Source organism: Lissotriton helveticus, chromosome 5_1 (genome assembly GCF_964261635.1).
Source record: "Lissotriton helveticus chromosome 5_1, aLisHel1.1, whole genome shotgun sequence".
Classification (NCBI taxonomy): Eukaryota; Metazoa; Chordata; class Amphibia; order Caudata; family Salamandridae; genus Lissotriton; species Lissotriton helveticus.
The window spans coordinates 1,191,923,053-1,191,995,141 of NC_136065.1; positions in this window are offsets into that span (position 1 = coordinate 1,191,923,053).

Sequence of the window (72,089 nt, forward strand, 5' to 3'; positions counted from 1 at the left end):
AGAATTTTTTTAATGAAATAGAAGAGGATTTGAGAAGTCACTCAAAATGTGCTCTAATTTTTCTTTCTGAAGCACTAATCATCCTTTCTATGGCAAAATGAACCCCCTCATTTTGTTCCTTTTTAAATTAAATGTTTTCTGACTTACCACTTCATTCCAATCAAGATGGCTTCTGGTGTGCCATACTTTTGTCATGAGTAAGACTGTTAGAGGGGGCGTGGCTTGAGAGCCGATGGCGGAGGTCGCCTAGCAGCTCGGCTCCGAGACCGAGCCACCATTAATCCTGCTTCTGGGGGGCTCCCTGGGAATCCCGACCCCACAAAGAAACCCTCCTGCGACCCGGACACCTTGTACCGCACTTGTGAGCCCGCGGCGGTCTCTGGGACTGGGTCCAGACGGAGAGAGGGGATTGCACGGCGGAGACCAAGATGGCGCCCGCGTCACTGTAGCGGCCTCGAAGACGGCCGGGAGACCTGGAGGCGGCGGACGTTCCGGCACCCCCAGCGGGGCGGGCGATCCTTCCCCACTGAGGGAATACCTAGCGGCTTGCCCCCTGACGATCCGGCGGCCAGACGGAGTTGCCCCCGGCCCTCTGCCGAGAGACGCTGCTGAAGGGCTGCGTGGGGGAGGGGCGGATCCTCGCTGCCGTACGGGGCTGTCGGGGCGGCTCGAGGCACTGAACCCGGCCCCCGGCTTGAAATAGAGCGGACCGCTCTAGAGACGCTGAGGGGAAGACTGTGGAGTGCCCTCACCGTCCCCCTGAAGCGTGGACGCAAAGCATGGCGCCAAGGCGCTCCACTGAGATGCGGCCCCTGGGGGGCCTGGAGGTGCCCGGCGATCGGCAGTGGAAAACCCCGACCTGCTGCCTCGAGACGGCGCTGGGGTGCTAAGCAGAGAGGAGGTGAGGCGGCTCTTTCTTTGCCGTGAGTGGGTTGCCGGGGCGACTCGCAGCCCTTGCTCTGACACCCTAGTTTGGGAGAAGACAGACTGCTTGTGGGTCGCTGCTGGGATCTGCGGAGTGCCCCATCGCCCGAGCTATAAGGACACACTGCATGGCGCAGGGTTACACGACTGCGGGGCTGAATAACGAGTAGAGGACTGGGGGCACCCTGAGGACTCGCTGCTCCCCGGGCTTTCTCCGCACTTACCCAAGACCTCTCCAGCCCCTGACACTGAGGCTAGGGGCATACATCTGCCCAGCACGTTGCGGCGGAGGAGAACATTAGGACCGCCGCTGTTGCGCTCTACCCTTGAACCTGGACGGACCTACCGGCGGATACTCAGCTTGACCGCCATCTAGGAACCTGCCCTCCTAGGGGTCCTGCTAGTAGCCGGGGGGAACGGACTGCGGAGTGACGCCGCTTCGAGCGGCCGCATTAGCGACGACCCCCAGCTAGATCATCCCCTGTTGCTGCTGCGACCCTCCCGCGGACCCTAAACATCATGGGTAAACCGAGGGGACCTAAGGGGGGCGCCCAGACCGTCTCTGACGTGGAGCCGCCTGACAACGAGGAGCACCAACCCCTGGAAGGACCTGGGAACCCGCATATTCAGGAGCAACTCGACAAAATCCTGCTGGCGATCACTGAGACAAGATCGGCCCTCCGAGAAGACATTGCTCAAGTTGCGACGGGCTTGGGTCTGCTTAGAGCGGACCACGGTAAGCTCTCGGACAGGGTGAAGGAGGTAGAAGGTTCGGTGAGTCACCTAGTACCGGCGCAGAAAACTTTGGACGCCACGGTGAAGGACGCTCTTTCCCGAATAGAAGCCCTGGAGAAACGTGCGGAGGATGCGGAAGGGCGCAACAGGAGAAATAACATTCGGATATTGGGCCTTCTGGAAAAAATTGAAGGAGAATACATGGTGTCGTTTCCGGAGGAGTGGCTACGGACGGCGGTGGCGCCGGAGGGGCTGTCCCCCTTTTATACCTTGGAACGAGCACACAGAGTGCCGGCCAAATCGCCGCTGCAAGGCCGACCCCCCCGTCCGGTGGTGGCGCGGCTGCTCCATTTTCGCAACAGAGACTTCCTGCTGCAGGCCGCCAGGCAGAGGGGACCATATCAGGTGGATAACAGTCGTGTGAACATTTTCCCGGACTATACTTACGAGACGCAGAGACGTCGGTCCTCCTTCCTGGCCGTCAAACGAGAATTACGTGCTGAGGGCATCCAGTACTCCCTACTCTTTCCGGCACGACTCCGCATCATCATAGACGACTCCACCAAGTTCTTTGACACCCCAGATGATGCGTGTAGTTGGCTTGAATTATACAGGGCTGGCAAGGATGGCTTTGGAACCTCTTCCCAATCCATGATGGAAGGCATTCTACAGCGGAAACCTAAGAGATTCAGACATCGCAGAGGTAGGACTACTCGTCCCTCTACGATAGAGACTGCGGCGGAGCGGCGTGGTGCGCTGGAAATGGTCTCCTCCATATCTGGCCCTCAAGGAGAACATGGGACTGCTCAATCGGAACCTGGAGAGAGCGGGGGCAAATCGGACACGGAGGGATCTGAAACGGATAGCGTGAAGCTCCCGGTGGTCAGCCCGGAGACAGCAGAAGACCTACTAGATGAACAATGAAACTTTCGGGTGAGCCTGTTCTGGTTGGGGGGTTAGGAGTGAGTAAATGCATGCATGGGGTTGAAGGGTCTCGTCAGGGGAACTGTTCGTTTACGGATTGGGTGGAGGGTTGCGGGAATTCCCTACATAGGCCCTGAAGGTATAGGGCTCGGTCGTACTGCAGTTTTCAGCGGGGAGACCTCGCATCGGCACTCGGCCCCCGTATCGCCCTTAAGGCACACCTGCGGTGGCTACCATCAGGTTAGTAGGGAGGGGATTGTTTGAGGACACAGTTTGGATGGGGACTAGATGGTACTATTTAGAACCTGTTCTGGGGGGGTGGTGGAGGGATTCGTGTTTGACTGTTGATTTACTGTTGTTGGGGGGGCTACTCGTCATCGGTACAGATATCATTAGATGCTTGCACATGTCTGTAGTATGTTTAGTGAGACAGGAAGACAGGACATGGGACAATGGCTGATCTCTCCACTCTGAAATGCATCACCTGGAATGTGCGGGGTCTGCACACCATGTCCAGGCGACATAAGGTCCATGCCTATCTAGTGCGGAGAGGTATACAGATTGCACTACTGCAGGAGACACACCTCACCAAGTCTGAGGGACTAGCGCTACAGCGTAGATGGTGAGGGCAAGTATACAACACCACGTACTCGGCTTATGCAAGAGGCGCGCTGATATGGATAAAAGCGGGGGTACCCTTCCAGGTAGATAGTCACACTGTGGACCCAGAGGGGAGATACGTTGCAATAGCAGGGAGACTAGGGGGAAGAGATGTGAACATTTGCTGCATTTACGCGCCTAATACGGACCAGCTCGCCTTTCTGACTGCGTTATCGGGCTCCTTGGCCCGCTACCTCTCGGGACCCATCCTCTTGGGAGGCGACTTTAATTCGGTGCTCGATGTTAATCTAGACAGATCTCATCCTCCTCTTCCGGACTCCCCGACACATCGAGTGGCCAGGTGCAGGTTAGACTGGCAGACCAAGTGGGGATTGACGGATATTTGGCGGACCCAACACCCACAAGCCCGGGACTACTCCCATTTTTCTGGCATGCACGAGTTGCATGTGCGACTAGATAGCCTGCTGGGGTCGGGAGAAGTAGCTTCCTCGGCTGTGCGATCGGAATACCTGACGAGGACTATCTCTGACCACAATCCGTTATTGATAGATTTCCGGTGGCTCCAGTGCACCCCCTGTGTGCCAACCTGGAAATTGCGACCCGAACTGCTGGAGGACCAGGTGTTCCGCAGTGACTTGGAAGACAAGATCGCGGGATACTTTGAGATGAATGAGGGCACGACTGATGAGAGAGCCACAGAATGGGACGCCTTTAAGGTTGTGATTAGTGGCTATTGCATAACGCAGAGAGTTGGAGTGCGCCGAGTACTCCTGGAGGATCTGGCTAGAGCTGATCAGGTCCTCCGCGAACTGGAGGTTACCCGCCCTGGCCGCCCGGAGCTCCAACAACAGACCCTGGCGGCGAAAGAGGCGGTGGCTGTAGAGGTTGAGCGGCTACGAAGCAATGACCACAAAGCTTACCTGACTAGGTCATTGGCTGAGGGCGACAAATCGGGTACGTTACTGGCTTGGCTCGCCAACCCAACGAGACGTACGTCGCCCATTGTGGCCATGCGGACTGCGGAGAACGGGGAGGTCTATACTCAGCCCGAGATCCTTAACTGCTTCTGGAGCTACTATGAGAGGCTGTATCGCAGCCGCTTACTGCCGGATACTACTCCGATGGACACCTTCCTGCGTGATCTGCCGATCCCCATTCTGGAACCGGAACAGGCAAAGGCCCTGGGGCGAGATGTGGAGCTGGGAGAAATCAGAAGCGCCGTGTCTGGATGGACTCCCAGTGGAGTTTTATTCTACATACGTAGAACTCCTGGCCCCCAAACTCCTGCAGGTTTACAAAGAAGCGAGGACTTTGGGACGCCTACCGAGCTCGATGCGAGAAGCCCTGGTGATACCTCTACTCAAACCCGATCGCGAGGGCGTGGAGCCAGCGTCTTATAGACCACTCTCGATGCTTTCGGTTGACTATAAGATCTTGAGCAGCATATTAGCTACACGACTGCTGGAGCACATGAGCTCCCTAGTACATACAGACCAGGCGGGCTTCATCCCCAGGCGTAACACCACGATGAACATCCGACGCTTGTTCCGATTATTAGAGGGTGATCACACAAATGCTCCCGATCCTATGGTCCTATCGATAGACCTGGAGAAGGCCTTCGACAGCCTGGAGTGGATTTATCTCCACAGGGTCCTGGAGCGGTTTGGCCTGGGTGAGGGATTTCTGAGATGGACCACGGTATTGTATGCCTCGGCGGTGGCAAGAGTGAAATCGGGCCAGCTGATTTCACAACGATATCCCGTAGAAAGGGGCACGAGACAAGGCTGTTCGCTATCCCCATTGTTGTTCGCCCTGGCAGTGGAGCCGTTGGCTATATCGATCCGCACGGGAGCCCATTACAGGGGGTTGAACTCTCCGTCGGGTCACCAATACATTTCCCTATATGCTGACGACCTACTGCTTTTTCTTGAGGACGCTAAGACGGCCCTGGCCGGAGCTGATTCAGTGCTCACGGCTTTTGGTGAGATCTCGGGACTCCGGGTAAACTGGGCTAAGACCTGCCTGTTTCCGGTTCACAGTGAAAGTCCCCAGCCGAATACTCACAGAGAGATCCGATGGGAGCCTGTCTGTTTTAAATACCTGGGGGTACATGTATATCATCGCCCTGCTGACACACTGGAGGGCAATATTTCTAGAGGCATCAGGGCACTTAAGGGTAGCATGGCCTTTTGGTCCACCCTGCCCCTCTCAGTGGCAGGACGAATAGCACTACTGAAGATGGTGGCACTACCCCGCCTGCTATACTACTTCAGGACACTTCCGATCTGGATCCCTAGATCTAACTTTCAGGGCCTAGACTCTCTGATAGTGGCGTTCCTGTGGGGTTCGGGCCGCCGTAGAGTAGCACTCAGGACTCTATTGAGACCTAAGGCAGAGGGGGGGCTGGCGGCGCCCGACTTTGAAATGTATTATTTGGCTGCCCAACTACAGACCTATACCCAGGAGGTGGCGCGGGAGTTTCGTGGCCCGGAAGAGACACGGGGCAGTGGCATACCCAGGCATGTCTTATCATATATTTCACTACAACAGAGGCTTGATTTGAGAGACCTCACCCAGGAGGAACGCACCATACGCTTGTGCTGGAATCGAGTGCATCGCAAACTGGGAAGGCCGCGGCCTTATGCCCCGGAGATCCCGTTGGGAATGCTCACTGCATTGCCCCATGGCGGTGACTGGTCTCGCATGGGAGTCTGGGAGGAGATGGGTATACAGACCCTGGGAGACCTCTATGAGGACGGGGCGCTGCTGCCCTTTCAGGCGCTTCTGGACCGCTACAACGTCCCCCGAGGCGATTTTTTGCTCCACGCGGCGATCACAAGGGCACTCCAAGCACACTGGAACACGGGTCATGAGGAACCACAGCTGTCGGAGGCATGTCAGTACGTCATGATGGCTGCGGGAACGATTAAAGCAGTGACATGCTTATATTCCAGGATGATTACTGGGAGACTGACCCCCCTAACGGCTCTTAAGACCCGATGGGAAATTGATATAGGGAAGGAAATCCCGGAGACCACATGGGCCCAGTTGTTGCGACGGGCCTGGAAGGGCACGCGCAGTGCCCGATTCCAACTGGTCCACTTCTATATATTACACCGGGCCTATTTGACCCCGGAGAAACTACAGTCCAACAGGCACTAAGTGGCGCAATGAACTTCTTAAGTGGGCAGGGAGCGAGAGCACGTTGAGATACCAGCAGGCGAGGCGGCGATGAGATGAGCGAGCTCTGGAGACGGCGCAAGCATGGGAGACGTTGGTGCAGGCCCTGCGCGACCATAACACACATACTGATTCAGATAGTGCCGATGAGGAACAGCCTAGATCCCAATAACATACTATTGGTGAGATGTACCCAATACGGAGAACTAAGTCTCTTATCACATACTATTAGACCACACGCTGTACTGCCGATGACGAGAGGGGTGGAGGGAGGGGGATAGAGGAAGGGAGCGCCATTCGTCTCCACCATGTACTAGACTGCTATACCATCGAGACTGACAATTCACTCCTCTGGGGGGATAGAACTGGTTCAAGGGGGGGTGGATGTTTCTTTTTGGGTTGTTTAGAAAAGCAGAAGAACCATATTTTTCACCTGTTGCACCCTGCCAGGACGGGGGGATATTCATTGTAAATTAAAGGCACACGCCGCCCGACCCCCGGGTTGTGGGCTGAATGGCCGTGTATAGAGATTATACCACTACCGTCGACGTTACTTTGGATCAGATAATAGGTGCCAATAATGTGATTATATCTGTTTCCTGCAATAAAAACATATTTACAAAAAAAAAATGAGTAAGACTGTTAGCGCTCTAGTTGTTCTTTAGAACACTCTGGGACATTCTGTCATTGGGCTATACTTGGGCTACATCTGGGTGATATTTGGGCTACATTTGGGCTCTTTTGTCTCTGGTGGCCATCTTGGGAGACTGCATGTCAGATTTTTTTAATGAAATAGAACTGGGTTTGAGAAGCCACTCAAAATGTGCCCTAATTTTTCTTTCTGCAGCACTAATCATACTTTATATGGCAAAATATACCCCCTCATTTTGTTCCTTTTTAAATTAAATGTTTTAAGATTTACCACTTTATTCCAATCAAGATGGCTTCAGGTGTGCCATACCTTTGTAATAAGTAGGACTGTTAGCGCTCTAGTTGTTCTTTAGAACACTCTGGGAAGCTGGGAAGCTGCAGTAGAACACAAAGGAATCAACTGACAGTCTCTGTCCTTGTTGGATGTACATGCTTTACTGAGAATGTCAGACTTCATTCTCACATGACTGAGAAAGATAATGTGAATTTACAGAAAATATGCTTTCAGTTTAGCTTATAGATCCCCTTCCAAACCACTGTGGGAAAAGCATGAGATAATAGTTTTCTTTCAAACATGATTCATGATATCCCAGCAGAAGGCTTTTTCACATGGTAAAATCACCTTAGAACACACCACAATTCCTAAAATGAGTATGGTACCATCAACAAATGATTTATAATGTAACTAAAGTCCTAAAACCTTCTATAAACTGCAATGCTTTTTAATGAGGTGCTATCATGTATATTGGTCCCAAGATGGCTGCCAACACTTCTTGGATGAAGAATTTGAATTTTGAAAATAATTTCTTTTTTTTTTGCCTTGGGGTTCCTTGTGGGACCCCCTGAGCAGGCCTAAGGGGTCAGGGTGCTTCTACCCTGCCCCCTTTTTGAGTTCTACACGTTTGTTTGTCTGCTTTCCTGTGCCTCAGTCTACCGAGGCACAAGATGGCTGCGAACACTTTCTGGTTTGGAGTGTTGACAGACAGTTGACAGCCAATTAGCATTCAGCTCGTGCTCGGAAAGGTAAGCTTACAGTAAGCTTACAGGTAAGCTGCTATAGATATATATATTTTTTCTCTTTTGATTTTCTCAGGAACTACTGGAGGCTTTTTCACCAAATATAGAAAAGGCACTTCTGCATACCAGTCCCTACCATTTTGCCAAGTTTGGTGTAATTCCGTTCAGCCGTTCGGGCTGTAGCCGTGTCTAATCGTCCTATGGAAATTAACCTGGGGAAAACACGTTTTGGGACCCCCTTTTTTCTCGGCCCCAGCTTGACAAATCCCCCAAAACTTTCAGGGAAGGAGCAGAACTGAGCTGGCCAAAATTTTGGAAAATTGCACGCAATTTCCTCAATCGACGCCAAAGTTATTCCCAATAGAATGTTGTGGATTTCCTATGGTAACTAAGTCCTAACTATATATACCTACTGGCGACTGTAGAAAAGTTGCTCCTTTTGGAGATCACTGACCCGTGGGGGGTGGCGCGCACGCCGGCGGAACACACTGGCTGTCTTCAATCAATCACACAAACCCTTCAAAGAAGCATGCTCTCAGCCAACTACTCCCTAACCAAGCTAGCTGGTGGAAACACAGCACACAGCCCTGAAGTTTACAGTGGCTATATATGCAATACCTGGCACCATCCTGCAGCAGCCTTGATCATTCAGCATTTAGCATTTAAATAATTCCCATTTGAGAGTAACTCGAAAACTCGATGAATCACTGCAGCTGGGGAGCCTTTCAAATAGCAAGATAAGTTCGCTGTTGACGCATTACATGCTCCATGAAGCGAGACCTTTCCACACACTAAAGACCCACTTAAAGCCTTCTCATAGTCTGTACCACTTAAGAAAACTTCAGTGTCCTTATTTCTACACCTATATCTGTTCAGTAACTCCCAGGTTTCCAGTATGTACCCTACACCCAACGCTTAATACCTGCCTTCTTGGATGTATCTAAAGCAATGTAGGAACTGGAATGCCATGATTGGCAGCGTGATATAGCCATGAATTACCCTTTCCGTAGATGGTGACTCCACTACTGTAAAAGGTAACATACCTAATTTTTCGATGAGCAGCATGGTATACATCTCTGCGTGCCATGGTTAATTGTCTGTTGGTCAGATTATACGCTGAAAACACATAGCCATAACGCAGTGATGGTAGACTCCAGCTCAAAAGCAAAATGGAGCACAATTGCGATTGCCCATGTTGTAGAATAGACAAATCTTGTCCCATTATGTCAATTGCTGAGGAAGCAATGTTTCCCAGTGAATAAATACTTAAAGAAAGTGTGGTCATACGATTGTCTACCACAGCCAAGGCCTTTTTTAGGTTAATTCTATCAATCTCATGTAATCTCGCAGCAGCATCCTATTGGGAGACTTTTCACAATTCATTGTAGATGGCATATAAGAAGCGTTTTTTACACGGTTTCTTGGGACCTAGCAAGAAATCCCTACGATACACGTTATCTGACAGAAGGGCCAAGTGTTGTTTCACCTGTAAAAGTGTTGAGGTTTTTAGCCATTCTAGGCATAGCTTCCCAACATTATAAGAAGTCACTACCCCTGGGTCGCCTGTGTGTACAAAGCGTGGGTCAGGCCTATGGATACAAAACCCTCCGGGGGTACCCTTGAATTATTGACTGACACCTATTCGTGTCGATAGGCCAAACCAACCATCCCTTCCAATTGGGAGCTGACTAATTGTATGCACCATTCTGTATCATTGTATCCAGTACCTCCTCACTTATTAGAGTATCATTTGAAATACCATCAATAGGTATGGGCGAGGGTATATGTGGTGTCTTCAGGTCTGTTGCATTCTTCTGTTTAGGAATATTATCTTAGATGGCATGAGGTAAGCTCTAAATAAAGCCTCTATTCCCTGAACCTGACATAATTTCGTCCCCAGATGGATTTTGTGTCTATATTGTCCCTCCAATAGTTAAACCTTGTATAGACAGTTGGGAGATGAAAGGTGCTGAATATATAGGCTTGGTGTTTGTCAGGATCATTTTCTTTTCAGTTGCATTCATTTGTACAAGCTTATAGTAGTATGACATTGGGTCTGATGTATTGAACCATTAAAATTATGCAAATGTCTGTCTGATTGTGGCAGAACTACCTTTCGGTGATGTCGGGCAATGTTCCCATTAATGGTAAGTGTTAACAGTGTGTAAACGCCATGGCTCACTCACTCTGCACGTCTTTTTCTCTAAATTTAAGGATACCGGGGGCTGATTACAAAGGAATACACAATTGGAAATTCGTCATTCACGTTGAATCAGGAGCCTCAGAAAAGCTAATTATCTTTTAAGTGCTCTTACGAATTATGGAGAGTTCTATTTGATCCTAGCTATAGCCCTGAAGAAGTCTATGGTTAACTTCACCAAGACGAAACACGTGTTGGCGGCTAGTGTGTTTTATGAAGAAAACCAGCATTAATAAAGGAAGATATGAAGATCACTCATCTTTTGGAATTTGTTTACTTGTATTGATGTACTTTTGTCTAGCTCAGGATATATTTTGTTTATCTTCTATATGTGGTTTTGTGTGAACATTACCCATTTGGGTTGATGGTGGGTGACCGCAACCTTATCCTTTGAGCTCCTGATAGACTGAGTATTCTAACTATTGTCATACCCCAGCGCAATTAACACTCATTCACCTGGTCTATTGTATTGTTAACAGTGAGTGGGACACCTGCTTTATGCAAAATGTATTGACCATAACGTTGGTAACAATACATAAGCCCCCATTAGGATGGCGGGCTTTGCCCGCCCACCACCCTCGTGGAAAATGGGACCGCCCGCCTTAAGGGCGAGGGTCCCGACGTTAGCATTTCTAACATTGTGGTGGGCGGTGCTTACTGCACCGCCCGCCACAATGTCAGAAATGCCTGTATGCATTTGCATACACGAAGTGGCAGGCACCGCCCGGTGCCTGCTGTTTCGTGTATGCAATTGTTGGGGGGTACCACAGGTACCCCCGTGTGCATCCTCCACCCCTCCTTCACTCTGGGGGCCCGCAGGGGGACCCCAGAGTGAAGACCGCATGCCTTTCCGTGGCGGCATCGCCGCCACGGAAATGCATCTGAATTGGCCCATCGTAATATGGCTGGCAGTGTCTATTAGACACCGCCACCATATTAATCCTTTTCCGCCCTGGCTGCAAGGTGACCGGGGCGGAAATGCGGCGGATGGTCTTTCCGTCCGCTGCGGTCCCCCCGCCATACTAATATGGCGGGGGGGAATTTACTTGCAGATGTTGGGCGGATTGCCCCCGCAAGGCAGGCGGTGGCTCCCGCCAGCCTGGTGGGGGCAATCTGCCCGACATCCTAATGGGCCCCATAGTGTTTAAGTCAGGTATATCTTCATACAATTGCCTGTAAGAAAATGCAGCAGATTGTTCTAAGTCTGAAAGAATAGTATTCACAGTCTCTATATCCCAATCATCAGAGACTATACTCGGGGTAATGAAATCATTCAATGAAATTTTAAATACATATGGAATTTTCAAATGTCAAGTAGTACAAATACATCATATGAAACCCTATCCCAAACTATACCATCTGATACTAGAAATGCTGTAATGTTCACTAGGGACAGGTCTCTCTGTTCACAGTGTGATGATGTATGTGGTTTCAGGGTCAAGTTCACAGGTTGTACTGCAGAGCATTGTGGGTGGTAATGCCCATTCAGTAGTAGGAAAAAGACAGTTACTATACCAATCCAAATTAACAGGAACACAATCCCTAATGCAAACCAAAGATGCAACCAAGGGGACACAAAGTAAATCTTTTTCAGCCAGAGATAGAATTGTTGAAATTTCTCTTTTTTGGAAATAGGTGGCATTTGCTAAGGTTCACTTGGATTCAAAGAAAAGTCATTGAAATTGATGAAGTAGCCAGATGCAGTATGATCTATCTTTGGTAGCTTTGCCGAGTTTGTAGAACTGGCAGGTGTTTCTTGTGAAGGAACGTTGATGTAAATATCATTGTTGGGCCGAATTGCACTTTGTGTTTCAGTTGTATTTGGATGTTGTTCAATATCAACCGGTGCAATTCACAATCCGTTATTTGATACTACTACATTTTGCACAGGGGAGTCTTGAAATGTTATTAGTCTTTCCATCTGAACTTCCTGTGTAGTAGCGAGAGGAGATCTGCGGCTACTCAGGATTTCACATGGCCTGCTGTTGAGAATCAGCCACATAGTGTGGTTTGATCAGATCAATGGAGACTAATCTTCTTTCATTCTTACCGGCAAGAGGAGGAAGAAGTACTTTTCTCATTCCTTGAACCGCCAGGACAGGTACAGGTGTTGTGTAGGATGGCCCAAACTCCTTCTTGTCCATGATCTTTTCTCTGACCAGGTCCCGAATCTTCGAGACCCAGACAGGTCTTGCTGGAACCAGTTTCACTTCCCCAGCGGTGGTGCGTTTTACTTGGACGTTGCTTTGTAATGCCCGGAATTCATTGAGTTCTTGTAAAACAGTCAAACGATCATTCAATTCAAATGGTTTTACATCCGCCACTGTGTTGGCACAATCGAGGTCAGGTACCAACATTCTTGTTTCAAACAGGATCTCATAGGGGGTACGTCCTCCCATGGATTTTCTTTGCATGTTGTTAAGTGCCCTCTTGATCCCATATAGGTGATTGACCCAACTACTGCCCTCACCTAATACCCTTGCTGTTAAGGATTGCTTTAGGTTCCGGTTTTTCCTGCCCACCACCAAATTTCCCTCAGTATGGTAGGGGGAGGAGTACTGCAAGGTCACACCCATACTTTCCATGGCTTCCTTGTAAGCCAGTGAGCTAAACGCAGGGCCACGGTCGGAATGTAACGTGCCAATTGCGTATGTCCTGATAAAGACTCCCGAATCCTTCATAACAGTTCGAGCATCAGCCCAGTGCTGAGGCCAAACCCATAGAAATTCACTGCCACCAAGATGTACTTGTAGGCCCCAACTGAATTTAAGGGGCAGGAGAGGTCCAAATAGACACATGTGAGAGGTCTATCTGAAATAAGTAATGGTGTTTGCGGTGGCCGTGCTACGGTGGAAGCTTTCATCTGCTGACAGACATTCAGGACATAACACTTAGGGGGTCATTAGGATGGCGGACGGACTTGCGTCCGTCCGCCACCCCTGAGTTTGAGGGACCGTCCGCATGGGCAGCGGCGGTCCCTCCATAGCAATTAGGATGTGACCGCCACCCTGGCGGTCACATCCTGTATGTTTTACATTGCGGCGGATGCTGCTTGAAGCAGCATCCGCCGCAATGCAAAAAACGAAAGGTGTGCATTTGCATGCACAAAGCGGCAGGCACCGCGCGGTGCCTGCCGCTTCGTGCACGCAAGGGCAGGGGGGTACCATAGGTACCCCCCATGTGCACCCCCCACACAACCTTCACCCAGGGGGCCCGCAACGGGCCCCCAAAGTGACTGTCCGTATGCTTTTCCACGGCGGAAAAGCCGCCGCGGAAAAGCATGACTCACCCTGCATCCTAATATGGCTGGCGGTGTCTGATAGACACCGCCAGCCATGTTATTGCTTTTCCGCCGTGGTCGCCTTCCGACCACGGCGGAAAAGCGGCGGACGGATTGGGAGACCCACCAGCCATCCTGATTTGGCGGTGGGTCTTTTAGGCCTCCTCGGCGGATTTCCCGCATACTCCGGGCCGGCGGTGGCTTCCGCCGGTCCGGAGTATGCGGGAAATCCGCCATCCTAATGACCCCCATAGTTTGTTTAGACAAACTTGGCCACCAGTATCACCGTTTCAGTAATGAAATTGTGGCAGTGACACACTCGGGTGTAGCTAGAATTAAACCTAATCTGGGATCCATGTTTGGTATAACTTTATGTCCCACTCCTGGAATTTGAGCAAGCAGTGTATTGTGTGCATCTAATTTATAGGAATAATTGAGTGGAAAGCCCCTTGGCACAACAGAGCCATTTTTCAAGTCACTGACAGCTATCAGTATGTCTCCCTCTATCCTCATGCTAGAACGAGTGATTGCAGCAATGGCAGCAGTTCGTTCTGTCATCTTGTGGGCTTCATCAGCCAGTGAACTCCCTTCAACTTGTATGCCAACACACTGATGACTCAAGGTGTGAATAACTTAAGTCCGTGGCAGGCATTCCTTCAGCTTTGCCACTTGTTCCCATAACAATTTATGCTTAATTGTACAATTCTTGGGATTTCCAAACCCATTCTGGCCCCAGTAATGAAGATATTCATTATAAGACTACACACAGTAGAATGAATCGTACACTATCAGTGTGGGGAATTCCCGATCCGTATATTGTAGTACTAGTATCAGGACTTTTAGTTCTGCCAGCTGCTCTGTACAATCTCCTAGAGATTGTGTAGTTGTACTGCTGGGATGGAACTTACCGTCCTGCATACGTCCTTCCGCTATAGCACATGCTGGGCTATACTGCTGTTTATTTCTAATGGCAGGTTGAGCAGATCCATCAGTGTAAATGATGTATTCATATTTTTCTAGAGGCATGATTTCATTCAGGACAGGGTATTCCTGTTCGTTCTTCAGGAATGCTTGTGTTTTCATTGTAGGATTGTATTTGTAATCTATGTCTGTTGCAGTGAGGGAAATAGCCCATTCTATCCATTGCGGATGCAGTACTTTTGCATTTGGAATGGTCTCTTTGGTAACAGCTTCTAAAGTTGGTACCGGGGTTACAACGATATGCGTCTCTCCTGTACTAGTGCTCTTTCTCTCACTACAACAGTCTGTTCTGCTATCAGTATTTTTTCTGTGGCTGCAAATCGCATTTCAGCATTCGTGCATAAATGTGATTTGTATGGAATTGGGACAGTCTCATCTTCATTGAAAGTGATGTATGTATAGCCTGATGAACCTGGGACAACCCGGGTCCCCTAGCTGGTGGAATTCCCATGTGTGTGCAAATGTTTTGATGCTATCATGTCAGCCTGAACGGGACGGAGAGTATTTGTATGTTCCTATGTCCATTGATGTGTTGTGAAATCAGGTCTGATTAAGTCTTCGAAAGGTTTTACTCTTTCTGCGTAATCCAGAATGTATGTTCTGCCAAAATTTAGAAATCCTAAAATGGATTGTATACTCTTCAGAGTCTTCGGAGGTTGGAGAAGCTTGCACTTTTCTAAAAAGTTGGCTGCTTGCCTTCACTTGATAGCTCATATAACAAAAATAGGACATTGAGATGGGAATTTTTTGATTTCTTGAAATTAAATTTGTATCCCAAATTGGCGAATCCCCAAATTATGTTGTTCACCCTGCACAAGTGTTTAAGTAATTCATCATCCGTCAGATAGATATCATCTACATAGGACACAGCCTACTCGTCGCATGCTTGTAGTAAACCTGACACTGTTGCAGAGAATAGCTGTTCTTATACCCTTGGGGCAAATGACAGAAATTACGCTGAGTGCCGAGGGCAGAAAATGTTGTAAAAAATCTGCTTTCCCGAGCTATCTTTTGGCAGAAGAATCCATTTGAGATGTCTAATGTTGTTTTAAATTTCTTCCGCACAATGTTATTCATTAATGTGGCACTATTTGCATTTTGAACTGAAAATGTTTGTGTGCATGTGTTTAAATGTTGGTAATCTAAAACTAGATGATATGAGCTGTCATGTTTCATTACGGGAAACAAAGGATTGTTCATTGGGGAGGTGCAAGTCTCAATCATACCTTGGTATTCAAGTTGGTGTAAGATTTCTTTGATCTTTTAGCATCATTTTTTGCGAAAATGGCTAAAAATCATGTTAATTTTCAACTGAAGAAGTTTATTGATGAGAACAGTCTCCTTCATGAGACTCGATCAGGATTTAGGCCACAGTATAGTAAGAAATCCACCTTGCATCTAGCCTCTCAGATGCTACGAAGAGTAGCAGATGAAGGGATAACTGCTCCTCTTATCATGCTGGACCTTAGTATAGTGTTTGACACAGTCTCGCATGCTTTGCTGCTAGAATGGTGTGGGCATAGGGGGAAGAGCTTTTGATTGGTTTGCAGACATCCTTCATAAGCGCTCTTTCCAGGTGATTCAGAAACCACACACCTCTGATATTATCCCCCTTCAGCAGGGAGTGCCACAGGGTTCAGCACTGAGTCCTACTCTTTTCAATTTGTATCTCTGTCCTCAGGCGGATGTAGTCGAGTGCCATGGCATGAGAATGGTATCGTATGCTGATGTCACTTAGCTAACCATCACATTGGCACAAGATGATGACAGTGCTGCAGCAAATTTTAAACCTTGTCTGGTTGACCTCGCGGCATGGATGCTTGCCAGCTTTCTGAAATTAAATGCAAACAAAATAGAGCATTATGGTGTTTATGAAGCAGCCCTCAATTTGGTCTTCCGCATGTTGGCCTTGTGAACTGGGCCCTACTACAATCCCTAAACCCAAAGTGAAAAATCTAGTCATCATTTTTGATGCACAGTTCTCTTTTGAGAGACAGATCAAGACCCGGGTGGGCACTTGTTTTGGAGTGCTGAGGCTGTTGAGGAAGATGTTAGGGCTTATAACGGACTCAGCTAAAAAGATGGTAATGCAAGCATTTTGGAGTCCCAGCTTGAATGTGGCAATGTGTTCTATTTGGGGGGTCTCCAGAGGCAGCCTGGGAATACTTCAAAGAGTACAAAATGCAGCAGCCCGGATGTTATTAAGAATTCCGAAATCGCTTACCATTAGTCCGGGTCTTGCTGAATTACACTGGCTTCCCATTACGCACAAAGTCTCTTTCAAAGCTCTCTGTTTTATGCACAGGTTACTGAATCAGAGGCGTCCTAATTACCTTTCTTCCCTGATAAAAGCTTATACCCCCTCCAGATATCTTAGATCCAGGGAAGCAGCTCTGGCAGTGATTCCTAGACCGCACAGAATTCGATTGGGGAGCAGCTATTTTTGACTACAGGCGGCCAAGCTCTGGAACTCAATGCTACTGAACCAGAGACTCGAACCTTCAGAGGGGAGGTTCCATAAAAACCTTAAGACTTGGCTCTTCAGGCAGAAACAGTAGATCTAAGGGGCCCTAACAGTTTCTGACTCTGTAAATGATATGAAGCTACTGCTTAGCGCTGGGACACTCCTTGGAGTAACCAGGCCCACTACAAATCTCTTAAATAAAATAAATAAATAATAAAACTATTTCTTTAAAAGCTTTAAAACAGTTTAGTTCATCGAAACCTATGGATGCGTCACTTTTCGCACAAAGTACCTGGGATGCGTCAAAAACGAAGATGAAAACAGGTGCTGGGGAGGTGAGGTGCAGGAAAAGCAAAGCGATGCGTCAGTTCCTTAATTCCAGGGGAGGCGATGCGTCAGTTCCTTACTGCAAGGGGAGGTGATGCGTTGGTTCCTTACTGCAGCACTGGGAAGGTGATGTATTGGTTCCTTACTGTCACGGGAGGTGAATCGTTGTTTCCTTACTGTGAGGGAAGGTGATGGTTCAATGTGGTGGCTGTGAAACAGGTGCTGCATCGATTTTCCAGTGATGAGCAGGTGATGTGTCAATTTGTTTCAGCCGCTCGGCAAGGCCTGTGTCAGAGTTGGAGCGGGTGCCTTGGACGTCAAAGACACAGTGCTCAGAACTCAAGATTATATGCAAGATATATAGCGATTACAAGCAAGTAGTTCTCGAAGAACTAATTGATCGCGCTGGATCGGGACAAAGTCAACAGTTAGGCTACATACAGGACACATGCAGGCACTAGAGCAAAAGTATCTTGATCCTGGTCGTAACAGCGGGAAGCGTCAGTGATCCCCACACTGTTGAGAGGTTGTGCCGAATTTCTCCACGCAACTTGTGGCAATGTGTTGAGGCGGTGGTCCCGAATATGATGTGCTGGATTTCTTCATACTGTAGAGGTGATGCATCAATCTTCTCCACTCAGTGGCGGCGAAGCGTTGGTTCTGAAGCGGGGGCTCCGAGTGCGATGCGTTTGTTCCAAGTGCAATGTGCCGGTCCGGTTCCACAACAGCGACGATGCATTGATTCTGCCCTCGTAGCAGAGGATGCATCTGTTCCACAAGTGCAAACCCCGAGGTCCACTTCCCATGGTCCAGGACTGGGGTGGCACCACTTGGCAGGACAGACTCACAAGCAGATGAGTCCAAGGAGTGGAACTGGAGAGTTCTCAGCCTTTTGTGTCCCCGAAACTTAGGCAACAGAACGCAAGCCAGCAAGCCCTTACAGTCGCCCACGGCGAAATCTCATGTTCCTACATATGGGCTTTGGTTCCGCCTCTGTCTCCCATTGGCTAGCTCCATAAATGGAGGCTAGCCATTGGGAGACAGAGGCTGTCAATCACGCTTTCTCGTGAAAACGCGATTCAGGGGCGTTTCTCGGTCTTTTTTAAGTCCCGCCCCTTTGTCCTGGGCCGCGCTGTCATTGGCTGCCGGCCCGGGACACCCCCCGTGACGTCATTCCCCGGGCCGCGCTGTGATTGGCTGCCGGCCCGGGACCTGACTTGTTTTAAGACTTGTGCCCTGCATATATTTAAAATGAACCGCTCTATTTTCAGCAGGCCCTTTTGTTTAGCAGCTTTGTATGCTGAACCTTGCTTCGATAAACTCTTCTTCGATAGACTTCGTAGACTAAAAATGTTGCAAATGGTATGTGGAAAAATGTTTTAGCTGTGCGACGGAAAGCATTAGCCAAAGCAAGGTTCTTTCTGTTCACCGGCTGTCAGACCGGTGCCGACTGCAGGCAGCAGGGTTGGCGGCTGTAACTTACACCGTCAGGACAGCAGGTGTCGCAGCTGCGCTCCCCGCGCGCTCGCCTCACTCCAGCCCCCTCTCTCTTTCTGTCACCGCTGGTTTAGGGTTTGTTAAAAAAAAAAAAAGAAGTGTGCTGTGTGCAGGCAGGCAGGCAAAGGCGTGAATCTGTAGACACAGTCAGGCAGCCGGCCCTGCATTATTCACCGAGTGGCCTTTCAGTCAGTCCGGCCCCGGAATCTTTTTGATTGTTTCGCCTCCCTGGAAACATAGGAAAAGAAAAAGAACCATGTCTTGAGTATTCCTTTCGCCCTGGTATGTGTTTTTTTTTTTTTACACTTAGCTGGGAGCCATGTTCTGAAGCAGCCTTTTACGGAATTAAAACATGACACCCGACCCAGGCGGGGACTGGTTCGCGCGAGCCGGAGCTCGTGGACTCTGAGAGGGAGAGGTAAGTTTGTTTTGGTTTTCCTCGAATATCTCTGCCAGCGCCCATTGCTCCGTGGTGGTGTCTCCCTTGTTGGGAAGCAGAATCCTTCGCCATAGGAGGGGTGTGTGTAGGGGGGAGGCGGGGGCTTTCCTATCTCTCCATCCCAGAAACTGCCCTCAGGAAACGCAGCGCTATGGAAAGAGATCTGCCTGGAATCCGGCTGCTGGCGTGTGCCAACCATCCTGAAAACGTCTCTTTCACATTGGCATGCCACGCGGCTCTGACAGGCAGCTGTAGCCCTGGCACGGATACCTCGGATTCATTCTCCGACCGCAGCCCTGTTCATATTTCTAGTTGTGAAAATCCAAGGTTGTCAGGTGCTGCTGTTTTGTTGTAATCAGCCATTTACAGTGGACACGACACCCAGCGCCTCAAATTAAAAAATAACTCTTTATGAAGCTAACCCTTTGTAAATGTGCCAAGGGCTTGAGGTGTGACACTGTCACCAGGCAACACCTTGGCTTGGATATTCACCTCTTTCCTCCTGATAAGGTCAGCTGAAGGGACTTTGTTTGCACATATTGGTTTATTACGCGAATTAACAAAACTTAACGAGTGCAATTCAACTGACTAAACAACCCCAGAGCAAGACATAAAGACACATTTTCATCCTTGCAGAGATTGCACGCACAGCTCTCCTGCAGGTGCAGAAAGGACTTTGTAAATAATGTAAAAAAAAAACCTCACGAGAGATTAAGCTATTGCAATTGTAAATGACAATGCCATTTATTTATTTATTTTCAAAACCAACACATAAATACATTTTTTGTCTTTTACAATGCCAATAGCTCAAACTTTTCAAAAGGCGAAACCGTTGCATTGTAAATGCTTGTTTTTACTTCGGTCATGAATTTGGAATGAAGCCTCTCAAATATATTGTGTTGGTCACTTCCTAGGTAGACCTGTGCAATTGTTTCTCTTTTGATAAAAATCATTCTAAATATTAGATGGCTCTATGTTACTGTTTTCAGATGTTTTAGTCTGATTTGTTTAATTGAACTGAACCAGAATTATTAATTCAAGAATGCACTGATTTGCTGTAGAAAAAGAGGTGTCCTTATAACATGTAGCCTTTTGGTAGTCCTATATCTGGCTCTTCTACTTTCCCATGGCTTTGTGAGTATGAACAAGTATATATCTTTAGAAGCGTAAGCAGCTTTAAATGGTCTTGCAAAGGTTCTAATCATCTGTATCATTAGTCACATCTGCAAGTAAATTTAAAGGATTTGGAGCATTTCTGGAGCATGAGACAGCACCATAAAGAGTCCCCCAAGTTACTTTGGCTTGGCCCATGGTGTAATGGAGTGGCATTCTGTGCCATGTCTGTCAAAATAACTTGAACCATTCAAACATTTGGGACCTTTAGACCTATAAGTTAGTGCCTGCATATAAACCAGTTTTAGCTCCATGGACCTCATGTCACAAAATCACAATGTTTGTGACCACAAAGTATTTATCATTATATAAAAATCCCTTTATATGAGTAGGAAATGTCTTTAGACTAGTAAAAGTATTTTTGCGATTGTTTCTGAATTGCAAATACGAAGGCTCGTGAAAGAGGTTTGCTCCCTCCCCTTTGCAATTCAGAAAGAAATTTATTCATTGTTTGTGACTGCAATTGCTGTCACAACCATTGATGACCTAACAACCCTTGAGTTGCAGTGGTCACGATTTGCAAATGGGAAGGGTTCCCCCTAGGAAAGGATGTGAGGACCCTTTGTGGGGCTGGAGGGGGACGTGTTCTAAATACTGCTGGCCAAACAGTGCAGAATCTCCATTATTTGGACATTTGGACAGCAACCGGGTAAATAGTAACGTTTTTCTGCAATTTGCATGGCTGCTGGCCATACACAGTGCAGAATCTCTACTGTTTAGCCAGCTTCTGGGTAAATATTGACTTTTTTGTGCAATTGCAAGGCTGCCGGCCGAACAGCATAGAATCTCTACTATTCAGCCAGCAGATGGGTAAATATTTAGGTTTTCCTGCTATTTGCCCAGCTACTGGATGCATAGTGCAGAATTTATGTTATTTAACCAGCTGCCAGGTAAATACTGACTTTTTTCTGCTATTTGCACAGCTCCCAGACACACGGTGCCAAATCTCTGCTGTTTAGCCACAGTCTGGGTAAATAGTGATGTTGTTCTGCTATTTGCACGACTGCTAGTCAGGCAGTACAAAATCTCTACTACTTAGTCAGCAGCCGAGTAAGTAATTATGTTTTCCTGCTATTTGGATGGATGCCACCCAGACGGTACAGAGTTCTACTGTTTAAATAGTGACATTTTTCTTCTATTTGCACAGCCACCAGCTGAACACTTCAGAATCTTTACTGTTTAGCCAGTGCCCAGGTAAGTAGTAATGCTTTTATGCTATTTGCATGGCTACTAGCCAAATAGTGTACAACCTCTACTAACTAGCTAGAGGCCTGTGTAAATAGTTAGGTTTTCCTGATATCTGCACAGCTGCCAGATGAACAGTGCAGAATCTCTACTATTTCATCAGCAACAGCATAAATAATGACATTGTTCTGCTATGTACAGCCATTGGTCAAACAGTGCAGAATCTTTATTATTTAGCCAGCGGGCAAGTAAATAGTGAAGTGTCTGCTATTTTTAAGGCCACTAGCCAAGTAGTAAATAATTTCACCTATTTAGCCAGTAGTTGAGTAAATAGCAGAAAGAAATTCACTATTTAAATACTTGCCACCATTCTAAATAAGAGTTGTCTCAAGGACTAGACTATTTCTATTTCATACATGCACACATGTACATACAGTCAATCCATGCTGTATATCTTTGGGGGGCCTTTATTACCTTCTTTGTTTTCTAAAATGATTGAGAAGTTTATAGAGTCATTTAAGGAGCAGTAGCTTGGATAATGTCATCAGTGATGTGTCACCCAAAGTAAGAGACAAATTGGAAAGGGCTATAGCCCATTCAGGAAACATCACCCACTAAGACTGTGAATTAAAGACTGGTATAAAAGATGGCGAGCATGGAATGGAAGGTGTGAAGTTCCCAAAGCCTACTGACATAATTAGACAAGCTAAAGTGTATATATAGTGCAGGCCACCAGGAGGTTAGAATATATATAATTTAATTTGAATAAAAGCTGGCAGAAAAAGTTGCCAAGTATATGGGACAACACATATTGGCCCGCCGCACTCAGCACCTCACCCACCATCACCAGCCAAGCATTCAACCTCGGAATCATCCGGGACTCCCACCTGACCATGAGGCAACAGATCAATGTTGTCTCCTCCTGCTTCCCCCCCCTTCGCAAGATCTTCCGATGGATCCCTGTCTCTACCAGGAAGACATTCACTCAGGCTTTCATTGCCTGCTGATTCGGCAATAGTAACACACTCTACTCCGGGACCACCCAAAAACTCCTGATCTGCCTGCATTACGATTCATCCTCAACCTGCCCAGAAAGACCAGCATCACCCCCACTTCAGAGCTCCCACTGGCAGCCCGACCAATAAAGAAGCCTCTTCAAGCTCCTCACTCACGCCTACAAAGCCCCCCACAAGTCCAGACCTACCTACATCAACGACCGCCTAACATTCCACCAACCGACTAGGGATCTCCGATTCTCCACCCTCACTTTTGCCCATATCCTCCCCATTCGTCATAGCCAGTGTGGAGGACGACCTTCTCCTACCTCGCAGCCAGGTCCTGGAATGACCTTCTCCTTCTCCTCCACCTTCACACCGCTCCTTCTCTGAAGGTCTTTAGGCTGCAGCTCAAGAACTGGCTCTTCGACCGAGGCTTGTACAGATCCCCGGGGTGACAAGCTGCGCTATACAAGACATTCTGAGTGATTGATATATTGCACGTGGACAAAAACTACTTGAAAGTATTATTAGAGCACGTTGCATTAAGTCATTTCTTATCATCTTTATGAAAGCAAGCTGGAACCTTCTAGAACAGGTCACACAAGATTTCAGAAATTTCAACTGCCATTTTGTGAGTAATTGGTATACATACCATGCCCCAAACACCACACCATTGCTGGGCAACAGGAGATTTCAGCCGAGATACAAGAACCTACCTGAAACTGTGGAAAGTTCTGAAGTCGACACCCATTGCAGTCTGGATCTGCAGCTTGATGAGAATCGGAGCCTAAAGGAAAAGAAGAAAAAACATTAGTAACCAACATTTTTGAAAATTACACAAAGCAATAAGATTATTGTTCTATTGAGACATTCAGCAAGGTATAACAAGCTGGCAAGGTTCGAAAAGAGAAATTTACAAACATGATAAGAGACTGCAATTTAGTTGTTTACTTGACATGATCATGTTAATTCGTTTGTTCAAGAGTCAATGCACGTTTTATGAACAGCCATGACTCAACATCCAAACAGTAAACACACCGAAACAACTATTTTTCTCTTTGATTCTTGTCTCATTTCCCCCATTCCCCTCAGTGTTATCTGAGAATGAGTGCTTGGGTAGGCAAGGATAGGAGTGGGTTGCAATATGGTTCTTCTGCAATGTGTTACTTACTGCTGAATCTCTTAAGATTTCATTTCACAATTACTTGAGAGATGTAATTTGAGATTTCACCAGTGATGTCATCAATTATGTCATTTAACATGTCATGAGTGATGTAATATGTGAGGCTGTGCATGGTGGGAGGGCGTAAGTTATAGTTAGCTCCCTGAGTATAACCAAGCCCACTGGAATGATGCAGAAGGATTAGACTAGAATATGCGTGAGGGTAGACTAAATTATGCATCAAGAAAAGGCTAATTATGTAGCGAAATGTGTAACATTTTATGATAGTAATACTTCACTATTTTGACATATGTTAATGTGTTGTAATAAAAGTGTGGTAGACGAGTAGTTTTGGATGGTTCAGTCTCTAGTTGCAGGTTAGTGCATCCAGAGCTTTGTCTATGGACAACCTTAGAACAGCCCCATCAGGAGCAGCCTACCTGCTGCTCAGCCCATACTCCAGCTGACACACCTCACCTCACAGGCACCTAAACATTCCACTCATCATCATCACTCCAGCATTCCACATGGCACATTCACACTCGCTGAGCAACAAGGGCCAAAGCTACAGGGAATATGTGTAGATTTACACACAAGATATAACATATCCACCCCCTTTATAAACCACATAAAAATACACAAATGCAAGATGGTATAAAACATACTGTGAATGAACATGCAAAGATAAAATAGAAGAGATTATAGATAAATACACAAGATATCATGCAAAGATAAAATAGGGAAATGCATAGATAAACACACAAGATATCTCCCATCCTCCCCCTTTATAAAAACAAATAAAATATAGCTGAATAAATCTGGTCACACAGCATTAATTTTTAAAGTCACCAGATGCTGAACAAAGAAAACTGAAAAAGAGTCCTATAATTCCTACATTACTATACAAAAAAAACAATGCTGACCTATTACCACTACCAACTGTGGCAAACACTCACACTCAAATAACTCAAAGTCAAAAAAGAAATCAACAAAACATGTCATGACACAGAAGTAATGGGTGAAATACACCCGACCAAACATCCCCAAACAAGGGCACAAAGTGTAACTCGTAGATATGGATGAAATACACCCCAAACCCCAATCCATCATATAAGGGCACCAAGTGTAAATTGTAGTAACCTCCTACCCATCCAGTCATCCCACTTGTAAGGGCATGTAGCAAACAATGTAGAAATGGGTGAATTCCACACATACAGCCATCCCTCATGTAAGGGCCTGTAGTGTACAATGTAAATATGGGTGACTTCCACCCACGCAGACATCCCTCATATAAGGGCCTGTAGCGTACAATGTAAATATGGGTGATTTCCACCCCTGCATCTATCCCATATGTAAAGGCATGTAGGGTAAAATATAGAAATGGGTGATTTCCACCCATACAGTCATCCTTCATGTAAGGGCATGTGTATTACAATGTAAAAATAGGCAGATAACATTCATAAAGCATGTCAAAATACAAATAGGCGAGATATATATGATAACCTCAATACATCCACAAATCATACATTACAGCGCACTCAGAAAGAATATGGTAAAATATGGCAGCAGTCCATGGCATACACAGCAAATCATTAAGTAGTTAATAAACCATGCATATGCAGTAAATACATCAGAACCAGTGGAGTCCGCCACAACCCAAAGGTGAGGGGGCAGGGGATGGATAAGCGGGCTGGGGGGAGGGGGAACGGGGAAGGAAAAATAATAATTTTTAAAAACGTACCTTTTCCCCGCAGCCTCAGACAGCGAAGGCCGCGGCGGCCTTAGAGGTCTCCCAGCAGTCTCAGGGAAGGCAGAGGCTGCTCAACCAGTCCTTGCACTGCTGTCCTGCTAGGGGATAAAACAAGTGGTAGAGGATACCTCCAAGGGAGTTTAGATCAAAATTTGATAAGGACAGTTCAGTAGTCCTAGAGAAAATTAATTTAAACAATCCTATATACTTAATGATAATCAATAAATGATTGATACATAAAAACATTTAACAAAACACAATAAACAGAAACAACAATGACACTAGGTGTATATGCAAATGTTGAGTTTTATCAAAATGTAAGTCAAAAGGCATTAAAAAATACAAATATAAACAGGAATACAGGGAGAGCAATATGCTCTCAATTTTCTCCACTGTAAAACCTGGATACACCTATCCTATTTAAAAATATTGTCAATTGTCATAGGATAAGGGTGAGGGTCGACGTTTCGGTCTCCTATGGATGTTTCTCTGGGACCATCTTCAGGACTGATCAATTAATATTTGTAAAGCCCTTTAGTAGCAGTCGTCTGTGTTATCAATGAAGGGTGGAATGGCCACAGGTATATCACGGTACAGGTTCTTGTTAGAGAACGGATCGGCATATAGTGTAGAACTGAGCCGCTTCTCGTAGATTAGCCTCACTCGCGTTTTTACAATTTAATATCGAGCAATCTTATTCTTATATATGGGACGAGAATCACAATGAATGGAATAATCGTCCGGATTCGATCTGAACGACTGTTATGGGAGTATCACAGCTCTGTATGAGGTAAGAGACCGCAAATTGTAAAAACGCGAGTGAGGCTAATCTACGAGAAGCGGCTCAGTTCTACACTATATGCCGATCCGTTCTCTAACAAGAATCTGTGCCGTGATCTACCTGTGGCCATTCCACCCTTCATTGATAACACAGACGACTGCTACTAAAGGGCTTTACAAATATTAATTAATCAGTCCTGAAGATGGTCTCAGAGAAATATCCATAGGAGACCGAAACGTCGACCCTCACCCTCATCCTATGACAATTGACAATATTTTTAAATAGGATCGGTGTGTCCAGGTTTTACAGTGGAGAAAATTGAGAGCATATTGCTCTCCCTGTATTCCTGTTTATATTTGTATTTCTTAATGCCTTTTGACTTACATTTTGATAAAACTCAACATTTGCATATACACCTAGTGTCATTGTTGTTTCTGTTTATTGTCTTTTGTTAAATATTTTTATGTATCAATCATTTATTGATTATCATTAAGTATATATGATTGTTTAAATTAATTTTCTCTAGGACTACTGAACTGTCCTTATCAAATATTGATCTAAATTTTGAAACACTTTTGAAACAAACTCCATTAGAGCTATCCTCTACCCCTTGTTTACTTTCACCCAATCCCCCAAGGGTATATTGGGTTGCTCACTCTTTTGTACCCTGCTAGGAGATCAGCGCCAGTATTGGTCTGAGCGGCCTGCTCTGCCGCTCAGACAGTGGCTGTGAGCCTGAAGCATTTCTCCAATCCGGCTGTGAAGAGTGCCACCACCTGCCTGTCATGGCCACCAACTGCCTGTCATGGCCCGGCCCAGCCCGGCACTGCACGCATGTCAGAACAAGTCAAAGAAAAATAAAATGATAATGTTTCATTATCATTTCATTTTTCTCTTACTGACCCTGACGATTGGGGCGATTCTCTTCCGCAAATACAGAAGAGCAGCCCCTAATCATGACGAAAAATCCATATAACAGCAAACATGTCCAGCAAACGATTTCCTGATAAGACATTCAAAGACTCCAGGGAGCGATTACTTGCTCGAATTGGTACGAAACATAACTGGTCCGGTCTTACCAGCATACCCATGTAGAAAGTTATTCCCGCAGCAGCTTGTATCCAGCAGAACACAAGGAATGAAAAGATGATATCTACCTCATCACATCTGGACCTGAAACTAAGATTCGATGTTGCTTACAGGTTACTGCTGCTCCGTGTCACCTCAGCCCACTGAACAGCAGTCCCCAGAGTTTGTGATGAGACACACTGACATGCTGGACACCATTTGACGAACACAAAATCCTCTAAGGTGGAAGCACACACCCACCCCACGAGGCTAGTGCATCACAGGAACGTGTCTTCCATCACCACCAGCTGGCAGCATATTGCGGACAACGCGTAGATGGGAACCAACAGTGAGGCCCCAAGCTTGCTACGTGTCACTGCACTACAGTGAAGAGCTACGTGCACGGCGTGGAGACACGCACCCACTGGAGCTGCACTACAGACTTATGCTCACAAGTGCTCCAAGGTAACAGTTTACCCAAGTTCATCTGAGGCCAGGGAAAGAGCAATTCACCCAAGTCAATTACCACTATTTGACAATGTCCGGTCGCGGGCTCTGCGTTTCCCAGATAACACCGTATCAAACATGACTACTCTTTCAAAGCACACACATTGATGAATGTACAGCCTGCCAAAGAGCTGAGTTGCTGGAAACACAGTTTACTTGTCCATTGTGCTATGCATGCATGGGTTCGAATCCTATCCTCATCGCCAAAAATGTTGTAATAAATGTCTGGTAGCCGAGGAGTAGTTTAAGATGATTTATTCATTCTTTAGTTGCAGGTTAGTACATCCATAGCTTTATCTAGGGACAATCCTACAACAGCCCCCTCCAGGAGACGCCTGCCTGTTGCTCAGCCTATACTCCAACTGAGACACCTCACCTCACAGGAACCCATACATTCCATTCATCTTTACCACTCCAACATCCCACAGAGCACATTCGGACTGAAAGAGCAGCAAAGCAACGGGGAAGATGTATCGATGTATACACGAGATATAGCATAATGCTGCCTGGAAAAATGTTTTACCTCATTATACTACTTCAACACTCAAATACAATAGTAAACAATTTAGAGGTGACTGATTAACCTGTGCAAAGACTCTTCCACTGCACCAGAACACGTATTGCAGTGTTTTAGTAACTTTGATCAGTTTGTTCTAAAAACAACATTTGTTTTGGTAAAAATCTGCAGATTATGCAGCAAGTGACAGATTATGTGCAAATTGCTAAACTATACTTACATGGAAATTAGTTCAGCAGCAGAATCGGATACTTCCAGGGCCCCTGAGTATAGCTGTCATATTTCCGTGTTTCTAAACATTAGTGTGTTTGCTGTCTGCACCTGCCGATGCCAGCCTGCCCTCTATAGTCAGCTTGCTGTCTATGCCCCTCACCTCACAGGCACCTAAACATTCCACTTATCATCATCACGTCAGTGCACACTTTCACCAAGCACACATACACCACCAGCCATCAGTACATGCTTTCACCAGTCACACACACACCACCAGCTGTCAGTGCACACTTTCACCAGTCACACACACCACCAGCTGTCAGTGCACGCTTGCACCAGGCACACACACCACCAGCCAGCAGTGCACACTTCCACCAGGCACACACCACCAGCCATCAGTGCACAATTTCTACAGGCACACACACCACTAGCCATCACTGCACACTTCAATTGTTAACGCATCCACAATTAACTATTGCAGCAATCGCAGTATGGCACACTTTACTTTTAAACATATTCATCTAAAGTGCAGCATGCCACCATTGCTGCGAAAATAAATACACTTTTTTTTGGCCTACAATTTATTGACTTTTGTTGCAATTAGTGTTGCAATATTTATCAATGCCGAAAGCTCAAACTTAATTACTGCGAGACCTATTGCATTGCAAATGCTTGTTATAAAGGGGGAGGGTGTGAGATATCTTGTGTGTTTATCTATGCATTTCCCTATTTTATCTTTGCATGATATCTTGTGTATTTATCTATAATCTCTTCTATTTTATCTTTGCATGTTCATTCACAGTATGTTTTATACCATCTTGCATTTGTGTATTTTTATGTGGTTTATAAAGGGGGTGGATATGTTATATCTAGAGTGTAAATTTACACATATTCCCTGTAGCTTTGGCCATTGTTGCTCAGCCAGTGTGAATGTGCCATGTGGAATGCTGGAGTGGTGGTGTGTGGATGACTGGTGAAAGTGTGCACTGACGTCTGGTGGTGTGTGCCTGGTGGAAGCATGCACTGATGGCTGGTGGTGTTTGTGCCCGGTGAAAGCGTACACTGACAACTGATGTTGTTTGTGTCTGGTAAAAGTGTGCACTGATGGTGTGGTGGTGTGTGGTGGTGTGGTGGTGTGTGGTTGTGTTTGTGTGTGTGGTTGTGTGTGTGTTGTTGTGTGGTTGTGTGTGTGTGTGTGGTTGTGTGTGTTGTTGTGTGTGTGGCTGTATGTGTGTGGTTGTGTGTGTGGTTGTGTGTGTGGTTGTGTGTGTGGGTGTGTGTCTGTGGTTGTATGTATGGTTGTGTGTGTAGTTGTGTTTGTGGTTGTGTGTGGTTGTGCGTGTGTGGTTGTGTGTTGTGTGTGTAGTGTGTGTGTGTAGTGTGTGTGTGTGTGTGTGTAGTGTGTGTGGTTGTGTGTGGTTGTGTGTGTGTGTGATTGTGTGTGTTTATGTGTGTGTGGCTGGTGCTGTCATGTTCTCTGTCTCCCAACCGTCTACATGGACCTTAAGTAGATTGTGATTTCTATCATACTTATCATCAAGCCATTATTACAGCCACTGAAAGCACTATGCCTGCTCACTTCACTCTCACAGAGAACAGAAGCACAGCCCTCATAAATGAAGGAGGAGACACACCCAGAGAGGATTGGGTATGAGGCAGTAGGTACCTCAGATATATCTTACCGTTCTGGGAAATGTACGGTGAGGGAAGACCAAAGAGAGGGGGGTCAGTGTGGCAGGCAAATATGTATATTTTGAAATATAGGTGGAAATTGTACCATGCTAGGGATTGGAGTGTGACACTAGACTAGTGGTCATAGTAGAGGCAGAGGCAGAATGACGTTTTTTTATGGGAACGGAGGGGGCAGCCATTTACAATATGGGAAGCAGCAACAAACTAGCACTTTGGAAAAACTAAAGAAAAAATTGTCAGTGTGTGGTACTCATGTGCTTTTGAAGCAGGACTCCGGGTAACTATTGCTAAAGAGGTTCGATGCCATGCACGAGATAGTGATAGTTCACTACTCCTGGTGTGGTAATATAGTGAACAACATGTGGGCACCAACAATATACATATCTTTATGCATTTAAAAATATAAAGCTACACACAGATATTAATCCATCTAGCCAGACAGAAAGACGGTTGATTGGACAGACAGGCGGAGGGTTGCAGGGGAATCGGGGAACAGACTGAAAGAAGAACCGACAGACACGCATAGATGGGCGGATGAATAGATGTATGGGAGGACAACGGACTGACAAAGACAAATAAATAACATTAAACTTATAGACAGAAGGGAGAGATAAATGGATTGACATATCAATGTACCAAAACATGGACAAAGGACAGCCACTAGACTGATAATTGAGAGAAAGGAATGGGTGGATACAGGAATTCTATAGAGAAGTACACAGAGAGGCATATCTACAGTAAAACATAACTGGGACCTGCCCAGCCCCTGGCTGCCTGGATGCCTGCTGGACTGGGAGGCTGGAGGACTTTTCCTTGCTCTCACAGCTGTTATTATTCACACAGCTCTACACATCTCTGATGATGCACCTCACGCATGGGGCTGACGCAGGTATTATTCACACAGCTCTGATGAAGCACCTCAGGCACGGGGCTGATGCAGTTATTATTCACACAGCTCTGATGATGCACCTTAGGCACGGCTGACGCAGTTATTATTCACACAGCTCTGATGATGCACCTCAGGCATTCATATGTGGATGCCTGTCGTGTTTTAGCTAGTTAAGCAGCAACATATAACAAAACACTAAACTCATAGGTACATAATAGCGTTATACTACAAATATATGTTCACATATGCCTGGATGTAAGGAAATCTCATCCTGTTTTTTTAACTCCCCATGCTGTCTCTCTGCTCAGCTTTTGCCTGGAGTTCATGAAAGACCGCATGGAGATTCTCTCACAAGAACGGCAATTTTCAGTATTTTGCCACTTCTAAAAATAAAAATAGACATTAAACACATTTATTCGGTGTGTATTTACCTGTAAAAATCAGTAAAAAGGGAAAACGGTGAGCTTTACTCATACTATAGGCAGTACTTTTCAAGGTGTCCTCCACTAGGCACCACGTCAAACACCGCACCTGTGCAGTGCTGTCCAGCACCTGATCTAGGATCTACCCCGCATACCACCTGTACCACAGCTGTCTGTTATGAACACAGCCCCAAGGCCAAGAATAGAAGGCACGAAGACGAGGCTGAAATCCCTTCACCCTAAAAGATCCACATACCCATTACCTGTGTGGTTGTATGCAAACCAATGCCACAAGACTTATCTCCTTTAAGTGCCATAAATTTACGTTAGTTCAAATTAGGACTAAACCACTTTGTTTACGTATTTTAGCTTTTACTTCGCTTCCCGAGTATAATTCTATGCACTGCGTGAAGGGCAGCAACCTCCCCCAGAAATGTATTATTATGATAATCGTCATAATCATTAGTATTAATGATATTAGCTAAATATTATAGAAAAAGTTCAAGAAATTACACGGGGTGTCAATATTTACATTACTGTATATGTCAGACGTGATTATTTTACAATCATACAGAATTCAGCCAATTGATTATTCTTATTACTTTAAATATTTGAATTGTTGTTAATAGACCGAGGAGGCTAGAGAGTGAACTAGATTTCAGTTATTTTGTTCTCCGCTGCCAGGTTGTCAATAGCTACATCTCACCACTAAGCACAAATTGGCAAGGTTTGTGTGGCAGAAAATGCCCCCGGAATCCCGCTGCGGCCGCACCGGAAGTCAGGCAAGGGCGCCTGTGACAGGGGCGGGGCCACATCCGGACCAGAAGAGGAGGCAGGCGGAGTAAATGCGTCTCGCGGCCCGGGGCTCCTGTGAGCGGTGGAGAGCCCCGGGGCCGCCAGCAGGAGGTTGTGCAAGTGCTGCGGGGCTCCCTTGACCAACAGGGAGCCCCAGGAAAGGAGCTGGCAAGAGCCGCAGCGTGAACTCTGCGGAGGGGACACAAGGCACATGCACGGTGCCTGCCCCTGCCACGTGCTGAGAGCGGAGTCCCCCGAGATTGGCCCGGTAAGTTCAAAAGGGCTGGTGGGGTCTCGGTGCACATGTGTGTGTGTATGTGTGCGACGGCGGGGGGGCTCGGTGCACTCGTGTGTGTGTGTGCGCGTGTGTGTATGTGTGCGGGGGGGGGGTTGTGTGTCGGTATGTATGTGCGTGCGTGCATGGGCGCTCGTGTGTGTGTCTCTGTGTATGCGCATGCGTGTGTGGTGTTGGAGCTTCCCAGGAAACAGCAGCTGGCCACAGCGAGCACGTTCACGTGCGCGTGGCCCGCTCCGATCACCTTCTCGGAGAGGAAATGCGCGCGGCCAGGTGCTGTCTCCTGGAAAGCAGAGTCAGTAACAATAGATCTCTGGCGAGACAGCGCTTCGCGCTGTAATCGCAACGAGACCTAAAAACAAATAAAATATAGCTGAATAAATCTGGTCACACAGCATTAACTTTTAAAGTCACCAGATGCTGAACAAAGAAAACTGAGAAAGAGCCCTATAAGTCCTACATCACTATACAAAAAAAACAATGCCGACCTATTACCACTACCAACTGTGGCAAACACTCGCACTCAAATTACTCAAAGTCAAAAAAGAAATCAACAAAACATGTCATAACACAGAAGTAATGGGTGAAATACACCCGATTAAACATCCCCAAGCAAGGGCACAAAGTGTAACTCGTAGAAATGGATGAAATACACCCCAAACCACAATCCATCATATAAGGGCACCAAGTGTAAATTGTAGTAACCTCCTACCCATCCAGTCATCCCATTTGTAAGGGCATGTAGCAAACAATGGAGAAATGGGTGAATTCCACCCATACAGCCATCCCTCATGTAAGGGCCTCTAGTGTACAATGTAAATATGGGTGACTTCCACCCACGCAGACATCCCTCATGTAAGGGCCTGTAGCGTACAATGTAAATATGGGTGATTTCCACCCCTGCAGCTATCCCTCATGTAGAGGCATGTAGGGTAAAATATAGAAATGGGTGATTTCCACCCATACAGTCATCCTTCATGTAAGGGCATGTGTATTACAATGTAAAAATAGGCAGATAACATTCATAAAGCATAAACCTGCTGCGCTAGCTTTGGCCCTTACTCCGAAGAGGAAGTAGGCAAAGCTATGCTCGAAATCAAATCTGACTCCCCCGTTGACCCCTGCCCTCATCATATCCTCCGGCAGCTCATTCCCCTGATCTGTCCCGCTGTAACTCAGGTACTAAATCATTCACTAGAGGCTGCAGAGTTCCCATCCTGCTGGAAGATCGCCACAGTCACCCACCTGATAAAAAAAGCTGGATAGATATTAACAACCCGGCCAACTATAGGCCCATATCCCAACTTCCCTATCTATCGAAAGTCCTAGAGAAACTGGTCAACAGACAACTGGCCAGTTTTCTCGAAGCAAACAATCTGCTGGACATCACACAGACGGCCTTCAGGGCCAATAACAGCACAGAAACTACTCTCCTAGCAGTGCTGGATAACATCAGGATGCATGTCGATCAGGGAAAGACAGCGGCCCTGATACTGTTGGATCTCTCGGCGGCTTTCGACACCGTCCCCCACCACCTGCTTCTGGAAACCTTAGCATCCAAAGGTATAAGGGACAAAGCATTGGGTTGGCTGCGGTCTTTCCTGTCGGACAGATCACAGTCGGTGCACATGGGTAACTTCTCGTCCCCATGCCGGAACATCAAATATGGGGTCCCACAGGGGGCCCAACTAAGCCCAACTTTGTTCAATATTTTTGTTTCTTCCCTGGCAGAAATAGGCAGAAAGTGGGGCGTAGAAATCTGTTCCTACGCCTACGACACCCAACTTATGGTCATCCTGGATGAAAAAAACAACCTCAAAGAAAGGCTCCTTAACTGTCTTACTGAGCTGGCTGAATGGATGCATCAGCATTGCTTAAAACTCAATGCAGACAAATCCGAGATTCTTCTGTTCGGTAGCTACACCGAGCTGTGGAATGACAGCTGGTGGCCAAAAGCGCTGGGCACTCCACCAACCCCGTCGCAAACTGCGAAAAACCTTGGAATAACCATGGATACTGCACTATCCATGAAGACTCATGTAGCTGCCATTTGTGGCAAAGGCCTCGGAATCCTAAAAATGCTTAAAAGAGTCTTCCCCTGGATCCCACTGGAGTGCAGAAAGATCCTGGTCCAGTCACTCTTGATGAGTAGGCTGGACTATGGTAACTCTTTGTTTGTAGGCATGGCCGAGTACCTTTTTAACAAGCTCCAAATGGTACAGAACGCAGCAGCCAAGGCCATTTGTATGAAAAGGAAATACGACTCGGCCAAGAGCTGCCTGCGCCACCTCCACTGGCTACCAATGAGGCAAAGAGCATCTTTTAAAATGATGTGCATCACTCATAGAGCACTTCACAAAACTGGTCCCCTCATCCTGAAAAATAGGATTCAGTTCTATGCTCCCACGCGGAACCTCCGCTCTCAATTCTTGGCTCGCGCAAAAACCTGCAGGGTAAAGAGAGCCAGGATGGGCGAGCGCGCTTTCTCCCATATTGCAGCCGCCAAATGGAATGAACTACCTACAGCTCTCCGACTCACAGAAGACCACCTGGCTTTTAGGAAACAGCTAAAATCTTTCCTCTTTCCTCTTCCCGAATAAATTCCTACTAGGCTTCCATCCATGCTACTTTCACATTAGCTAGCATAGCGCCGTGATATCCTACCCAGGATGATTGTTAGCGCTTTACAAGAACCTAAAATAATAAATAATAAATAATGTCAAAATACAAATAAGCTATATATATATGATAACCTCAATACATCCACAAATCATACATTACAGCGCACTCAGAAAGAATATGGTAAAATATGGCAGCAGTCCATGGCATACACAGCAAATCATTAAGTAGTTAATAAACCCTGCATATGAAGTAAATACATCATCCCTAGTGGGGTCCGTTACAACCCAAAGGTGAGGGGACAGGGGATGGATGGGCGGGCTGGGGGGGGGAACGGGGAAGGAAAAATAATAATTTTTTAAAACGTACCTTTTCCCCCCAGCCTCAGACAGCGATAGCCGCGGCGGCCTTAGAGCTCTCCCAGCAGTCTCAGGGAAGGCAGAGGCTGCTCAACCAGCCCTGGCACTGCTAAGAGAGCAGTGCCAGGATTGGTCTGAGCGGCCTGCTCTGCCGCTCAGACATTGGCTGTGAGCCTGCAGCATTTCTCCAATCCGGCTGTGAAGAGTGCCACCACCTGCCTGTCATGGCCACCAACTGCCTGTCATGGCCCGGCCCAGCTCAGCACTGCACGCATGTCAGAATCAGTCAAAGAAAAATAAAATGATGTTTCATTATCATTTCATTTTTCTCTTACTGACCCTGACGATTGGGGCGATGCTCCTCCGCAAATACAGAGGAGCAGCCCCTGATCATGACGAAAAATCACTATAACAGCAAACATGTCCAGCAAACGATTTCCAGATAAGACATTCAAAGACTCCAGTGAGCGATAACTTGGTCGAATTGGTACGAAACATAACTGGTCCGGTCTTACCAGCATACCCAGGTAGAAAGTTATTCCCGCAGCAGCTTGTATCCAGCAGAATTAAAGGAATGAAAAGATGATATCTACCTCATCACATCTGGATCCGAAACTAAGATTGGATGTTGCTTACAGGTTACTGCTGACTCCGTGACACCTCAGCCCACTGAACAGCAGTCCCCAGAGTTTGTGGTGAGACACACTGACATGCTGGACACCATTTGACGAACACAAAATCCTCTAAGGTGGAAGCGCACACCCACCCCACGAGGCTAGTGCATCAGAGGAATGTGTCTTCCATCACCACCAGCTGGCAGCATACTGCGGACAACGCGTAGATGGGATCCACCAGTGAGGCCCCAAGCTTGCTACGTGTCACTGCACTACAGTGAAGAGATACGTGCACGGCGTGGAGACACGCACCCACTGGAGCTGCACTACAGACTTATGCTCACAATTCAAACGAAGTGCTCCAAGGTAACAGTTTTCCCAAGTTCATCTGAGGCCAGGGAAAGAGCAATTCACCCAAGTCAATTACCACTATTTGACAATGTCCGGTCGCGGGCTCTGCGTTTCCCAGATAACACCGTATGAAGAATGACTACTCTTTCAAAGCACACACATTGGGGCCCATCGGGAGACGGGGAGGGGAAGAACCTACCGGAGACAGATGTAGGTGTGATAAAGGCCGCTTTATTGAGAAACAGGTGCATCCTGACAATATCAACAAAGTAGTAGGGTACTCCTTTGATCCCACTTCAGTGGCGACAGCCTCATTTTTCAAAGTGCATTTGCTTCCTTTGTGTTCCCCATAGGAGAAAACATTTATCATTCTTTTCTTTTTTCTTATTTTCATCCAATCTTAATCCCAGTGTACTCGGTTGCACAGTCATTGTTACTTTTGATGTTCTATTCAAGTTTATATCCTCACGCAAGGCACATTGCAAAATTTTTCCCAAGTTTCTCATGTGTCGGCGGGCCTTCCGAACCTCTCGACCAAACACACGACAAAAGCATAGGTCCTTTCAAGCAGTTTGTTTATTTATCATGTCCAATGCATTTCGGACCCAACCGGTCCTTCGTCAGGGAACATACTGCAATAACAATAAAGTTTGTATTACCAACCAACATTTCTAACTATGAAAATAACTTCATTTTTAATTATACCAATATATGTTACATTTTTAACTCTACCGTTATATATTACATAACAACCATACGTGACATTCTAAAATCTCCTTTATATAACATGTGAGTCTGACACCCTTCGTGTTTTCCATTAATCTTGTGATGTTACTACACTCTCCCTTCGGGTCATCAGCCTTTTGCTCTCTCCTCTTATCCCAGCACTGTACTCAAACCCCTTCTTCCTCCTCCGCCCTTCCCTACTCCTTTCCACCAACTGTACTATATTCCCTCTCCTCTCCCTTCTTGTCTCCAACCGACTCCTCTTACACCTCCCTCTCTCCCTTCCATGTGTTGTTAAAGATCGACGTACCTGCTTTGCTGAAACCTCATCCTCTCCCTTTGTGGAAAGTTGACGCACTCCCTGCTTCGTTTTTTCCTTATTTTATAAGCTCAAAACCTTCCGGCTGAGTAACTGAGACCCGCCCTTTTTCTCTCACTCCCGCCCTGTTCTTTCACTCAAACACTTACACCTGCGGTAAACGTGCCTTCTAGGGGGCTGGGCACGTATAAAAGTGAGCACGCCACTCTAGGAAATGATTTCGGGTTGAAATAATAAGTTAATCGTGGTTTACAGTAACGGTGTGCAACCCTTCTCTCATGTGCATCCTGACAATATACCACATCCTTGGCCTTTGCCGTACAAAACTATGCCTAACTAACTATACGTATACCTGCCAAAACCCTTCGCCCCCACCCCTAAACAGTTCCCCGCCAACAACCTAAACATTAGTACCAAATACCCAAACGCCTGCCTCAACTGTTTCAACACCTGCCATATGTACACTCCCTCCCCCTCTGCCAGGAAAAGTCATTCCTCCTATCCTACCTCCCCCGTTTAACTAGGAAAAAGCGCCACCCAACATAACTTTCCAGCACCTGTTCCCAGCGACAACACATCCAGCCAAACCCTACCTTAGAATGCACCTGCTTCCAACAAAAACCCCCTTGGGCCCCTCCTGTGACATCAAGACCCATGGAAACAAACCCCCCTGCACCCCCCTTACAACTAAGAACTACAGGGAGGGTGGGTGGGACAACGATCAACCTGCCCCCCGGCTGCTGGGTCACTGTCCCATGAAATGGTGCACAGTGACCCAAAATGGCCGCTCTTATTGGCACCAGCCCAAAAACGACTAAAACCCACTGCCCAGCCCAACCAGCTTCGCCCTTCCTGTCCCCGTCCAATTCCTCCCCACCCCTTCCTCCCGGGGCCCCAAAATCCAAGGGGGGCAAGCCTCCCGCCGGTCGGCCACCCCCGCAAAGCCCCATTTTGGGAGACGGGGAGGGGAAGAACCGACCGGAGACAGATGTAGGTGTGATAAACAGGTGCATCCTGACAATATACCACATCCTTGGCCTTTGCCGTACAAAACTAGGCCTAACTAACTATACGTATACCTGCCAAAACCCCTCGCCCCCACCCCTAAACAGTTCCCCGCCAACAACATAAACATTAGTACCAAATACCCAAACGCCTGCCTCAACTGTTTCAACACCTGACATATGTACACTCCCTCCCCCTCTGCCAGGAAAAGTCATTCCTCCTATCCTACCTCCCCCGTTTAACTAGGAAAAAGCGCCACTCGAAAGCCCCATACGGCTTTCGACCCCCCCTAGGACTCCTGCACCTTTGGATACCTGTGCACCCTTACTGCCCGGTCTACTGCCTCTTTCAACTGTACAATATAGAGCTCCATCCCATATCTCGATAAATGCACTCCATCTTCCAGAAAAAAGTAGATCGCCCCATACCTCAGCTCCGGGTGCTCCATCCTGCCCACTCCTTCCTTCTCACAAAAAGCCCGCATCTCCCTGTTAATTTTCCTCCGAGTCTTGTCAATTGCCCCAGGTCTCTCCGCCCCCTCCAACATCTCCTGGGTACGAATTCCGACCAAATGACATAACAACCCGCCCACTGCCTCCTGATCTCCAGCAAATCCCTCTTCATTTGTTTCCCCAGTGCCAGTCCCTTACACTGCACTAAGTCATTCTCACCCACATGAATGACTACCACATCCGGGCAGACCCCCCCCCTCCCCCCCCCCCCCGCACAACATTGTTCAAAACCGGCACCAACTCGTGCCAACGCATGCCCCCTTTACCCCTCCAATGACACCTAAACAACTGCTCGTCCAATTCCAAATTAAGATTCCTGTGTTTCTCCCATTCGGCCCTCTCCACTCTCTTTACAAAGGAATGGCCCACCACGTATATGTTCATCACCGCTGCAGCAGGCCCCGCCACCGTACCTGTAAAGACACATATGTGAGCATCGTGCACCAACTGCAAGTCTATTCCAACACTGCCCCCCGCAGCCTGACGTACGTCTTATAGCAGTCTGATTTCCAGCGCCCCAGCTTTTTAATCTTCTCCTTCCCCCAACCCTTCCGCGCCGCCTCCGTCGCCGCCCCGATGCGAAACGAATGTGTCCCGAATACTTTCGGGTCCTCACCCATATCCCGTAGGGCGTGGCGCAGGACCCACAGCAACTGCGCAGCTGTCACCTGACCCACAGCTCCCCTGCCAAAAACCTCCGCACCGTCCTGCACCCGACCGGCTGCCAGTCTTCTCCCCCATTCCGCCGGGCACACCGCCTCCGTTCCCCCTGGACCCTATAGAACCCAAGTACCCTCCCCCCGCTGATCAGTCTTGGGCAGGCGAAGCCGCACCGCCACCTCCCGGCCGCGCAACTCCACCTCCTCCCAGGTCAAACCCGGACGTCCCTTCAGACCTACCAACTCCGACACCCGGAAAGCCCCATAGAACATCCATGACATCAGCGTGGCAAACAACACCGTCTCCGCCTGGTCCCTGCATACTGCCGGCAACCGTCCCACCAAACCCTCCAACATCGCCTCCGTAATGGGCCGCCTCCGCCGCGCCCGCGCACCTTTTTCCCTCTCCCAACCCTCCAAAAGACGCCCCCCCAATTCTCCCGCTGAAGGCGCATAACCCCACCAGAGCTTGCCCATGAGAGCCACCCCTGCCAGTTTTCCTGCTATCATCACTCTCGTCAAACCTCTGTCCATTAGCCCTAGCATGAACTGCACCACCTGTTCCTCCCGGCGCCACTTGCCGCGCTGCCTTACCGCTCCGCCACGTAGAAACTCCATCCAACCCTGCTCATAACTCCTCCACGTGGACGCTGCCAGGGACGACTTCACCAACTGAACGACCCGCGCTCTCCCACCAACCACAGCTCCTCCGGCCCCCGCGTCTTGACCGCCGCTGCCTCCGTGGCTAGCCCATGGAACCTCCGCCACTGGGAACGAGACAAAGCATCAGCAATGTCATTGTCCACTCCCGGCACATGTTGAGCCTGGAACAAAATATCGTGCTCCAAACACCTCAACACAAAAACGCGCATCAACTTCAGCACCTGGGGCTCCCTTGCAGACTGCCTATTCACCACCTGCACCACCGACATATTTGTATTTTGTTTGTATTTGTATTTGTATTTCGATTTATATAGCGCACGTTTCACCCAGGGGTCTCAAGGCGCTTGCTTAGGGAACCCGTCCTGGTATTCCCCTGTGAGAGATACCCCGGCAGGGTATTCACAAGGTGAAAGCCAGGCATCCCGCCGCGAGGGGCCGTAGTGGAGATTAAGCAAGCTATTGCCCAGAGTCGCAGAGTGTGACCCCGTGAGTCGAGTAGGCACCGGAGCGAGAATTGTCAAGTCCGTGGAATTTTTGAGCCCGAGACCCGCCGAGGCGGGGAATCGAACCCTGGTCCACAGCTGATCTCAGCTTCCGGGTCTGCCGCCTCTAACCACTGAGCCACACCTCTCCATATTGTCCACGCTGAACAAAACACGCTTGTGTGCCAACTCCTGCGCCCACACCGTCACAGCCACCACCAACGGGAACAACTCCAGGAAAGCAATGCTCCTACCCCCCGCCTGCCACCGCTCCAGCCATGTCTCCACGCACCACCTGCCTGCCCAGTAGAGTCCAAAACCTCCGACTCCCGCCGCGTCCGATGACATCGTCACGTCCCACTCCCAGTCTTCCGGGGGCGCCATGGGCACTCCATTGAAACGCCCCAGAAAAGCCAGCCACATGCTCAGGTCCTCCCTCGAGCCCGCCGATAGGCGCACATGATGGGGCAGCGTCAACCCAGACAAGGCCAAACCCAGCCGCCGCCAAAACGTCCGCCCTGCTCGCACCACTCGGCACGCGAAGTTCAAATGCCCCAGCAACACCTGCACCTCCCGCACCGTCACCTTTTTCCTGGCCAACATGCCCGTCACCAACTCCGTCATGACCACCCGCTTTTCCTCCGGTAGGCGTGCTTCCATGGCCGCTGAGTCGAGCTCTATCCCGAGGAACGACAGCACCGTGCTGGGACCTTGCGTCTTCTCTGGCGCCAAGGGCACCCCTAGGTAACCCATCAGGTCGGTAAAACTGTCCAGTCGCTGCTGGCAGTCTGACGAACCGGGCCGATCCACCAGGAAGAAGTCATCCAGGTAATGCGTTATCGCCTCAGAGCCTGTGCGCCAGGAAAAAGCCCACTGCAAGAAGGAGCTGAATCTCTCAAACAAGGCACACGACATGGAGCACCCCATGGGCAGCGCTCTATCGACAAATATGAGACCGTCAAACTGGATCCCCAGCAACTGGTGATCCGCCGGATGTACCGGCAGCAACCGGAACGCCAATTTTACATCGCATTTTGCCATGAGCGCCCCCTGCCCCACCGTCGTCACCAACCTCCTCGCGACGTCCACGGACGAGTACGACACCAACGCCAACTCCGTTGAAATAAAGTCGTTCACCGACGCGCCCTCCGGCCATGAGAGATGTTGAATCAGCCGGAATTGGCCTGGTTCCTTTTTCGGGACCACCCCAATTGGTGAAACGATCAAATCCGGCAGTGGCGCCTCCTCAAAAGGCCCCACCATCCTCCCTTCCTTCACCTCCTTGAAAAGTTTCTCCCGGACGATACCCTTGTGCGCGTTCACGAACTTCAGGTTCTCCGCCCATCGAGCGATCCACGGACCCTCGTAGCCTAACAGGAAACCCTCCCTGAAACCCCGACGCAGCACGGTCGCATCGTCCGCCCGCGGATACGCCTCCAACAGAGGTTCCAGGCGGTCCAGCCTAACCGGCGTACGAGCCTTTTCCCAGGGTACTCCCCCCTCCCCCCCTTTCGCTCCCCCTCCCTCTACCGGGCACGGAGGACGGGTGCTGTCCCCGTGCGGGGCCTCCCCCAAGCCCCCAACAACGCGCCTCCAGGTGGCGTCTCCCGCACGCGGAGCATTCATGCCGAAAACGGCACACCTGCCTGAGACAAGAGCCTCTGTTGAAGTCCCAACAGGCCCCAACGCTGGCATTGCTACCGGCTCCCCCCGCCCCCACCCCGCCACGGGTGGGGCGGGCCGAAAAGGGGGGGGCGCCAGCGGCAGCCCACTGGCCGTGTAGATGGGGCGGCCAAATTTTGCCCCGCTCATCGTCTGTTGGTACAAGTCCGCATCCAACTCTCCCCACTTTGCCTCCAGGTCCGATGCCATGCGCGCCCAAAACTCCTCGTCGTAATGGGACCACGCATTACCCCCATACGTCACCTGTGCCCGCCGCACCACGTCCATGTATTTGAACAGTGCGACCGCCCTGTCGGGGTACTTTTCGCAGTACACGCTGGAATAGATCAGGAAAGCCGCCAACCAATTCTCAATGGTAACCGGCACCTTAGGCCGCCAGGCCAACTCCTGCTCCTCCTCCTTCGACCCCTCTTTGGCCATCAACTCCCTGTGTAGCAACTTCAAAATCTCCACATACTCCCCCTTCCAGATCTTTTCCCTGGTCGCCATCGACAAATGCGCCCCCAAGGGCTTCGCCACCCCCATGTACGGCAGCTTCCTGACCGGGACCTCACAGCTCTCCTTCGCTCCGACGCTGGGCGCCGCCGACCCGCCGGACGTTGCCGTCTCTCCCGTCCCCGTGCTCGCCGACACCGCTGCACCCGCCGACCCCCCGGACTTTGCCACCTCTCCCGCGCCTGCGCACCCCGACGACGCTTCACCCGCCGCCTCCGTACACACCCCGGCATCCATCACATACCTACCCTTCACCAACCTCACCGTATCCCCCCCCCCCGCATCCGTCCCCACTGACACCTGGCAACCGCCATCTCCCCCTTCCGCCTGGCCTCCATGAGGCCCACCCAAGCCACTCCCCGATCCTGCATTGGCCTTACCTGGCGTCAAGGCTGGCGTCCTCACCGGATCCCGCCGCCTAACCAGTTCCACTGGGGGGGTCGTCACTCGCGGCACCGTCTGCCGGGGGCGTACCTGTAAAACACTGCCAACAACATTACTCGCCTCCCCTACCCCCTCCCGAAGCTCCCCCTCCTCCTCCGACTCAATCTCGCCATCCCCTTCCACCAATACCCCTCCTGCGTCTACCCTACTCAGACCTGCCTTGTCCCTGCACTCCATCATCAGTGTCCCTAAATCCACATTCCCCTGTCTCCTGTCCTCCGTCTGGTAGTTAGAGTAACCTGCTAAATTGCTGCTCCTTCCCCGTCCTCCGGCGGCCGGATCGACCCATCGGGAGGGGGGCGTTGGAGACCTATTGCCCTGCCATCCGCCGTCTGCACGCACATGGTCCCTCGTTGGAGCGCGACCGCCCGTACTAGGCAGAGCCGGCCCATCCACTCGGCGGGTTGGAGCCGCAAGCTGCTCACCCGAGCCCCTCGACAACTGCTCCTGCCAAGAAAAAAGCGGGGAAGTCCAGCATGCCGGGGCAAATGCACCCCCTTCCCCCCCCCAAGCTCCTGGCGCACCCCTCCCCCACGCCACCAAATGCCCTCCCCGCCGCGCCGGCCGCCCTCCCCAACCCCCTCTCCCCACTCCCAGCCCCCCGTACCCCCCATGCCACTCCACACTCCCCCCCGGCACCGCCACATGCCCCGCACCCCCGCGCCCCACCCCGGTAAGACCCTTCAACCCCCCCTCCCCGTGCCCCCACTCACTGAGACGCTCCCTCCCCCTTCCCCTCCCCCAGCCCACCTCCACCCCGAAACCCCCGGGCACCTCCTCACCCCCGCACCGCCCCAACCCACACCTGCCCCTCCCCCCCGCCCCGCACCCCTCTCCCCTCCCCCCGGCGACACCGGCCTACTGGGCCCCACCATGTCCTCCTCAGATGACGACCCCCAGTCCAACTCGCTCTCAGCCCCTTCCCCTGCCCCCTCACCCTCCTCCGATTCCTCAATCACTAGCGGCGAGCCCCCCACTCCTCCCCCTCGCCCCCCATCCTCCCCCTCCCCACCCACGCCCCCCTCCTCCCCCACCACCCCCTCCTTCCCCTCCTCCCCTCGCCCCCTCCTGTCCTGTGGGCGCGCTCGCGGCATCCTCTCTACCCCCCTGCCCCCCCCCTCCAGCACGCCTTGTCCTTGGCCCCCCCTCCACCAGCCTAGCACTCCTTCTCGACTTTGGTGCCCCCCCCCCAGCCCTCTTAACCTGCTCAGGCTTCTTCCCCCTCGAAGACCCTCCCGCCGGCCTCCCGCTCGTCTCCCCCGCCCCCCCTGTCTCCACCACCGCCTCCTCCACGAACTGAAGCGGTGCCTTCCCCCGGCCTCTGCGCCTCTTGCTCACCCTCCCTCCCCGCTTCGGCGCCCCCACCGCCCGCAGGCCGACACCACGCTCCCCCCGTCCCCGCCTCCCCCTCCCGCCTCGCACGTGAACGCGGTGGCTCACAAGCCGCAACCGCCGCCGCGGCGCCATCAGCAGTGCGCCGCGGCGGCCTTACCATTAAATCTCCCCTCAGCAGGTCCGTCCTGCCGGCCTCTCCTAAGAGGCGGAGCGCCTCACGGACGCGGGGGTCCGCCATCGCCACCATCAGACCAGGTACCGCCTCTCGCGCCGCCCGCACCGCCGCGTCCAAATCCTCTGCCCCGCCGACGACGCCCTCCACCCCACTCCTCACACCACAATCTGCAATAAAACCGCCAAACCACCGAAAACGACCACGACAGAAACGACGAAGGCCACAAATTACGACAACGATCAACCTGCCCCCCGGCTGCTGGGTCACTGTCCCATGAAATGGTGCACAGTGACCCAAAATGGCCGCTCTTATTGGCACCAGCCCAAAAACGACTAAAACCCACTGCCCAGCCCTTCCTGTCCCCCGTCCAATTCCTCCCCACCCCTTCCTCCCGGGGCCCCAAAATCCCCGGGGGGGTGAGTCTCCCACCGGTCGGCCTCCCACCGCAAAGCCCCATTGATGAATGTACAGCCTGCCAAAGAGCTGAGTTGCTGGAAACAAAGTGTACTTGTCCATTGTGCTATGCATGTGTGGGTTCGAATCCTATCCTCATCGCCAAAAATGTTGTACTAAATGTCTGATAGCCGAGGAGTAGTTTAAGATGATTTATTCATTCTTTAGTTGCAGGTTAGTACATCCATAGCTTTATCTAGGGACAATCCTACAACAGCCCCCTCCAGGAGACGCCTGCCTGTTGCTCAGCCTATACTCCAACTGAGACACCTCACCTCACAGGAACCCATACATTCCATTCATCTTTACCACTCCAACATCCCACAGAGCACATTCGGACTGAAAGAGCAGCAAGGGCCAAGGCAACAGGGAAGATGTATCGATGTATACACGAGATATAGCATAATGCTGCCTGGAAAAATGTTTCACCTCATTATACTACTTCAACACTCAAATACAGCAGTAAACAATTTAGAGGTGACTGATTAACCTGTGCAAAGACTCTTCCACTGCACCAGAACACGTATTGCAGTGTTTTTAGTAACTTTGATCAGTTTGGTGTAAAAACAACATTTGTTTTGGTAAAAATCTGCAGATTATGCAGCAGGTGATAGATTATGTGGCAAATTGCTAAACTATACTTACATGGAAATTACTTCAGCAGCAGAATCGGATAATTTCAGGGTCCTTGAGTATAGCTGGCATATTTCAGTGTTTCTAAACATTAGTGTTTTTGCTTTCTGCACCTGCCGATGCCAGCCTGCCCTCCATAGTCAGCTTGCTGTCTATGCCCCTGTCGATCTCCTTCCTGTCCGCTGTTCTCTATCTGCCTGCCTCTGCCCCCCCCCCCCCACTCCAGGTCCCTTGTGTTGCTACTTCCCTTATGCTCTCACTGCCTTCACCTCGCCCTCAGCACTTTGTAGGGGCTTCCTCATCGGATGAAAATCCAGTGCATATTCCACACTAGAGCTGTGTGAAAGAAGGTAATCTCTACAATGCTATTGAAGCTTGGCTACAGGAAAAGGGTACCTAACCTGAGCCGGAAGGGTAGAGCAGTAGTTGGAGGGATACATCCTCACTAATTCTAGCTCCTAAACAAATAATTATACCACCTGATTAATGAGGATAGTCGGGCAAAACTCTCAACTGGTGGTACACCATCCGCTCATCCATGGGAAAAGAAGCAATTTGTTTCCGTTAAATAACCCTCACACACTCTAATAGTGTCGTGCTTCAACAAGCAGCTGCCAAGGCACTTTTTGATCATATTCCACATTTATTGGATTTGACACATGAAGTAGACAGGCATCCTTATTACCTGCTTTTAATACACGTTCTCATATCTCTAATAAAAATAATAGGGGTAACTTGTCTTCAAAAACTACAAGCCCCAATGACCCATGGGAGAGTGTAGTTAGTCAGCCGGGACATACGGCATGGCGTTGAAAGCAGGCGTCAGGGGCAGGGCTCCTCCCCTGTACGAGCTGGAAATGCTGAGTCCGAAGCACACTATAAGACGTGTTCCCGGCATCCCATTTCCGAAATGCCGGGAGAAACGGACCCAAGTAGGTGGGGCAGGACTTTTGACAAAGTAAGTAAAAGCAAGGATGAGTCTGTGTACCAGATGCGACCGCTAAATGCATGGTATGTAACCAGCCGCAGTATGGTAAACACTGATGTTACTTGTTTACTTTCCTCTTTCCTCCTGTCCGCACACATGCAGTGTTTGACTACAAGGCTACCCCTTGACCCGCAGTCTCTTGAGATACTATTAGTCCTCCACAATAGGATAAAAACGTATGTAAATATGTATGGAGGAAATATCCCCTACAGTTAGGTGACCATAAAACGGTTAACATGAACACCCGGATGTATGTGTATAACGGTGCAGGCTGACTTTAAATGGGTGTGGAATCACTACACCGATGTATACCTGATCTCCATGGGTGGTTAAATGTAAATAACACTTCCACTCAGAACAGAAGGTATCTGGGGCACACAGATACCCCCAGAATGTTCAATAAAAATGTGAGCATATAAGACATGATAAATAAACGCACGCTATACCTCCCACTCTGATTGAGGCTCTGGGTGTTAACACTAATACATGATCCTTTCACAGGCGGACACAATATCCCAAAATACCGGATCAGAGATAAGTATATAACTTACCGGTCCTTAAGGCGCAATTTTCTGAAATTCATATCAAACATTAGGTAGTACCTCTTCACATAACCAGGGAAGGAACTCCAGTTGTCCTGAAGAAAGCCCAGGACCCTCTCTGGCCTACCTGTAAAGGCTGAAACATGTTGGCAATAGGGTCTTACGACCATTACCTCCTTACGACCCTTCTTCTTTATATTTTAATATCCCCTATGACTCCGCTAATAAAGGGATACTTGGAGTCAAAGGAGTATTTTTAATCTTTAAACCCCCTGGCCTATTTCTCCTACGTGCTCCCTGGAAGATGGTCGAGCCCAATCTCTACATTGTGCTTTGTTTATGTATTTTCTGTGGTGTTTGTTCCTCACAGTTTTTTAATCGATGAGAAAATTAATCTTCGTACGAAGAAGAAGAAGACAAGACAACAAACAGCTGAATATCCTCCAGTGGGGTATTTCCTCTTAATTAAATGAAGTAAGTGCTTCTTTGTTTGGTGGATAGATTGGCTGATGGCCGGGTTGGATAGCTGTATTCTGGCCAAACGGGGTGGAAAAGGACGCGGGCTGTCCAACCCATGGTTCAGAAGGGTCGCAAGCAGCTAGAGCGTGCTTGACGCCGTCCCTATGAAGCCTCTGCTAAATTAGAATATCGTGCGGCGGTTAAGGAATATCATAAGCTCATTCGGAGAGCTCGGGTGGAGTTTGTAGCCAATAAGATTCTGGCCAGTTCCAACCCCGCAAAGACCATTTTTTCCCTGCTCAAAAATATGACGAGTGCAGGCGCCTCTAGTGCCTCTCCTATAGCCTCCAATCGTCAATGTGAGCTATTAGCGCAGCACTTTGTAAACAAAGTTGAGCAGATTTATCGTGGCCTCCCTAAGGCGACAATTCCTATTGAGAAAGTGGTGCCTGGAGGGGTGGACCTTATGGAGGGCAATTGTTTATCATCCCTTTCTTTGTTGACGCTCTCAGAATTTGAGATCCTGTGTCATAAAATCAAGTCAGGCTCCCCCAGCTGACCCCATGTCATCTGCCCACTTTCAATAGAACTGAGAATTAGTGACCCGCCGTTGTAGAATGCCAAACAAAGGTTGCACAGCTGTATGTACGTCGGTATTTTAAATATACTCTTCCACCATAATAATCCAATTTGAATCATTTATTTTCCAAAGTTCCTCAAATTACATCCATTTTTTGAACCATCACGTCAAAAGTTAAACTCATCAACTTTTTGGTTTGTTATATTTCAATGTATTGCCCATCCAGGCCTATAGAGGAACATTCAACACATTTTTTAACCATTCACCAGATTCGATGTTCATCATACTCAATGCATTTCGGTTTTAAAATAACCTTCTCAGGAGTATCTATAAATAATGAAGAATACATGGTTTTAAAACGCGGTTACATATGAGTCACGCCATTGATAAGAACATTTTTATCAAAAACGTGCAGGCTAAACAATCCCATTGGATCATACCCCCCTAGTCCCCCTTAAATGATTGCAATATTCAACCCAACAGTGTAATTCATGAAGGGACATCCTCAAATTTATCCCCTCCTAACCATAACATAGTTTCATTTAAACGCATACCGACACTCCACCACTTCTCGGTGAACCATCCCCCCAGAAGGAAATCATCAGAAATTATAATTCGTGTATCTCCGTGCTCCATGCGCTAAACAAAAGTCCCCTATTGTAACCAAATTCAAAGCAAATCCTCTCCTTTGTGTGATCATTCAACCTTCCCAATCCCCTTGTGTACCTGATGTTCAGAATCATAACGTAACTCTCGCCTCCTGCGCGCTTCAAGCTTCGTTTTGACTTGACCGCCTTTACTCGTCCCGTATTTCAGGACATGTCATCTGCCCACTTTCGCCAGTTCCATTCATCGATCCCTCCCATGGATCTAGAATTGGCCTATTTGTCTTTGAGGTTAGCTCTGTTCCCAGGGCGTGGAAACACGCTATAGTCATTCCTTTGATAAATAAACTTTCACTTGATCCGGAAGATCCTGGTAATTATCGCCCTATTTCCCAGCTGCCTTTTTTGGCTAAACTGGTGGAAGCGCATGTGAACTCCATTCTATCCAAATTTATTGAAAAGTATAACATCTTTGATTCATCTCAACATGGTTTTCGTCCACGCCATAGCACTGAATCAGCGCTATTGGCAGTAACGGAATCCATCCGGAGTAGGCTGGATGTGGGTGACTCTGCGGCCTTGGTCCTATTGGACCTAAGCGCCGCTTTTGATACGGTGTCTCATGCGATTCTTCTTGAACGCCTCCAGGAAGTTGGGATTAGGGGTGGGGCCTTCGATTGGATTCAATCCTTTTTAGAGGAGCGGTCCTTCCAGGTCTCAGTGCCACCTTTCCATTCCCAGGAATAAGCCCTGCGCCAGGGGGTACCACAGGGTTCTATCTTAAGCCCACTTTTGTTCAACCTTTATGTGAGACCCTTGGCGGAAGTGGCAAAAGGCAGGGGGTGGTCCTTGGTGTCGTATGCTGATGACACCCAGTTGGTAATCGCCTTCTCTAAAAACTGTTGCGCCAACTTGGAGAAGTTCAAGGAGGATCTGGTGGCCATCTCAGATTGGATGATGGCAAACTGTTTACAGTTAAATGCCAGCAAATCTGAGATTTTACTGTTTGGGAAGGATCAGGAGCTATGGTCTGAGCAGTGGTGGCCAGACCCCCTCAAACCCACCCCGTTGCCCAAGGAGGCTGTGAAGAACCTGGGGTTGTGGTTTGATAAAGGATTAACGTTTGAGAAGCAGACAAAAACTGTTGCCGCTGCCTGTTTTGGGCTTTTGCGAGGGTTAAGACCCTTGCTTGTTTTTTTCCCTCCTAGAGTGCGTCATACTATTGTGCAGGCACCAATTCTCTTCAAGCTTGATTATGGTAGCTCTCTATACTTAGGCGCCAACACAGCCAGCATTAAACGCCTACAGAGGGTACAGAATGCGGCGGCGCGTCTCTTGGTGGACTTACCTAGATCTTGCTTGGTGGTGCATGTGCTTCCCAAGCTGAGGCACATATAAGAAAGGGGTCCCCGCAAGGGAAGGGTGTTGTATGCTACACACACTAACACTACTATAGACTAACAAACAAGAGATTCAAAATGAATTTACAGGTATTGTCATTTATTTTCCAACACCAGATACCAAATTACATTCACATTCAATGAATAGCCCCAAACGGGGAGAGGAAGGAAAGGGAAAGGAGGGGTGGTGCTCAAGGAAGTGTAAAGTCAAAGAAAATAAGCACAGTCAAAAAACAAGTAATGATTACAATATTCTAAATGGAGTCATAACAATTCAGATACAAAAGCCAAAAATCAAGGCATCCATTGAAAAACTGTAAAACTAATGACATTCAACGGTCACATACTAAAATCAGAACTATCAGGGGCATGTGCCGGAAGTCCAAGAAAAAGGCCGTCGACGTTTCGACCCCTGTCTGTAGGCTACGTTAAGTCCTTTATCGGGGTATTCATCAGGACATATACAGGGAAGAGGTGGGGTGGGGCAATCCTATCTGAAAAGTTAAAACAAGGAGTCAGGCTTATACGTTGTAAGAATAAATTACAACCGTCCTATTTGACAGTAACAGATTCATTTAATTTAATTACCATGGAGTCAAGGCCCAGCTGGGCTCTAAACGTAGGAAATGAGTAGGCCACGCAGAAAGTCGTGGTCGATCTCAGTGATAATGTTTCGCAAACTACAGAGGAGACATAATTAAATTGAATTGTAAATAAAAATAAAATTAAAAAAAGAGAAATACAGCCAGTGGAAAGGTATTTTGTCATTAAACACTATCTGCTGGTTAAAAAACGGGGACTAAACTTACACAAGCTACAACCATTCGGCCGAATGGTGAGTTTGTTGTTAGCCCCCAGTTGTCATTTGTCTTATTCAGATGTCTGAAACAGCCGAGGGTGCAAGCAGGGTGCACGGGCTGTGGGTGAAAGAAATCGACAGTCAGAGGGACTTAAAGGTGTGTGCATTGATGATTAATCTGCACCCGTTTGGGGCTATTCATTGAATGTGAATGTAATTTGGTATCTGGTGTTGGAAAATAAATGACAATACCTGTAAATTCATTTTGAATCTCTTGTTTGTTAGTCTATAGTAGTGTTAGTGTGTGTAGCATACAACACCCTTCCCTTGCGGGGACCCCTTTCTTATATGTACCATATAGCGCCCAGGTCCCCGCGACTGCATGGGTTCAACCCCCTTATTGTAATGTCCCAAGCTGAGGCAGCCATGCCCATTACAAGTCTTAAATAAATAAATAAATAAATAAATTCTGTTCTTCTAGTCTATACAAATAAATGCCACCATAAAGAATAGAATACTCTAGGGCCTGTTAGGTGATTGTGCAGCTTTACATTTCTAGAGTAACTTAAATCAAGATTCCTCCATTTTCCTCTAAGAGCAGGACACACAGTTGCTGTTGAACAATTTCTGACTCTTGAGGGCAGGGTATATTTTTATTTTTAAAAGTATTTGTGGTACTGCAATACCACAGCTGGTACCGAAGTACTGACACTGGTACCATGTACCTGCTGCCATAAATATTATTCTCTTAGCCATTGTTGTTAACATTTTATTTGAGCAAAAGAGTACAGAGAAGGTAGATATACAATGAAGAAACAATATCCGGTTGGGGAGTCAGAAATGTATTTAAGTATGACATTATAGGTTTTGTTGAAAGAGATGTCCGATAAAAGAGTGGGTATGTGTATCTGTAAGTGTGTGAGTTGATGGTGAAGGTTCTGCTGTTGTTTGTATGGAGGGAGTTGAGGGGATGATTGAAGGAATTCTGGTATGGGTTATAGCAACTGATCTCGTAATGAGGTTTTAGAAACAAAGAATACTAAGGATAGAGAGGAGATGGAACAGGGTGAGAAAAGAGTGAGAGCAGAGTCAAAGGAGAGGTATGTGTTGGGGTTATGTGAGGCGGAGATGGGATTTTTTTCCTTGATGTATTCTTTATGTCTGTGCTTAGGCTATTCCCACCAAGTGTGAGATGAAGGTTTGGATAGATCTTTCCATTCAGAGAGAGTGGCTTTAATGCCAATTGAGACAAGCACGTCTCATAATAGGCAGTCCTCTTTCTTTAACATGAAATGTGTGTCAGGGGAAAGGACTCCCATGGCGATAGAGGCTAGGTCTGGAGTCCAATTTGATTTAGAATTTGTGATATGGTTTTACCTATTTCTTCCCAAAAGCTCTTAGAGAAGGTGTAATCCAGCAGCATGTGTTCCAGGCCTCCTTGCCGCAACTCCTGCAAATGTCAGAGATTTGTACACCACATTTGAAAAGTTTGGCAGAGGTCCAGTGGGCCATATATGCCACCCAGTATCTAGTCTGAGCTGAGGATGGTGTAATTTTGTTCGAGGTATGGTTCGCCTAGATGTACAACCAGCTCAACTGTACTGTCTGAGGCTATATGTAGTCTGTAGGATTGATTCCTATTTGTTTTATATTGATTTGGTTAGTGAAGAACTAGTAGGGGATAGGAGAGAGTAAAGTTTGGAAACTACATGGCCTACTTTGCTGTATGAGCGTAAAGTATTCAGAAGATCAGCATTGATAGGAGATTTATGCCTGGAGATAATTGCTTTAATTTTTCGGAAGTGATAAAAGTCTAGATCATTTAGGTTGAATTTGGCTTTAAGAAGGAGTAGGCAAGGGATTGTGTGGTATACCGAGGTCTCCTATTAGCAGTATTCCTTTTGGTGCCCAAGTTTCTAGGAAAATTGTTTTGCTGTCTAATTTTAGGTGTTCATTATGCCATATAGAGGCCGACAGTGAGTATATTATTTTGTTAGGGAGTTTGTTATACATTTCTTGAATGGCTTGCACTGCGCAGGTGAGGATGCTTGCTAAGTATTCTGTTATTATTTTCTTAGTTGTAAAAAAGAAAGTAAGGGAAAATGTCTAGTTGGCGCTTTTTCAATCTTGAGCCATGAAGGGGAGTTTGTGTTAGCGAGGGTGAGCCTAAGACTTCCCTGTTTAGCTAGAAAGGCGTGCTGGTAGCTCTTATAGTCTGGTAAATGTAGGCCACCTAATTTTTTGGGCAGTTTCTTTAGGGCAATTCTGGGTTTTTAGGATTGCCATAAGAATTTGGTGAGGATTGTATCTATTTTAGCAAACAAAGTGTCTGAGAGGTATACAGGTGAAATACTGATTAGGAAGTTGATAAGCGATGTAATCATCATTTTGATGGCCTCTATCCTTGCCCACCTTGTGATGTATCTAGAGGACCATTTGTATCCAATGGCTTTAATTTTGCTTAAGATCCTTTTCTCGTTATGGTCAATGGACACTCTAAGATTTTGGGAGAACCATAGACACAGGTATTTTATTTTGTTGGGAGCCCATTTGAGACCATGGTCACCTATATTGGATCTGTTACAGTGGATATTAAGAGGGAGGAACTCTTTTTTTATCTTTGCTAAGACAATATCCTGAAACCAGGGCATATTTGTTGATAGTGGCCATTATGTTGGGCAGCGCTAGGTCTGCTTGGTTCATAAATAGGAGGATACCTTGTTGGAGGTTAAAGGTATTAGATAGAGAACCGTTAATGTTAATTCTGGCTTGGGGCTTCTTGTATGAGGCGAGAATCATTTAAATAAGGGACGAGCCTATGCTGAAGCTGGTGAGAGTCCATGGAGGAAAGGCCAGAAGACCGTATGGAAGGCCTTCTTCACCTTTAGTGCTACTGCACAGGCTAGGTGGTCTTTATCGATTGTGTGGCTGAATAGTCTAATGTTATCTATGCTCAATCTGGCTCTGATAAATCCCCTTTGGGAGGGGTGTATAGTTTTGTTGAGGATGGATTCCAATCAGAAAGCAAGGATTTTCGTGTAGATTTTACATTCAATATTTATTAGGGAGATGGGACGGTAGTTTTTGGATTGGATGGGTCTTTCTCTTCTTTGGGAATGACTACTATCATTGCCTCCGCAGCTGTTCTTTTATTAGTGCCTGTGTAGGCGATGGGCCCGATTTACAAATGTAAACTTATACCAAAATGTTAAGTTGACGATTTTCGGTATTCACAAAGGTAAATTTAGACAATATAAACAAAACTATAAAATTGTAGGATTAACCTGTTGCGTGCTTCTGTCGGCCAACGGCCGTCGCACGCACTACTCCGCCCACTCATCAAAGGTGCCGCACTGCAGCAGAATTGCCGCTGCGGTAAAAGGGTTAATTCATATACTATTCCCACTCCAATCCCTGCAACAGCGGGGAAAGCTTTGGACTCAGGAGAAGTAAAATTTACTATTCCCACTCCTGTCTGTTCAACAGTAGAGAAAGCTTTGGACTCAGAAGTGTCCACTCCAGTCGCTGCGACAGTAGAGAAAGTGTTGGATTGCGGAGGGGTAAAGTTTACTATTCCCACTGCAGTCTGTGCACCAGTAGAGAGAGAGAGAGTAGTTCATTTCAAACAAATTAAATATTTTAACAACTACACTAAATAACAACTATAAATATTTCAAACTAAAAAATATATATATATTTTAAAATAAAAAATACATATTTATTACAATGTTTAATACATATTTTAAAATGAAACAAATAATATTAATATAATTAAAATACCACACTATGGGCCTCATTTTAATGTCAGTAGGACAGACACCGACAGGCCGACGGTGGCGGTCCCACCGACATTCAAGCCATCATTCGGACTGCCAGATTACGCTGCAGACGGTCGGACCACAGCGGTCTGGGGGACAGTCCCCCTCCTATGACAGGCTCAAGGAGCCAGTTGGGTAGGCGGTCGGACACTAATCCCTACAATGGAGGTGGTGCTAGTTTCTGGCATCACCATAGAGATTAGGATATCCATTCCTCACAGCCTTTTCATGGCTGACCCGCCACCATGAAAACAGAAAATGGACTTTGGGGGCCCCAAACAGGGCCCCCAATCCCCGTGGGCCACTGCTGAGTAGCCAGGGGGGCACATGTGGTGCCCCCCCAAACATCCATGCACCGTGTGCAAGGCCCCACATGGTGCCTGCCACATGGTAAATGAATGTTTGAAAACATGCCTTTTTCTGCTGCGACTTGTGCTGCAGCCCTTTTCCGGGCCGTTGCACAAGCCGCAGTAGAAAAAAGCAGTTTCTGACCCCCTACTCTGCGGTCTTACCAAAATATGGCGGTTGGGACTGTCGACCAATTGTCGGGCAGTCTCAATCCCCCTGCGATCATAATAAGGCTCTATATTTTCACAATACTATTAGCCAACAAATATAATATAATTTACAAATAAGAACAATTAACACATAACATAATAAAAAGCACATTTTTAAAACAATAAGTAACAATTTTTACATTTATTATTACTTAAATTGACTTCTTACCCTGTGCATCTACAAAGTAAACAACACATCCTTAAAATATATATTATAATTATAATAATTACACATTTTACATTATTGATCATTTAAACAATTAATAGTAATTAACTAATAATAAAATATATTTAATTAACTTTCCACATTTTATCCCTACCAACCCAACAGTGTGTGCCTAATATATATTATTTTAAAAATTGTAGTTACATCATTTACATAATGAATTAAAAAATGAATAACAATTAACTAATAATACATTAATTATATTCACCTTCCCACCCTTTACCCCAACAAAAACAACCCACACCACAAATATTAATAAACAATTTAATTAATTACACTATTTACATAATTATCAATTAAACAATGAATATTAATTAGAAAATAATCATTAAATAATTATAATTGAATTCCCACCCTATATCCCTACAAGTCCAACAATCCGTACCTAAAAATTAATATAATTAACACAACTAATTACACAATTAACATAAATATAGATCAATTAAATATTTAATATTAATGAAAATGAATGATTAATTATTAATTATAATTGATTTACTTCCCACCCTATACCCCTAAAAACCCTACATCCCGCTATGGCACTAAAAATACAAATAACCTATTAAATGAAATTTAAAAACAGCTTAAACTTTACCAGCTGTATTAAAACATTAACAATCATTATACAAACAATTTATAACATACAATTTAAATATATACTAAAATGTATACAAATAATTTTAATAAATAATATTATTAACAACGATGTATTTTTGCACATGATATTTCTGCATCACGATATTTAAAACTATATATTTCTGCTCCTATTATTCAGCCGCGACCCGTGGAGGGAGTTACGGTGGGACAGGGAGGCGGGGAGGGGCGGGGTGGAGGTTGCTAAAAACAGGCATATGGATCATTGCAGGTAAGTACACAATTTAATTAATAAAACGAAATTCGTAGCGCGCACAGCATCGCATTTTGCCATGCAGTGTGCGCTACGAGTTTCGTTTTATTATTTAAATTGTGTACTTACCTGCAATGTTCCATATGCCTGTTTTTAGCACCCCCCACCCCGCCCCTCCCCCTCCCCGCCTCCCTGCCCCACCGTAACTCCCTCCACGGGCCTTGGCTGATTTTTTTTTCTTAATATTTTGTCTGAATACATAATTTTCAACATAAGTGGATTCTGTATGGGCTTAGTGTACACAACACATGACTTCATTATGTGCATGTAATTTCCAAATGATTGTGCAAAAGTGGGGAGTCCGGTGGGAGGAGTAAAATAGGACTAAAGGTAGTACATTTTCAGAAATTCAAAAAGGTTTGAACTTGCACTTGATACACTTATCTAAGTCCCTTCCTTACACATAAATGGATTTGACCGAAATTGCGCAAAAACTACAATACAGCACACTAGCTGATGCAGTAGTTACAAGTTCTAAACAGGAAAGGTAGGCACATGTGAAACACATATTTATATTGAAAGAAAATTAACAGCACTTATAATTTGCAGTGAAATATCTATTCCTCCAAATCCAAACTCCTTGAATTTATGCAATGTATCCACTGTAAGTAGGTGTATATCACCATCTAAGTGAAAGGGATTTCAAGAACATTATGGCATGTACATAATAGGGGTATACTCAAAGTAACTTACATATTGACCAATTTACATACCTACATATGTAGTAAAGTCCTTTAATATAAAGGTTCCCTTTTTCTCTCTTATTACCTTTTTCAGGGATTCTGCCCCATAACTTTACCATTTCTTGATAAACTCTTATAAAACTAAGGGGTCCATTAGGATGTCGTGCGGATTGCCTCCGCCAGGCCGGCGGTGGCCACCGCCAGCCTGGCGGAGGCAATCCGCACGACATCCACTGCCCATTCCCCCCCCCGCCATATTACAAAGGCGGGGGGGACCGCGGCGGTGCAAAACACCGCCCGCCTGTTTTCCGCCCCGGTCGCCTTGCGGCCGGGGCGGAAAACGAGTAATATGGTGGCGGTGTCTGTAAGACACCGCCCGCCATATTACAATGGGCATACTTCAATGCCTTTCCGTGGCGAGAGGCAGGCGGTGTTCACTCTGGGGGCCCCCTGTGGGCCCCCAGAGTGAAGGCCAAAGGGGGGTGGCACACAGGGGGGTACCTGTGGTACCCCCCTGCCTTTGCATAATAGAAGAGGCCGCTTCTATTGTGCAAAGGTGTGCTGTTTTTTTTAACATTGTGTGTTTTTTTTCACACAAAACATTGCAGTGAGCACCGCCCGCCACAATGTTAAATTGGAAAATGCGCCCGCCACTGTGGCGGGCGCATCATAATTGTAATGTCGGGACCCCCGCCCTTTAGGCGGGCGGTACCGATTGCCGCTAAGGTGGCGGGCGGGCTAAGCCCGCCCGCCATCCTAATGGACCCCTAAGATGGGACAGAGTTGGAAATTAGAGGGCTGAGTCTAAGAGGCTGATCTATCATTGTAAATAATACTTTATGTAATCATTATTATTTGAATAGGATTATTATTGCAATCGGTAGTTAGCAGTAGAAGCAACAGCGGTAACAGCATCACTTTGAAATTGAATTAGTGGTGGGCATTCATTTCTGTTCATTGTTTGAAGACAGTGAGCAGTTGGCTATGGATCTTTCTGTCAAGGTTGCTCTCATATTATACAGTTCTTCAATACAAACATGCCATATTGGTCATGGAAAGACAAGGAAAACATTTGATGACCTTTTCAATACAGTAAGTCAATAATTGAGTGAGATCGATATGCATTTTTATGGATTGACAAAGGCAGTAATCTTTCAAATATAAGTAGCTGGAAGTGTTTTGTCATTTTGCATTAGGAAAATATTTTGCCCCACGTTACTTCGCCTATCCAATGACACCAGGACTATTTTCACCCAATTTGCTTTGAAAATTGACTATTTTTGTTCTTTGCAGATTGCTTGGAATGGAAATTGTTTTGCATGTACCAAAAACGCCTAGGTCCAATGTTTTGGCCCAGTATCTTGGATCAGATTAAGCCATTTTGAGGGTTTTAACAGCCTCTTGGGGTATTCCGCTAATTTGACTTACCTTTCCTCTGTCTCACACTAAGCATATACCGAGGAAGATCATTTCACTCTTATAGTTCTGAAAAAGAAATGCACTTTGCAATCTGTCCAAATATATATATATTTTTTAGCAATGCCTATTTTCTACTTGTGCAAATTATTATTTCTTTCAAATACATATTCCTTCTGATGAAAAATGTGGCTTTGTAAATCTTGTCCTTCATGTTTAGCCTAACAAAAGTTTAACAGGCACATAGCATATGAAGAAAGAATGTTGTTTGTATCGATGAATGGTGACCTTTGACCTGCTCCATAATAGTACTGTCTTCCACCTCATTTATGCCTTCATAGCAATAGGTTGCTGCATGTAAATAAGAAGCCACTAGTTTAATGTTATAATTATGTTTCCGGGAATAACATTCCCTCTCATGGTCATCCTTTTATGCTTACTGATCGGCGAAATTACAAGGCCACAGAAAATGTCCTTTCCCTGCGTCAAGGCTTGTTTGTTCTTCTTATTCCATCCTTAGCTCTTCATCTCTGTCTTAAATCCCTTTTCCGAGCGTTCAATAGACAGTGAACAATACACACGTAAAAACCACAGGGGACCTAACCACACAGCCTAACACGCAAATGGCTGCAGAATTTTTCAGTTTGGGGGATCCTCCATCTTGGAAAGAAATGGCATGTGCACACTAGGGTCGCCAGTCCTCGGCCCAGAGCCGCCTGTAGTGCCAAGTAGCATGCCAGGCATTGTTGGCTACTGTCATGGATCTTTATGGCTGAAGGCGTTTGCCTATTGTTTGTTATTGATTTCATGTTAACCTCAATTATTTTACGCTTTTGCTGGCCTCCTTCAGGGTCAAACTGGGACATAAAATATGTCTACACACTAAATCAAAAGTGGCCCCTTTAGAGAAGCAGCTAACTAAACGAAAAGGGCCAACATTTGCAAATCGGGACAGTTTTGAACTTGTAAATGGGTATTTTGCAAGGCATGGGAGGCAGCATGCACTTGTTTTTTACTGCAGGCAATATTTGTTGTACAATTGGGGAACTCCACAGTAAAAATCGGCTCACCTTCCCTTAAAATAGTCCCACAAGCTGCTAAAAAAGTGGCCCACTCACTGATTTGTCTAACCAGGCCATTGGGCCCTGTATGATTGCCCGATAGGCCAGTCCGACCCTGGCCTTTAGGAATAGACTGGGGGGAAACATAATAGGCTTTATTACAAATCGCCAGGCTCGCTGAGGCGCAGTGCTGGCGGTCTTCTGACCACCCTATTACGACTGGGGGCAGTCGGGCCACCCTGGGACCATCGCAAGTGCCAGGGATCAGAGATACATCTAGGTACAAGGGAAAGTAAATGCTGGGTTCGTTAACGAATAACTCTGGTCAGAGAGATAGAGAAGATAGAAGATGTGTGTATGCAGAGACAGACAAGAAGAAGGTTGCTAAAAGTAAGGGATATACTGGTATGGGAGAAGAAGTCTCTTGGAAGCTAAGGAAAGCCCTTTAGGATGTACCCCAGTTGATTGCTCTTAACAACAGTCATACGGTGTAGTCTTAGTTTGGACCTGCTCTAAAGAGACTGGTGTACTCAGTGCAAGATGGACTGAGAATGACAACAGGATTGAGACAGGTAAGACTCCAAAGGGTCTTGACGAAAAAACAGATGTCATTCCTTACCTGATCGAAATGGAGACCAAGCCAGAGGTCACACTGTAAATGGATATGGAGTGCAACAGACAGTGAACTGAGTTTGAAATGGATCAGAATTTCAGAATGGGAATAACAGGAATATAGGATAGACAAATATCAAGAGTAGTAAACCAGACAATATGAGAGAACAGGAGACAGAGACTGAAGATCAACACTACACTAGCTCTAACTCAGGGAACAACAGAGATAGCTAGCAGACAGAGAGAAAACCAAGGCAAAGACTATGAACAGGGCTTCAGTAATCAAAGACTGTACTACTGGGATGAAGAGCAGGCTGCACCCAACAGAAACTGGGACAAGTATGCCCTGGTAGGTGCATGAAATAACAGAGATTTAGAACAAGGCCAGAGCAGTAATAAAGCACAAGAAAACAAAGTAAACTGCAGCCAACTCAGCAAATACAATCAGTCAATCAATCAAAGCATTTATATAGCGCACTACTCACCCGGAGGGTCTCAAGGCGCTGGGGGGAGGGGGTCCGCTACTGCTCGAACAGCCAGGTCTTGAGCTGCTTCCTGAAGGCGAGGTGGTCTTGGGTCAGGCGGAGGTGGGTCGGAAGGGAGTTCCAAGTCTTCGCGGCCAGGTAGGAGAAGGACCTTCCTCCTGTGGTGGCTCTTCGGATGCGGGGGACGGTGGCGAGGGCATGGCTGGTCGATCGAAGCTGGCGTTTGGGAGCGTAGAAGTTGAGGCGGCTGTTGAGGTATCCTGGGCCTTGGTTGTGTAGGGCTTTGTGTGCGTGGGTGAGGAGCCGGAAGGTGATTCTCTTGTTGACCGGGAGCCAGTGCAGGTCTCTCAGGTGTCCGGAGATGTGGCTGCGGCGGGGGATGTCCAGGATGAGTCGTGCTGAGGTGTTCTGGATCCGCTGGAGTCTCTTCTGGAGTTTGGCGGTGGTTCCGGCGTAGAGGGAGTTGCCGTAGTCCAGACGGCTGGTGACGAGGGCGTGGGTGACCGTCTTCCTGGTCTCGGTGGGGATCCATTGGAAGATCTTACGTAGCATGCGCAGGATGTTGAAGCACGACGAGGAGACGGCGTTGACTTGTCTGGTCATGGAGAGGGAGGAGTCCAGGATGAAGCCCAGGTTGCGTGCATGGTCTGTGGGTTTGGGTGCGCTGCCCAGGGCGGGGGGCCACCAGGAGTCGTTCCAGGCGGAGGGTGAAGATCCCAGGATGAGGACTTCCGTCTTGTCCGAGTTCAGTTTCAGGCGACTGTTCATCATCCACTTGGCAACGTCTGTCATCCCTTCGTGTAGGTTGGCTCTGGCGGTGGCGGGGTCGTTGGTGAGGGAGAGGATCAGCTGGGTGTCGTCGGCGTAGGAGATGATGTTGAGGTTGTGCTGGCGTGCGATGGCTGCGAGGGGGCTCATGTAGACGTTGAAGAGTGTTGGGCTGAGCGAGGAGCCTTGAGGAACGCCGCAGATGACTTCGGTGGCCTCCGATCTGAACGGGGGGAGGCGGACTCTCTGTGTCCTTCCGGCGAGGAAGGAGATGATCCCCTCCAGTGCCTTCTCCTGGATTCCGACGTTGCTGAGGCGCTGTACTAGGGTACGGTGGCAGACAGTGTCGAAGGCCGCGGAGAGGTCCAGGAGGATGAGGGCCGCTGTTTCTTCGTTGTCGAGCAGGGCTCGGATGTCATCGGTAGCTGCGATCAGGGCGGTCTCGGTGCTGTGGTTGGCCCGGAAGCCAGACTGCGAGAGGTCGAGGGAGCCGTTCGTCTCGAGGAAGGCGGCCAGTTGCTTGTTGACAGTCTTCTCGATGACTTTTGCCGAAAACGGGAGCAGCGAGACGGGGCCGTAGTTCTTGAGGTCGGTGGGGTCGGCTGATGGCTTCTTAAGTAGGGCGCTGAGTTCGGCGTGCTTCCAGCTCTCCGGGAAGGTAGCGGTGTCGAAGGAGGTGTTGATGATGTCCCGCAGGTGGGGTGCGATGACAGCGTCGGCCTTGTTGAAGACGTGGTGAGGGCAGGGGTCTGTCGGAGATCCGGAGTGGATGGAGTTCATCGTGTTGTCGGTGTCTTCGGTGCTGATCGGGGTCCAGGCGCGGAGGGTGGTTGTGGGGGGCGGTGGTTCGGTCGTGGCGTGCGTCGGTTGAGTGCTGAAGCTGTTGTGTATGTCCGCGATCTTGTTGTGGAAGTAGGAGGCGAGGGAGTTGCAGAGGTCTTGCGAAGGGGTGATGTCGTTGTTTCCGGCGTTGGGGTTGGAGAGCTCTTACAAGGTCAGAACCCCAACAGGGAAAACACAAAACTTCAAGAAAAGAAGATTGTAAGAAAAAGCAGAAAGAAAGATAGACTATGAAGCAAGAAACACACATAAAACTCTGTACAGGGCACCTACAGGAAGGCAGAACACTACAAAAAGCAATAGCAGGAAACAGGACTCTTCCCAGGAATCCAAAGGTCAGCAGTGAAGGCAAATGGAGAAGAAAGCAGGAGGTCCCATTAAAGGCAGTAGATGCACATATTCTGAATGCGGAAGCCTGTCTTAAAGCCCTCCTCCCAGCTCACCAGCACAGAACTGGTGTAACCTAGCTACAGCACAGTGCAAGTGAGAGCAGTTCAAGTCCTACTTCCAACTCTTTGTCTGAAGGAGTACATTAGACTCCCCAGAAGCACTCAGTGGGCAAAACGAAACTCTGGAGTGGAAAATGGATTGGATCTTGTTTTGGAACATGGCAGGAATTCATGCAAGAGAGTACATGAGCATGCTGGAAATGGTAAGACAGAGTTCCAGGTATAATAAGATTCATCAAAAGGCTCTTCCCCAGCTCTCATGGATTACATACAATGACCATAATGCATTAACAGTTAATAAGTAAACTCTGGAATCGAATCTGGAGTGGATCTGATTTCCAATAGGATTTTAAAGTCCATCGATGAACCCTGAAGTGCAGCACAGGTTCCAAACTAGTGTTCATGATGAAAGTAGGGTCACGGAAGGCCTTCAAGTAGTATCACTTGATGGCAGGCTGAGGATCCTGGTAGGCTGAGCTTTACTGGGAAGCGTAAATAAGTATAGTTACAGATCATACAGAGAAATGAAACTTGAGGGTTTATGTAGTATTGACAGATGTGGAATATCTACCAAAAATTGGATTATATCCATCTGCTCCATTTAGAGCATATAGGCATCTTTGAATGATTGTTCTTAAATCAAAAGAAACATATTTCCAAAAAGGCCAACAACGAGAATGTGCAGATGCACACATTAGTAGCTATCTTTTTATGATCTTCATACAGCAATATAGAAACAATTTCTTGGTAATACTTTGTAGCGGTTGTACTGCAAATTCGAACCCATAAAGTTTCATTCCTCAATCTTTAGATCCTGTTCATGACTCATAGAACACCCTTCTTGTTTACTTGCACGACCCTGAGAAAAAAAGGGCGGGTGCAAAATTATTTTGTTGTCATTAATTACGTTTGTCACAGGGATTGACTGGATGAAAGTTACCCACTTGAGTAATGATCAAACAAAGCGGAGACTGATAAAGCCTAATATTAAAACTGTATTAAACTTGTAAAAATCTAGGGGGCAGATTTACAAGCCCTTGCGCAAATTTTGCGTCACTTTTCCTATGTTAAATGTGGCGCAAAAGTGGCGCAATGGGTTTGTAAATCTGCCCCTAGGTATCTAGAAAGAAGAGTTATAGAAAGAGTAAAAAAAAGAAATGACTGGAGTTAAGTTGCCTTTCACACCATTTTTTAGCAGTTAGATATTAGACCACCATACGCTTTTACAAGATTTTTCTCTTTTTAGCAATTTAATTTTCAATTAAACAAATGTGTCAGTTGTCCAAAACATATATTAAATTGAGGGCGTTCTGAGTTTTTCCATTGTTTAGCAATTCACTAAACCACTGCTATGGCCACACACATAAAATAACTTGAGGAGCTATTGGTGAGTTAGCATACTTATGCTCCAAATAAAACCAAGGGGCATATTATCAAGGGATTTATCTCTGCTTTTTTGGCTTTAAAAGCCAAGAAAGCGGAGATAAAATGATCTCCCTATCAGCAACAGTTTGCTAACACGCAAATTCGCATGTTAGCACCCTTTTTCTCTACGCTTCCCCTTGCATCTCTAATGAGATGCAAAAGGGGCGTTCCAGAGAAAAATAATAGGAGAAATGTTGTTAAGCGACATTTCTCCTATTATCAAGGATTTCGCTAACCCTGTTAGTGATAAAAAAAGCAGCGCTAACCGCGGTTAGCACTGCTTTTTTTACACCTGGTATTTTCCTGACTTAGCCATGATATCCTATGGAAGGTGGATATCATGGCTAAGTTGGCGAGCCCCTATAATCAAGCTAACGCCAAACTCCGAGAGATTATCGTTGGTTTTCCAGCAATAATCTCTCATTTGGCAGTTAGCGCGAGGATTTTTATCACTTCTGATATAAACATTGCTAATAGCAAGTTATTGCTGCGATAATTTCCGGCGATGCTTAACGTTAATAAATTCAATGCTAAGCATCGTTAGCGATAAATATCGCTAATCGTTGGTAATATGCCCCCAAATTCGGATTAAGTGATACCTGTTAATCTGTAATGGTAGTTAGTATCCTACTAATGTGTGACTAGGATGGTGGTAATACTTCACAAAGACAAAAAATGTGCACATGATGTCATCTTGTTTCGAACCACCAGGACATTAGTAAACAACATTAGGATACAGTTTTTTTTAAAAATGTTGACGTATAATTTGTGTGATGTAACCTCGTGAAATGTTGTTTATGATGTGATTTACATAAAGTTTAATGAATTAAGAATATAGTATTCTTTGACATTTCGGAGTAAGCATTTATGTCTTCAGATGCCCATCTATTTTGAATTTCATAGACTACTCTATCTTATCATATTGCAGTTTTTGATATATTTGTGTAATAGTTTGAGAACACTATTCAGGAAAATGATTTGGTCTAGCAAAATAATTGTTTCAAGGCACGGCGTTTCATAGATTTTAAGATTAGCAACAGTCTCCTTCAATTTAGAATAGAAATGGAGATTCATTAATTGTTTGTCTCCTTAGTTGTTGAAATTGTTTAAAATTCCTTTACTCGTTTAAAATATCTCTAACAAAAAAGGTAGTCTCTGGGATCTTAGATCAGAAAAAGAGCTGTAAGACCAGAAATTACATATTATCCCAAAGTGCTGTGAGCAAATTTATTTTTTGATATTTTACACAAATTTGTATATGCCAAAAATGGGCAAGATCTAGCACTATGTTTAACTTAATTTTGTCAAAAGAAACAAATTGCGTATTATCTTTAGTTAAATAGGCCAGAGATGGACTGGGTTATGTAAAACCCAAGAGAAAACTGAACTGATCATGGTCACATATAAAAGTTGAACAGCAGAAGCCCAATTCTTTATTTCTTAAAATTAGTCGAGATATTCCAAAGCATAACATCTAATTTGCAAATTAATATTTATATCCGGAGAGTTCCTCGAACTTTGTCAATGTGTGTAGAGTTGGTTTAATTGCCTCTGGATCTGAGGTAATGACTAAAAAGTAATCTGTGCAAAGTTTGATTATTTTGCGAAAGACCCAATTTAAATCTTGAATTAACCCTTCCCCACACCTGGGGCAACTATCGTCTGCTCTCTTGCACCAACTAAAAAACTTGGCAGGGGTAAAATACAGATTGAACAAAGTTTTATAATGTTGTGTCCTAAGATTGGTTGATCATAAAGTTTTGGCCGCTAGTAACGGTGCGGTATCCACATCAACATCGGGTTTATTCATCTTCCAAGCCCAATTAGTTTCGGTTTTCTCTAGATCGTCTGGGATGCTTTTTAGCAGTATACTATAAATGTTTTTAGGTCTCGGACTATTTCTTATCCGCAGGAATGGAATAGGACGAGTCTATAGCACTGAAACCAAGAGTTTCACCATGAGCCCAAAAAAGAGGTTTTTCACGAGTGCATGTGCTCTCGTGCACTAGCTTGCCCGAGCCTTCTGCCTGCCTCCTGCCTTGAAGGCAATCTGCTTCTCCGCCCCCTGCTGTTCCCTCCCACTCGCTCGCACATCAAAGGCTGCTCACTGAAACACCATATGCCTGCTCCCCACCCCCGCCCCCCACCAGACTTCATTGGAATGTGCTACGTGCATTCTCCCCTCCCTTTCAGCCCTTTTAGCCTCTTTCCCAGCTCCCAGCCGGATCCCTCCTTTCGAGTTTCTTTGAACCATAATACATTACAGTTAAACATTCGTTTCTGTCTTCATGCAGTAGCTGTGTTCCGTTTTCAGCCCTCATTGTCATTGTTGCCTGCTTGCAAGTACTTCTCAGTTCACCAGTGCCTCTCGAAGTGGAGCTGCATTACACGTTTCAATTTGTATTTTGTTTCCAATATACACATTGCTCTTAGGATGCTTCTACAAGGTGTAACCCATTTCCAGTTCTCCTTTAGAATCAATATGATATATATTAGTAGTTAGTATGTGTAAACTGGATAACATGTAAGTTGGAGAGAAACAATGCGCTGTTCCTAGCACCATATTGCTTTTCTGAATGTAAGGTCTCTTTAAAATGTATTTCACCCATCTGCATCAGTTGCTACCTGCTTTCCCTCCCACCTCCCACGGCCGCTTTTCCCATTCACGCGCTCTGCAGGTCACCATTTGCCAGCATGTGCCCGCTAGCGCTTTCATCCCTATCACTCCCCCCTCATTAACAGCCTTGTTTATCAGGTTTTCGTGCTGGAACCCAATCTGTAAAAACAACAAGTGATGGACTGAATGTGGATCAATGTCACACACTCCCCCAGTCAAAAGATCTGGGCCCAAATCCATCGTTTTTTTGCACTCCACACCACCCTGGGTTAGACAATGGCGATATGCAAATCAGCTCTGACCCTGTTGCCCCATGGGATCAGTCCAGTCCGAACTACAAAAGCCATGTCCTTCCCAGAACGGAATCAAGCATCCGAGGACCGGACCGGTTTCGAGGTAACACCTCTCTTCAGCCCGGCTAGCTTGACTCCAAGTGGTGTGGAGTGCCTGGGACCCACGTCTGGGCATCCCCAGCGCACTTAGGGCGGCAATTGCAAAAACAACAAGTGATGGACTGAATGTGGATCAATGTCACACACTCCCCCAGTCAAAAGATCTGGGCCCAAATCCATCGTTTTTTTGCACTCCACACCACCCTGGGTTAGACAATGGCGATATGCAAATCAGCTCTGACCCTGTTGCCCCATGGGAACAGTCCAGTCCGAACTACAAAAGCCATGTCCTTCCCAGAACGGAATCAAGCATCCGAGGACCGGACCGGTTTCGAGGTAACACCTCTCTTCAGCCCGGCTAGCTTGACTCCAAGTGGTGTGGAGTGCCTGGGACCCACGTCTGGGCATCCCCAGCGCACTTAGGGCGGCAATTGCAAAAACAACAAGTGATGGAATGAATGTGGATCAATGTCACACACTCCCCCAGTCAAAAGATCTGGGCCCAAATCCGTCGTTTTTTTGCACTCCACACCACCCTGGGTTAGACAATGGCGATATGCAAATCAGCTCTGACCCTGTTGCCCCATGGGAACAGTCCAGTCCGAACTACAAAAGCCATGTCCTTCCCAGAACGGAATCAAGCATCCGAGGACCGGACCGGTTTCGAGGTAACACCTCTCTTCAGCCCGGCTAGCTTGACTCCAAGTGGTGTGGAGTGCCTGGGACCCACGTCTGGGCATCCCCAGCGCACTTAGGGCGGCAATTGCAAAAACAACAAGTGATGGACTGAATGTGGATCAATGTCACACACTCCCCCAGTCAAAAGATCTGGGCCCAAATCCATCGTTTTTTTGCACTCCACACCACCCTGGGTTAGACAATGGCGATATGCAAATCAGCTCTGACCCTGTTGCCCCATGGGAACAGTCCAGTCCGAACTACAAAAGCCATGTCCTTCCCAGAACGGAATCAAGCATCCGAGGACCGGACCGGTTTCGAGGTAACACCTCTCTTCAGCCCGGCTAGCTTGACTCCAAGTGGTGTGGAGTGCCTGGGACCCACGTCTGGGCATCCCCAGCGCACTTAGGGCGGCAATTGCAAAAACAACAAGTGATGGACTGAATGTGGATCAATGTCACACACTCCCCCAGTCAAAAGATCTGGGCCCAAATCCATCGTTTTTTTGCACTCCACACCACCCTGGGTTAGACAATGGCGATATGCAAATCAGCTCTGACCCTGTTGCCCCATGGGAACAGTCCAGTCCGAACTACAAAAGCCATGTCCTTCCCAGAACGGAATCAAGCATCCGAGGACCGGACCGGTTTCGAGGTATCACCTCTCTTCAGCCCGGCTAGCTTGACTCCAAGTGGTGTGGAGTGCCTGGGACCCACGTCTGGGCATCCCCAGCGCACTTAGGGCGGCAATTGCAAAAACAACAAGTGATGGACTGAATGTGGATCAATGTCACACACTCCCCAGTCAAAAGATCTGGGCCCAAATCCATCTTTTTTTGCACTCCACACCACCCTGGGTTAGACAATGGCGATATGCAAATCAGCTCTGACCCTGTTGCCCCATGGGAACAGTCCAGTCCGAACTACAAAAGCCATGTCCTTCCCAGAACGGAATCAAGCATCCGAGGACCGGACCGGTTTCAAGGTAACACCTCTCTTCAGCCCGGCTAGCTTGACAGACGTGGGTCCCAGGCACTCCACACCACTTGGAGTCAAGCTAGCCGGGCTGAAGAGAGGTGTTACCTCGAAACCGGTCCGGTCCTCGGATGCTTGATTCCGGTCTGGGAAAGATATGGCTGTTCCCATGGGGCAACAGGGTCAGAGCTGATTTGCATAAAGCCATTATCTGACCCAGGGTGGTGTGGAGTGCAAAAAAACGATGGATTTGGGCCCAGATCTTTTGACTGGGGGAGTGTGTGACATTGATCCACATTCAGTCCATCACTTGTTGTTTTTTGCAATTGCCGCCCTAAGTGCGCTGGGGATGCCCAGACGTGGGTCCCAGGCACTCCACACCACTTGGAGTCAAGCTAGCCGGGCTGAAGAGAGGTGTTACCTCGAAACCGGTCCGGTCCTCGGATGCTTGATTCCGGTCTGGGAAAGATATGGCTGTTGTAGTTCGGACTGGACTGTTCCCATGGGGCAACAGGGTCAGAGCTGATTTGCATAAAGCCATTATCTGACCCAGGGTGGTGTGGAGTGCAAAAAAACGATGGATTTGGGCCCAGATCTTTTGACTGGGGGAGTGTGTGACATTGATCCACATTCAGTCCATCACTTGTTGTTTTTTGCAATTGCCGCCCTAAGTGCGCTGGGGATGCCCAGACGTGGGTCCCAGGCACTCCACACCACTTGGAGTCAAGCTAGCCGGGCTGAAGAGAGGTGTTACCTCGAAACCGGTCCGGTCCTCGGATGCTTGATTCCGGTCTGGGAAAGATATGGCTGTTGTAGTTCGGACTGGACTGTTCCCATGGGGCAACAGGGTCAGAGCTGATTTGCATAAAGCCATTATCTGACCCAGGGTGGTGTGGAGTGCAAAAAAACGATGGATTTGGGCCCAGATCTTTTGACTGGGGGAGTGTGTGACATTGATCCACATTCAGTCCATCACTTGTTGTTTTTTGCAATTGCCGCCCTAAGTGCGCTGGGGATGCCCAGACGTGGGTCCCAGGCACTCCACACCACTTGGAGTCAAGCTAGCCGGGCTGAAGAGAGGTGTTACCTCAAAACCGGTCCGGTCCTCGGATGCTTGATTCCGGTCTGGGAAAGATATGGCTGTTGTAGTTCGGACTGGACTGTTCCCATGGGGCAACAGGGTCAGAGCTGATTTGCATAAAGCCATTATCTGACCCAGGGTGGTGTGGAGTGCAAAAAAACGATGGATTTGGGCCCAGATCTTTTGACTGGGGGAGTGTGTGACATTGATCCACATTCAGTCCATCACTTGTTGTTTTTTGCAATTGCCGCCCTAAGTGCGCTGGGGATGCCCAGACGTGGGTCCCAGGCACTCCACACCACTTGGAGTCAAGCTAGCCGGGCTGAAGAGAGGTGTTACCTCGAAACCGGTCCGGTCCTCGGTTGCTTGATTCCGGTCTGGGAAAGATATGGCTGTTGTAGTTTGGACTGGACTGTTCCCATGGGGCAACAGGGTCAGAGCTGATTTGCATAAAGCCATTATCTGACCCAGGGTGGTGTGGAGTGCAAAAAAACGATGGATTTGGGCCCAGATCTTTTGACTGGGGGAGTGTGTGACATTGATCCACATTCAGTCCATCACTTGTTGTTTTTTGCAATTGCCGCCCTAAGTGCGCTGGGGATGCCCAGACGTGGGTCCCAGGCACTCCACACCACTTGGAGTCAAGCTAGCCGGGCTGAAGAGAGGTGTTACCTCGAAACCGGTCCGGTCCTCGGATGCTTGATTCCGGTCTGGGAAAGATATGGCTGTTGTAGTTCGGACTGGACTGTTCCCATGGGGCAACAGGGTCAGAGCTGATTTGCATAAAGCCATTATCTGACCCAGGGTGGTGTGGAGTGCAAAAAAACGATGGATTTGGGCCCAGATCTTTTGACTGGGGGAGTGTGTGACATTGATCCACATTCAGTCCATCACTTGTTGTTTTTTGCAATTGCCGCCCTAAGTGCGCTGGGGATGCCCAGACGTGGGTCCCAGGCACTCCACACCACTTGGAGTCAAGCTAGCCGGGCTGAAGAGAGGTGTTACCTCGAAACCGGTCCGGTCCTCGGATGCTTGATTCCGGTCTGGGAAAGATATGGCTGTTGTAGTTCGGACTGGACTGTTCCCATGGGGCAACAGGGTCAGAGCTGATTTGCATAAAGCCATTATCTGACCCAGGTGGTGTGGAGTGCAAAAAAACGATGGATTTGGGCCCAGATCTTTTGACTGGGGGAGTGTGTGACATTGATCCACATTCAGTCCATCACTTGTTGTTTTTTGCAATTGCCGCCCTAAGTGCGCTGGGGATGCCCAGACGTGGGTCCCAGGCACTCCACACCACTTGGAGTCAAGCTAGCCGGGCTGAAGAGAGGTGTTACCTCGAAACCGGTCCGGTCCTCGGATGCTTGATTCCGGTCTGGGAAAGATATGGCTGTTGTAGTTCGGACTGGACTGTTCCCATGGGGCAACAGGGTCAGAGCTGATTTGCATAAAGCCATTATCTGACCCAGGGTGGTGTGGAGTGCAAAAAAACGATGGATTTGGGCCCAGATCT